Source organism: Pseudopipra pipra, chromosome 2 (genome assembly GCF_036250125.1).
Source record: "Pseudopipra pipra isolate bDixPip1 chromosome 2, bDixPip1.hap1, whole genome shotgun sequence".
NCBI lineage: Eukaryota > Metazoa > Chordata > Aves > Passeriformes > Pipridae > Pseudopipra > Pseudopipra pipra.
The window spans coordinates 9,861,336-9,933,424 of NC_087550.1; the positions used below are offsets into that span (position 1 = coordinate 9,861,336).

The 72,089-nt window shown below is 37.2% G+C and overlaps 1 long non-coding RNA gene across 1 annotated transcript; it reads right to left on the reverse strand.

Moving 5' to 3' along the window:
* Nucleotides 1–7,728: 7,728 nt before the first annotated feature.
* LOC135409004 (uncharacterized) lies at nt 7,729–31,657 on the reverse strand. The gene is made up of 3 exons (XR_010427971.1): nt 31,588–31,657; nt 9,557–9,682; nt 7,729–8,111 (listed from the first exon to the last, which is right to left on the reverse strand). It is a non-coding gene; the product is annotated as an uncharacterized LOC135409004 (long non-coding RNA).
* Between the last annotated feature and the right edge of the window lie 40,432 nt (nt 31,658–72,089).

Consider the following 72,089-nt stretch of genomic DNA (forward strand, 5'->3'; position numbering starts at 1 on the left):
AGAAAATGGAACTTGACAGTTGAGAGAGCTACATCCGAAACATTAATTGTACTTTTTATATTCTGTACCGACACCTTCTTGGACACCTCAGGCTTCATTACACTTGGGCTCTGGGGAAAAGAAGTTCCTGGGTATTCTAGAAAGCACTTAACGAAAAATACAGGTCTCTTCCAAGTGTAAAGGCAGGTTAAAAAAAAAAATTCAGTAGAGATCAGTTTTTCAGTAATTCGTATGTTTTGCCAGGGAATATGTATCTGAGGTCTTCTGGCTCCTTTTGAATAACTGTCATCTAAAATCCCTAATACTGCGGAAAAAAAGGAAATCTACAAATATATTGTAGGAAGAGTTTACAAACTTGTAGTTTCATATATTTCTAAATGAAACAATAGACGTCCTTGAGCCTTTCAGGCAACTTCATCTTTATGAATGTTAAAGACAGTTTTCTTCACTCAACTGGGGTTAGAGTTGTCCTTTTTAAAGGCAGACCCATATCCCATATTGTGCTGATTTTGGCTGGGGTAGAGTTGATTTTCTTCAGGGGAGCTGATGAGGAGCTGTATTTTGGATTTGTGCTGGAAACACTGTTGATAATTCAGGGATGTTTTCATTACTGTTGAGCACAATTGCACACTGCTACCACCTTTTCCCCTCCTCACCCCACCAGTGAGTGGGCTGGGGAGGCACGAGGAGCTGGGAGGGGACAGCTGACCCCAACTAACCCAAGGGATATCCCAGACCATGGGGCACCATGCTCAGCATACAGAGCTGGGGGAAGAAGAAGGAGTAGGGGGACATTTGTGGTTATGGCATTTCCAAAGTCCCTGCTAGGGGTGATGGGGCCCTGCTCTCCTGGGAATGGCTGAACACCTGCCTGCCCATGGGAAGCAGTGAATGAATTCCTTGTTTTGCTTTGCTTGTGTGCACAAATTTTGTTTTTCCTATTAAACTGTCTTCATCTCAACCCACAAGTTTTCTAGATTTTACCCCTCTGATTCTCTCCCCCATCCCACCGGTGTGGGAGTGAGCAAGAGGCTGTGTGGGGCTTGGCTCCTGACTGGGGATAAGCCATGACAGTCCTTTGGGGCACCCAATGCAGGACAAAGCATTCCAGATAATTGCAGATTTGATTGGAATGTGCTAGGTAGAATTTATACCTGTTATTGCTGTTCAGCTATTAATGTGTGGCTCCTGTGCTTGCCATGGGCCTCACCTGTCTGACTGTATGTTAGTCTCTAGTGCTTGTTAGCAGCTGATTTTTGCTCTCTCTGCTTGCTGTAGTGCTGTGCTGCTGATCACCTCCCTCTGTTGTGCCTGGGAACATTTTGATAACAGCAATGGGGATGGCAAACAGCCAGTGCTGCTGCACTGGATGGGCTGGAACTCCAGAGTGAACTCCAGATGTGTATCATTTAACAGGAACTGCAGGGATTACTGTGGAGCCAGGGAGCTACACAAAGTACAGGAGACACCAGCAGTGTCCACTGCAGATTGAATTCATCAGCTAATTGAGACAAGTCTGTGTTTGTACAAACAGGTTCTGATGATGCCTGACAACAGTGAACTGTTGGAGAGATTTAAAGATCTTTTATCTGTGGTGGTGGCCCTTTGAGACAAAGAGCAGACTGTAAGGGAGGAAAAGTATTTTCTCTCAATTTATGCTGAATTAGAATAAATTGAAATATGTGGCGAGTATGAAATAATCTCCTGTGTATTCTTCAGAGATCAATTAACTAGAAGTCTTGAAAACTTTCATGAGAAAAGGGTATAACAAAGATGTCCCGTCACACCACTGTTTGCTTTTCATGTGAATCCTCTGTACCAATGATTTAACATGTATCTCCATAATTCCTGCATGAATTTAATGATCTTTCTCATCATACAGAATGTCACTGCCTCGTACTTTGTTGTAACTAAGGTTATTGGCCTCCTGTATGCAGCTATACTTATATAGCTATACACATATACACGTGTCTATTCACATATATATGTATATATTCATGCATACACAAATTACCTCTTTCCCCAGTGTACCTGTGCACATTTCATAGCTGAATTTATGTGGAGGGAATAAGAGTCACCACTGATTTAAAAATGCCTTCATTTTGACCTGTAAGTCTCAGCTAGATCTACACAGAGGAAAAAAACCTCCCGTTTACCCGGAAATAATCTTATGATGAACCAAAAATATGCATTTAACCTTGACAGTGTTCTTGTAGAATGCATGAAAGTATTTGAAGGATATTATAGCTAATATATTTGGTAGCTTTGATATAGATTTGGTTGCTTCCATTTTGAGAGTAATCATTCAAACTATATCAAGGTTTTCCAGACAAATATTGCAAAATTAGAAGATGAGAGATTCATCAACACACTTGTACAGCAATTATTTTTGTGTTTCTTTTAAGCTGGCACCTTTTTAGTCCAATGTAATAAACATTCACAGTTAACAGCTCACTAAAATAATATTAACAATATACTGTTCCAGTTTACCAATTGTTCCATTTCTTTCTCTTTTATTGCATATTTTTATCGGAAATAAAGATTCAAAAGTGGAAAACATTTTGCAGATTGTTTCAGAAAGAAAAACGACAATAGCAATTTCTTCTTATCAAACTTTATTTCTGATTTTGATGTACAGCAGAGAAGTCAAGAGAAACCAATTGTTGACAAAGACAATGTCCAGGTAAATGGAGTTCAGTGCTGCAATACTTTGCCAAAGCCACTCCCTGTTCTGTTCTCAACAAAGAAATAATTTGCATCAGAAGTCAGCCAGGGAATAGATTGTTGAAATTGCTTGTTGCATTTTTAATTTGATGTATTTATTTATTTATAGCAACCTGTAAGACACACAGACACGCTATCATGGGATAAAGGGACCTCAGGAAATCTCTCATCCAACCTTGTCATCTCATCCTTGCCTCTCATCCATGGCATATCAGCTTTGTGGTCAGGTTTTGTTGCTCAGGGTTTGATCCAGTCAGACCATGAAAACCTCCAAAGAAGGTACCTACAGTGTCTCAGGGAAATGTGCTCCAGTGCTTTCATACCCTTAGTGGGAAAAAAAAAAGGTTCTTCCTTATATCCAGTTGGATACAAGTCTTCTAATATTTTATATGCTTTTCAGTGTTTCAGAACTAATTGCTATTTTTCACCCATTGATCACAAAAGCATTGAACAGGTGAACGCTTCTTTTGGATAGATAAATTTGTAATTGCTTGTTTGTCACTGTACCCAAGTATCCAGAATTCTGTACTTCTTGTCTTAATTTTGGAGAAAATACATCTAGAAATGGCTATATAAAGGCATTTTTGTTATTCCATAGCAATAGAAACTGAAGCAGAGAAGGAAGTTGATAACTTCTGAGAGCACCTTTCCTTGGAGTACAGCTCAAGACCACAAGTATCAAGAGTTCAAAGATATTACTATTTTTTTATGTATCCTGAGTATTGGAGCAATTAAAAGCTCCTCCAGTTGAAACTCCTGATTAAGGAAGGCAACCTGGGCAAGTTCAAGCAGTTTTTTCCTCAGGGCATGTGCTGCTAATAGGAGGGAAAACATTTAGAGTGTTTTTATTTTTGGCGTTGTCTGGTTTTGATGAATTTGAATTTTTCATGGATTTGGAGAATTTTTCAGGGAAGTCAGGCAGAGATGATTACTGATGAAATAGTAGTTAAGGACTACTGGGAATGTTAAAAGTTGTACTAGGTTCCACATAAGGATGGAACATATGAGCAATTTGGCATTAATTGGAAATATTACATGTGGAAACTGGAAAACTTGCAATCCATCTCAGGAAAGCAAAGCCAGGATTTACATTTGTTGTGGGAGGGGGAGGTTAACAGCAACTTGTTGGATTATTGCAGACAAACAGTTCATATGACTTTGTTCAAGACCAAATGCCCAGGGAAGACTGCAAGAACAAGACACCCCTGTAAACATTAAACCTAAGAACTTTTTCCCAGCCTCCAACAGTTTTTTGACTCTGGGACTTCCTCAGCCACAGTTCTTTTGTTTTAAATATCCTGGTTGGATTTTAGTTCTTTTCAGTTGCTCTAACACCCTTTGAAAGCTTGGAAGTCCTCAGCATTCCAAACATCACATGCCAAGGGACGTTTCTTCACATGAAAACCTGCCACCTAGTTTGACCTTTGCTGGTCCATGCAAGGATAACTGAATTGTTATACCATGGCTCCTCAAAGGCAACCTTTTGAATTGGGTCCTGGGTTTGAGAAAATCTTCCAAAAGCCAAATGGGATTGCTATGCTTGATGTAAACAACACTGCACTTTTTGTCACATTTTGATGCTGTGGTTTTTTTTTTTTATTTTTTGGGTGTAGAATATGCATTTATCTTGCTCAAAAGTGCCGTATAACTGATTACTATGTTGTCATGTTTTTGCCTTTAAAGATCAATTTGCGCTACCGTCATCTCAGCAAACGGCCAAAAGACTTTCAATAGGATTTGTGTGTGACTTATTTCTATCTGCATCTGATCTTAACAAATTGCAAATATAAATCCTCTACTTGGAATATATTGTTGTAAAGAGGAGCCGAGATTACACTGACATGTTTTCTGTTCAGAAGCGTAAATCAAATCAGCTGCTCAGCACCAGGAACTTCAGAGATCGACACAATGTCATCTCCAAGGAAATACATTTTATGGTGGGTTCTCTGACATGTGTAAACACTTTGGCTTAATGCCATTATAGAAATAAAGACATCTGCTACTGTATTAGATCCCCTATGATATCAGAAATCCACAGGAGGCTGATGAAAATCCACTTGGATCTGTGGAGACCCCTTAGGAGAGGAAGCCTGAGGCTAGAGAGTATACTGAGGAGCATCCAAAATATGCTAAGTCCTTGTCTTGAGGAAAGTAAGGATATTCATAAACTATTAGGAGATAACAATAAATCACATTTTTCAATAGCTGTCCTTTCAGCCATGACACTGGGACTTTCTGTCCTAGGAGACTGCGGAGGCACAGTATTGTCAAGTCCAAAAAACAAATAGAAAATTAAAAGATTACATGACCATAAATGGATGCAATAGGATATATGAATGAAAGTATCTTCCAACTTCCACACAAATTGGTCAGGCTCCCTAACACTCCCTCACACTCATTTCTTTTCTCATTTTTTGGGGAGTGTGTATGGGGTTAGGTGGTCTGACCAAGTAAGGAATCTCTTATGTTCTTATATTCTGAACTGATAGTTGTGAAGGAGAGGAAGAGAGAACTCCTTGAGTAACCAGAAGATTATTTCAACATTATTTTAACTTTAGAAACTTTGATTCACAAATTATTTTAATGAGATGTCCTCTACTTCCCCCCCCGCCCCCCATGCCAAAACTCTTTCATCTGTGGGCTCTCTGGGCTATTCTAGATAATCTTTCATTTCAAAATAGATTACCTGAGATTTTACACCAAAAAAAGGATTTCCTCCCGTTGCTAAAGCCTCTCCTTGTTCAGTTAGTTCACATATGATGTGGACAAATTATTGGCATTTGACTGAAAAATCTCTTTAATAAAACCATATTCATTCAGTGGTGTTCAGTGGCTAAGTTAGCCAAATGCTTCCAATTAATTTTCCCCTTAATTTGCAATGAAATTCTATAAAAAAGAGCTATGCTCTTAGACAGAAGAAATATTTCCCATTTTTACTCAATATGAAAAAGAAAAGCAATAAAAATATATGACCAAATTGATATTAACTTTAGCATGGCCACACAATTTGTGCTGGCCAAACCATGGCTTTAAAAAAAAAGGAATTGCTGAGAATCACTAGTCAGTGGCTTAATTGACTTTTGGTGGCTTCAAAAGACCATGAACACAGCTAATAGTTTTTGGCAGTTCCAAAGGCATTAATCATGATCCATGTGCAATATTAAATAAGTCTCCTTCAAAATGAATATAAATTAAGACTGTAATTCCATCTCAGCCTTCTGGTGACATCAGGAACACACTTGAGTTTCACTCTCATGGTTTATGATGTCCCCCGAAGCCTTTGATGGAATTATAGCCCTATTAAGTACAGTTGGGGTGCATTATTCCTTAAATTATTGCAACTACATCTCATTATTCCCTCTAGAAATTAGAACTTTCTGTACTTCCATCAACCATGTAATCTTGAAGTGAGTTGGGGGGAATTTCATCATGGGAGGATGTCTGCTTTTTAATTTCTGTCACTACATTCACAGTTTGGTAGAGCTCTAAGCACCTAATATTACCAGCCCTCAAACATCTTTGTTTTGTTTTAAGGAACACTATTCATGGCAATATAATTGAGTCATCACTGATGTTTATATAGATTTTATAGGAGATTTCAAATCAGTTTTTTAACCTTTTTTATATAAGATCATTCGAACACCAATGAAATGAAGTAGAATTCAAAAAGATGGGGAAGATGGGGTTATACAGATAGACTTTTAGGGAAGTATGATAAAAGTGTTAATAGCATTTTAGTAAAGACACATGCAATAATGACCTGAGCAAGAGAAAAGTGTAGTTTATAATACCAAAATAAATTTTGGGTTTTATATCAGTTGCAGGACTACTGTGTGTAGTGCAACTTAAATATTTCTATTATGGGCAGATCCAACTTGGCAGGAAATGGGCAGAAGTTCTGTGTAGCTAAAAGGAACGAAGCCATCTGGAAAAAAATGCACGGTGTTTATAAAGAAGACTTCTAAGATGGGATTTTTTCCTATTTAATGGTAGTTTAAATCATCACAGCCTTATCAGTTTAGTTAGCTTTGTGTGTTTTCTTCTTTCAACAGTTTTCACACTGCCTAGGCTTTTAAATAGTGGTAAATATTATTCAGTGCTGCATGCTGAAAAGAAAATATGTTAAAGAAAAGCCCTTAGTGAAGCACATATATCATTAAGGCTGTAAGATTTCAGGGCTGTTATTCCCTGTGTCTTTTTTTTTTTTTGTGTTGTTGTTCTTATATTATATACCAATTTGAGGACTATATCCAGTAGAAAGATTTCTACACCCTGTGGTCATAGAACTTTTCCTACTGTAAAAAATATCTAGCTATAACTAAAAAAAAAATAAAAATTGTCACTACATTGCATAATTTATATAAAATTTTGTGGGCTTCTGGCAAAGATGGAGTCTCCTTTTTGAGTGAGTCTTGGAGAAAGAAGAATCTTTGGTTACTCTGAGAAGTTACAAAACTCATTTATTTGCATCTCCAACAATAGATTGGAAAATGTGGCCTTGTACTAAAGAAACACGTTGAATGACATACTTGAATTCTAAGATGTTATATTATTAGGATTTTTAGAGTGGTTATATTTTCATGAGTATGTGAGTATAGCAATCCTGTTCCATCCTTGTGAATAATTCTGTCTTGAAAAGATATTTGCAAGATCTTTTAGTAGTCATTGTTACTATTTCCAATGATTTTTGTAATAGAGTTCACATCTAAAATTTTAAGACGTGGGTACAAGTCTCTGAAGGATTACAATGAAAGTGATAATATTTGTCAAAAATGAGATCTGAAAAATATAGCATGTTGGTTTAGCTTGGTTAGATTGATTATTATTCAAAATTCGAGCGCTTACAAATAATGCAAACTTAGTGCCAGTGTGGTTTCCCTGAGTTTGATTTTTTTTTTTAATTGAAATAAAATTCACTTCCTGCAATCAGAGGAAAATTCTAGACAAAATGGCATGGAAAAGAAAAGAAATATTTGAGGAATCAAAAAAGTCATGAGCTCTTCCTATACTAAAGCATAGTTTATTTTGTAAATATTTCAAAAAGTTTTCATTTCACAGAATCACAGGACAGGGCAGGTTGGAAGGGACCACAGTGGGTCATCTGGTCCAACCTCCCTGCTCCAGCAGGTTTGCATCCAGATGGGTCTTGAATATCTCCAGTCAGGGAGACTCCACACCCTCTCTGAGCAATCTGTTCCAGTGCAAGGTCACACACACAGTAGAGAAGTTCTTCCTTATTTTCAGATGGAACTTCCTGGGCATCAGTTTCTGCCTGTTGCTTCTTGCCCTGTTGCTTGGCACCACCGAGGAGAACCAGGTCCATCCAGCACTTGGGGTTGTGAATTTCTGAGAATCAATATTTTTTAAACTCACGTGGAGGGCTTCCTCTGAAATAAATGGTGGAGTGAAATGTTATAAATCAACACATACAAATGGCCTACTGTCTAAAGCCATGGATAATTTGCAGGTGTGTACATACTGGAGATGGTTGGCTCAGTAAAAATGATGTGTTCTGGCAGGTATTAGAATCATATTGAAAGACAGATAAGTACAACACACAAATTAACACATCACTATGGTGATGTAAGACTTGGTCTTCTTCTAATAAGACAAATGCGATGAAAAGGATTTTTCTAATATGTACAGCCTGAAAATATTTTACATCTGAACAATCAGAAAGTACTGGAGTAATGCCATAACCATAGCTAATGTGTAAAATCCTGGGAAAGTAATGATCCATATTAAATTCCATGTGCCAGTTATAAATATCAGCAACAACAGAGAAAGTAGACATGTTTTATCAGTTGCATTCTTTAAATCTAATTATGCACTGCTTAGTATTATGAATGCACATAAATTTGCCTTTCAAGACTTACACATTTTAGATCTAAAACCCACTACAAAAGCATGCTGAGAGTCACAGGGAAAGATGAGAGATAACAGGAAGTATTTCAAAGGAACTTTTCTATTTACAGTAGTCTTTTTATTTTTAAATGCAATTAATATGTTAAAGAATTAGACATATAAATACCACCAGATGTTCAAAATGTATCTTCAGCAAGAATACACAAATAAATTATAGTTGGCCAGACAGAAAATACCCTGAAAGTGATATTCACAGGACTGTTATGGTGATAGCTGCAATGGATAACATTTTTCAGGACAGATTGTTATGACTGTATTTTTTTCACAACTATATTTGTCAATTTAAGTTTAGTCCCCCTGAAATTCCACTAAAGTAACTAATAAGGTTGGGTGAAATATATTTGTGTCCTTAAAAAGAAATTTAATTGTGCTTTCACTTTTTGAAGCTAATTATGATAAGTCAGCCAAAGAGAGAGAGAGACTAAGGTCACCATGACACGAATATTACCAGAGATGTCAAAGACCTAAGTTCAGGACCTTTTTTTCCAAACTCAGCACAAAAAATGAAACTTGGTCTTCTGGTCTCAAATATGTGACAAAGTTATGGTGCTATTTTTTTTCAATGGTACTTTGAGAACATTTAATTAAAGGAATCTTCATTAATAAGTCTTCTGCATATGCCAGACTCTAAGGATGGAAGTTATTTGGTAAGACACAGCCTCAGAGAAGTATTTACTTTGATTTTTGCAGAGCTGTAGTAAGACATCAATTTACTGCTACTGTAGTCTGGAATTTATGAGAATTTATGAGATTATTGCTGAGTAACTTGCTCAGGGAGGGGATTTAAAAGCCGGATGGATTGGAGGATGGATGGATGGACGGGTTCCAGTAACAGCAATCCCCCAGGGCTGCCTTGTCAGCTTTCCCCGTTATCTGAATGCTCAGCTTTCACTGAAACCTAACTCACCTTGTAATTCTGAAAGACTGGTAACCTCTATCACACAGGAATCTGCTTCTTCCAGGCACTGACCTGAAAACACTGCTGCTGCATCCTCCCCATGCTCTTGCAGGCTCTTTAGTTCCTTTTGTGCCACTAACAACAAACAGATTTGTTAGTTTTTAATTACTGAGAACTGTGTATTTTGGCAATGAAGAGGAAGATGTTGCTTGGTTTTATGTTTCTGGAGTGTTATAGGGTTCCTAAAGAGCTGAAGCTTTCCAGGAGTACTTACTGTAGGATTCACAATTTTTGCAGGGAGAAATAATGGCTTTTCAATTTCCAAGTGCCCCTTCCATCATTAAAGTTTCATCATAACCCTATATTCTTCAACTGAACTCATTTTGTAAAGTAAACACACAGAAAAAAAAACCTTTGATCAAACACTGTGGTTTGCTTGCTTATGTGGGCAATGCATTGCAAAATTTATCCCATTGTTTCATGCTAAGCTATAAATTTGAAAATATGATTATTTAAAAGTTTCAGTTCTGATGTACAGGATATGGGTTTAACATCCTGCATATTAAAAAGTGAATTTGAGACATTTGGTGAATCTCAGTCATAGTGATACAATTACACATTTTATCTCCTTTTTAGTTTAACATATGGTTCCATAATGAACACTGTTAGTAGTTTTCTGGGGTTTTTTTCACCAAATTAAAATAAAATAAAAAAAAGTAGAAATTGTAAACTTAGAGTTGAAATTACTTCTCAACCAATGAAAAAACTATTTTTAACAATGTTGAGCTTCTCAGATAGTCTCCTATTTCTACACTGGCTGTGTGAGGGATCCCTAGCAGAAGAGAAGCTGTACAAAAACCAAACTCATGTCCACTGTGACCAGGAATGTGTGGCCAGACATTAGTCAACCTGTTTGAAACAAGTACTGAAACAGGCTGATTCCTCTGGAAATGTGATTCAAGTATTTTCAGACTGAGTACCTACTGATATTTTTTAAAATGTGTGCTAATGGTTAATTTATATTACTATATCATCAATATATAGCTGCAGTGGGCTCTAATGTGTGATTTTATCTATGTAATACACACATATATGAGCAAATACAGAAGAATCATTTCACTAGTCAGAATTTTGTCTTTAGTTGCCAGTTTTGAACCACCTCTCTAGCTCCAAAAAAGTATCTATTCAGCAGGTTGTGACAATGCCAAAGAAAACTGTAGCATAGAAATTAAAGGTTGTTGAAGAAAGCAACAATTTTTTACGGTTTAGGTATCTTCCAAGGTGATGAATTAATGTGAATATTGATATGATGTTAAAATTTTCATTTCATTATTTTATAAACTCAGTTCAGCATTTTTCTTTATGAGAGAAATCATTGGAATAAGGTGCCCAAAAATTACTCTCAACATTGATGCATCACCATCTACTTTAATATGGCCCCAGGCTATGCACCTTTAAGCAGCTCATAGAAACTTCTGGGTTTGTGAGTGTAATTATGGGCATGTAGTGAATACAGATTCATTTTATACAGGTGTTTTTGTTCTAGCTTGTGAATATCCATCTCTTCATCAACTTCACAGCGAACCTGAAGATAAACATCAGTCACAGAAGTTTAATAGTTTGAATGGAAGCAAGAAGAAATAGTTAAGCAGTGACCATCTACAAACTCCTGACAATTTTTATTTTTAAAATACCCCTCTTGTTCGTAAAAACTTGTGATTCTGAAAAGAAAGAACAAAAGGGCAAAGTCCAAGTTAGCAGGAAATATGTAAAAGATGTTATCGTTACCATATCTAAAGAAGTAAGAAAATCTGTGTAAAAATATCCATACTAATGAATTAATTTGAAGGATTGAATGGAAGAAATCTTTATCTGGTTGTACACCACAATAGATGTGATTCCTGCCAAATCTACAGATCTTGCAAAGTGTGCATGGAAGTGAAATTACTGTAGGTAGATGGATCCATCTCTTAATAATCCCTCCATAGTGTCTTTTCAGTTTAAAAATGTTGCAGGGACTGTTCTATATATGGCATCAGTTTGATAGCTGACATAATTAAATTAGGTTTGCAGAGAGGGGTTTTTGTTGTTGTTGTTGTTGGTCGTTTTCTTTTTGTGCAAGTTCTAATACTGACCTACTTCCCACAGGTGTTTAGAATCTGTCATCAAGTTTTCTGCTGAGTTGGCTTTGCTAATTTTAGTGAAAACGTAGCTTCTAAAAGATGTGTTCCAGAAAGCACATCTCTGCAGTACTTTGGAAGGGCATCCTGGGCCTCCTCCTGTTACTCATGGATAAGTAATACAAAGGTAAGACCTGGAAGTGTGATTGTTTTCCAAATGCCATGATAATACATGACCTTCTTTGTTTATTTATGTAAAATAGGGAGGGTAAAATAGATTTTTTAAAAAATCAAAATAATTGATAGTGGGTTAGAAGACTACACTTTCCAGTAGTCTGTTTATCCCCACAGTTGCAATTTTTGTGTGCTAAATTAATGCTGAGCTCTTTCTTCACTTATTAAGCTGAAATTCCTGCTTTACAAAGGCAAAAATATCAATCTAGGCATTCTACTCAGTATATTTTAGAAATGGTTTGAGATCTGGCGTGATTTTATGAGATTGAAATAGGAAAAAGAGTGAATTTTACATAATGTGAATCATTAAAATAGCTCCAGAAAGCATAGATATTGCCTGATATAACATTGTGTTGCACATCTCATGTTTTGAACATTTAAGTTCTAGTTTATGGATTCTGTCAGAAGGGAATCTAATGTTAAGCAATATGTTTTAATGGAGTTGCTGTTGTACTTCTCTAATGGGGAGATTATAAAATTATAATTAGTGTAATCCTGCCTCTATTACATCAAATGACAAAAATGCCATTTACTTCAGTGGAAACAATATTAATTATGCTGCTGTAATTAACCTTCTTCATCCCTCTTTCAAACTTTCTACTCTCAAATAACCATGGAGCACTTTACAGCTGGCAACAGAGACTAGGGACAGATAAAAGAAAACAAAAGAAGCAGATGTAGTTGGTATCAGTGAACAGAGCAACTCTACCACAGGATCCTCAGGAAGGGAGGTTAGAAAATAGGCTAAAATGAACAGGAAAGGGGAGCATCCTGCTTTTCACAGCCTTTGCAGCATCTCTCAGGAATTGTACTGATAAATTGTGCACAAAGTTTCTTTGTGTGTCTTGCTGGAGTCAGCAAAGCTTTTCTGTGAAAAATGTAATGGATGGGGAGTGGCACTGCTGAATAGTAAAAAAAAAGAATAAAAAGAAGCAAGACACCATTATTGATCAATATGGCAATGTTACTGACTGTGCTACTAAAGTTAATGTGCTGTTCAGAAACCTCTATTCTGAAGAGGGTAAAAGCAAAGTTGTAACTTGCTTTCTCTGTACACAGTTAGGGAAAAGTAGTTCAGAGACTTAACAATAAGTTAGGAATTTCACTTCAGATTTACTTCCGGTTGCTGATTCTGCAGATTAATTTTCTTGCAATTCACAAAATGATCTGCCTGCTGTGGAAAATAGGTTAAAGACAAGATGTACTTAGTGACTGTGTACATTCTGGTTTGGTCTTCGTCTCACTCACAGGAATACATTTTCTCTGCTGTGCTTTCTTTTTCTTTGTTTGGATCTCTCTTACAATTTGATCCATATCTTCAAATGCCCAAAGTACTGCAGGATCAATAGGGTATTGAAAATACAATACTCTTCCAGGATGGAATAGCTGAAGACATATTAAGGTAAAGGGTACATGTAAATCCATGTGCATTTTCTCTTTTCACAAAGCCCAATTTAAATGAGTAGTAAACTGAGGAGTGGCCAAAGCAGTGACCTCTCAAACCCAGTCAGTGGTGAAACCTAGGGGTCAAATCACGCTCTGACAAGAAAATCGAGCAGGGCTTTCACCTGAGGATGAGAATGCTCATCTGCAAGGGGAGAGAATCTCAACACCTATGAATATTTATGCATTTTGTACAATTATTGTTGAATACAGAACGCGAACATTCATTAGTGCAGGAACCGAAACCCCACTTTCCCTCATCCGAGGTAACTGTTCAAATCATTAGACTCCAAGGTCACATCCAACCCTCAGTGAAGGCAATGAATATTTCACTCTGCCACACCAAGTGTAACAACTCCTGTAACAGGGAAATAAGGAACCTGAGTTACTTTGAATCTAAAATCCTCTAAATTCAAGTATTTACTGGGGTTTTTTCAGTTGTTTTTTGTTGTGGTTTTTTTTCCCCCCAAAAAACCATTTGGCCATATATGTTTATGCTCCCAACTTGATGACTGTAAAATGTGTATGTTTAAATTACATATAGCTTTTATATTTTCTTTAGCTACCAGTGTCATTATTCAAATATGAAAATATATCAACCATATGTAACAACCACTTACATATAACGTTGGACTATAGATATATAGATATATGAACAGTATTTAGTCTTGGCAACATAATTAATTTATGACTCTGAATCCATAAAAAAATTAATTAGTTAGCCCAGAAGCTGCATTCTTTCTGAACAGACAGTGCAGGTCTAAATATATCTGATTATGTGACCAGGGTAGTTGCACACTCTTTCAATCAGCATTCTTCTTGCCTTTATTCAGAATCTTCACAAAAATTAGCCATGGCTTTCTGCAGATCACCACTATTTCATTAACCTTGGCTGAGGTTTTTTTTTGAAATATTTTATTTCTATATTTCAAGATGTGTCCTTCAAGTTACTCCATGTAACATATTCCAGATTTTGGGAGTCTCAAATTTGGGAGTCTCAAACTGGGAGAGACACAATTTCCAGATTGGCATTTCAGTTTTAGTATATTTATAGCAACTATGGTTTAGCCATGGGTTAAATCATGGAAAGGTAGACTAGATTTCTCTCATAACTTCGTGTCTTCCTTTTACAAACAATTTAGGAACCCCTACTTGTTATCACTTCTTTGGAGAATGAAATGTCCAAATATCTTTGAAACATTTTAATTATACTTATGAAAAATTACCACTAAAAGTACATTTAAGAAAATATACACATATGACTCTATTCATGCATGTTTGTATCAATGCTTATATTTAGAAATTAATTTAAAGTAGAATAAAATCAGTGAATAGTTTTCAGTTTCCCATCTGCATTCATTAAACTTCATATTAATGCTTCTTCTGAGTCACAGCTCGATAAAGGTTACATAGGGATGAAATATTTTTGATACAAGAATAATTTGAGAAATGTCTAACCAAGGTTCCTTTTCTAGTTCTAAAGTAATCTAGATAATTTAAAATGCAAAATGTACATGCACCTCCTCTTTTGCTTCTATCTGAAATATAGTGGAAAGGTTTTGTTTCATTATTTCTAACCTAGGAGTACTGGAAATTTTGGGATTGTATTTCATTAAATTAATCCTCCTTCTGTTTTATAACCCAAAGGTTTGCTTTTCAGATCAGGCACCTAATATCATTTATTCCAAAACTGATGAGTGTTGTCCAATTACCTATTCTTCCACTTGAATAGTAATTGAGTTCTGCTTAAGGACTCTTGTGCATTGTTTGAATAAGCCTGATGGAGCTCTAAAACATTTCTCAAGGCCAGTAACAAGGTGCTGTGCTCGTGAGACAGCCTCACAAGCAGAAAGAGAATTAGGAACCGCATTTTATCCAAGTGCCACGGACAGCTGGAGAGTAAGGATCTGATTCCTCTTAAACCTCTTTTATATCAGTGGAGTTGCTTGTCATGTAACTTATTGGAGATCTAAAGAGAATCAGGACCTTTGTGTTTGAGAGCAAACTCTTCTGAGATTTACAGGTGAAATCAAATCCCTCCACCCAAAATCCATAGGAAGGTGAGCTAAAGAAGAGCAGGGTATGGTAAATTATGATACCACATGTTGCTCATATTTATTCTTTTCTCTTCCAGAGTTGTCCTATGTAAACTACTGTGACAACTACAATTTTCTTCGATTGCTAAACTGGGAAAGCTGCAGGACTAAACCGTGTACCAGGAACCAACCCTGCCCATTTTCTCTGAAAGGGTTATTACCACAGTTAATTACAAGGGTTATTAAAGGTTATAAATAGGTAATGAACTGTTTCAGGTGCCATTTCTCATGAAAGTTGGACATGACTTTACTTTGCTCTTGGCTTTAAAATCATAAGTGCTAAAGCTGCCTGGTTTTCCACTGATCTTTTGACACCAGGCACGATGTCCAGCAGCAAATGTGCTGTCAGTCAGTCTTACACAGAAGTTGTCAGCTTTCTTCCACAGTGGGATCAGTGACCTTTCACTGCATGAAGGGAGCTGACAGGACAACACACCTTCTATAATTTCTCACAATATATACTTTTTTGCTGCTACAAACATATTGACCTAATCACACAGATATGAGACTGCTGGCAGTGCAATATGTTCACTACGTTTTTTTCCTGTTGTCCTTTATTAAAAAGTATTCCTTTTAAATTGCACATATGTATGTTTAATCATCCAGTTGTTTGATAGCTGACTGTACATTTATTTCTTAAAAAAATATGAGCAGGTTATGTATTAATATTAATGAATAATTATTAATAATATTAATATTTTTGATTACTAATATTATTTTAAATTATTCAGAGAATAGTCTTTGCTCATGTGTTGCATAATTCTTACTTGCCCTAGTTTACAACAGATTTCTTGGTGATAAGAAATGGCTTATGTTCAAATTCTGAAATTTAGATATACAGCTCCTGTTTAGATACACAAACCATCATGATTTGAAAAGTGTTAGGCTGTGTTATGTTACACTGGATTTTTTTAACTTGCAAAAAGTGGATGCCATGCATGTATGGATGTTTAGAGGCTCCCTGCAGCTTTGTTTCTTTGTGAAGTCTGTCCTCAGACTTCTCAGTGGCATAGGTTAAGCTGGCTTTCTTGCCCCAATGACCAAGAAGAAACATTTGGAGAAGGGTGGAGAAATCATTTTGCTGTGTAGACAAGATAACTTCCCCATGCACCATTTTTCAAGGTAATGTCCAAAAATGCCCGCTGTGCACCTGGTCCTCGTGTCCTTGCCCTGCTCTTTGCCAGGCTGACCTAGAGTCAGGTGCTGCTGAGCCCAACATTTCATTCCCTCTGTCATTTCCCTGGTGGAAAGGAGAGTGCTGGAGATCAATCCTGCAGCCACTGCCGAGCTGGGCACTTGGCACTGGACAGGAGGTCTTAAAATTGTGATTTTTGCCACCCTCCCAGACTAGGAGGGGTGTCAGCAGTTGCCCACATGGCTTATGCTGAAAACTGGTGCTGATGTTGATATTATCCCTTTTCAGGAGTGATTCTTCAGCTAAGCAAAAGGGCAGCCTCAAGGGCAAGGTGCAGGGAAGCAAGTGCAGTGCTCTTTGCACAAAGCTGTCTGCTGCAAATTTTTAATCTGTATCCCACAAGGTTTAACAGAGGAAAAATGTGGCCTCTGTAACATATAACGGGATGATTAAAAAGGAAAACTTCAGAAAGGCTCTCTTTCATTTTGAAATTGTACAGGTTTTCAGAGTTTCTATTTTGTTCCTTTTTGAAATCTTCAGACTCTTACCAGAAGAATCCTTTCTGAGAAAGGGAATGAGATAATTTGAGCCATTTGGCAAAGGCCTATTATTAAATTATTCTGCTGAAGCCATTTGCATTATGTCATCTAATGTTTGTTGATCACTTTTAACCTCATACCCAAAATTCGCCTAAGAATACCCTGAAAAATATGAATTAGTTTTGTTGGTGTGGTGGAAAAACTGACTAGTCACTGGTTCTGTTATGTATTTCTCTATTTTATGCTATATGATTATTAATCATAATCCATATGTGTGCCTTTTCTGTAGTCACCATGTATTTGTTATTCCTAGAAGAGTACTTTCAGATGGTCACTTCTCTAGTTGAATAACCAATTTAGGTATGCAGGTTTGTGCATTTGTGTTTCTGTTTCTTAGGCACAAGAGAGTGGCACAAATAAATTATTTTAAACAACAAATTTCTACAGTTCTGGACATAGCATTTAGATTCTCTTGACTGACCTATGTCATCTAAACACTGCCATTTGCCAAATGGTTCAGATTTTTTTTTTTGTCAAGATGTCATATGACACAACAGAGAATCTAAAGAAACTAAATCTGAAGCAACATTTCAATTTTCAGTTTACAGCTGTATTGGTTTGGGGCTGGGATAGAGCCAAGTTTCTTTGTAGTAGCTCATATAGGCCTGTGATTTGGATGAGTTTTGATAATTCAGGGAGAAGTTTTCCTTACTGCTGAGCAGGGCTTACACAGAGCAAAGACCTGTTCTGCTTCTCACACCACCCGACCAGCGAGTCACCAGGGGGGTACAGGGAGCTGGGAGAGGACCCAGCCAGGACAGATGACCCCACCTGAGCTGAGGGGTGTCCCAGACCATCATGCTCAGCATGTCAAGCTGTGGGAAGAAGGAGGAAGGGGGGGACTTTCAGAGTGATGGTGTTTGTTTTCCCAAGTCACTGTTACGTGTGTGGGAGCCCCACTCTCCTGGGGATGGCTGAGCACCTGCAGGGTGCAGGAGGCAGGGAGTGTATTCCTTGTTTTGCTTTGCTGGCACACCCAATATGCTTCAGATGTTAAACTCAACCCTCAAGTCTTCTCACTGTCCCCCTTCTGATTCTCCATCCCATGGGGAGAACAAGGGAGTGGCTGGGTTGGGCTGAGCTGCCGGTTCATGACAACCGTGAAGATGTCCCAGAACTTTAACCAGATAATCCCAGCACCTATTGTTCACCTGCCTGAGGAATTTATTTGTCATCTGCAGTCTTTGAAGCCGTTCATGCTCCTGCCAGGTTTTGCTAGAGCCAGCAAAGTTTCTGGGTGCTGTTGTTCCCAAAGGAGCTGGCACACTGAGTGGATAACCAGGAAATGCACATACGTGTGCTGGAGGATCTGTCACGCGTGAGGTATAAGCTGTGTTCTCTCTTCTGGTGTGTAAACATCCCTTGCTAAATATTACACTTTATCAGGATTTATTTTGTTTGCTTGGGTTTTAGGGGAAGTGGGAGAGGGAAACACCTTCTCTGCGTTTTCTCAGTCATCAGGTTTTCATAAAAAGCTTTATCCTCATTAGAACTAAAGTGTCTTTATTTCTCCACAGCTCTATAGAAGTTTCTTAACTTAAGAGACAGTCCCATTTTCAATATAATATTGCTCCTGTACTATCTGCTATTGATTTTTCTCTTATTTTAATTTTTTTTTTTTTTTTACAGGCAAAGTAATTTTTCAGCTTCAGAGGAGCAAAACATTTTGCAGGTGAATAACTCCAAGCATAGCATAAGGACTTTTTGCTGAGCTTGTACGTAACATATTTTTTAAATTCTCCTTTATTTCTTCCACAATTTTCTTACTCTGTTATTTTAGTACTTCTTTCGCTTCCTTTCACGAATACCTGTTTGGATAAGTATGTTTTCTGCCTATTCCTATTTATTATCCTTAGTGAGGCCCCGATTCAGTAGTTTTCATAAACGAATATCAAACTTAAACTAAACTGCACTGCTAGAATCTATGATTTCACAATACATTCACAATCACAAGATATTTATGAATCAAGTCTGCAATTTCATAATTTCTCATTTAGAAGCTGCCTTTGGTCATTTCATTTTTTACCATCTTCTATCCAGCTGCAACTTGTCTTATCAAATTTTGTTGCCTTTTCTTTCCTCTGTGCTTCCTTATACTCCCTTTTTTAAATTAAAAAAAAAACAACAACATTTCTTTGATGCATTTTAAAATGTTTTTGTATTATTTTGTTTGCACTGCACCTAGAATTATGAAGGTTCCAGGATCCAAGATGGAACAATGGTGAATGCTGGTGTTTGTCTTACTATATCCTTTTCCCCTCCCTCCTTGCTTTAAAGTATGGAGGCTTTGAGGTATATATGATCTATCCATTTCTGGTTTTCTTCAATAGCATAATTATAGACCTATGAATCATGTAATTCTGGCACGTTAATGGAGTGAACTACCACGCTTAAAAGAATAGATATTGTTGGGCTAAGTTCAGTGTAGGTATCCTCCTACTTGAAATAAGCTCTGTGAGTTTTGATTAGTAATTATGAGACGGTTGACTTCATAATTATGCAGATTTTTTTTTCAGCTGTAGAAAAAATATTGTATTGCTTCCAATAAATTTGCAGAATATTCATAAATAAAGATAGTATCTCATATAATCCGTAATATATACATGCACGTGTGTGTGTGTGCAACACCTGAAATAATTCAGCTAACACTGCTGGTAAGTTTTGAATTGCTTGGTTGTTTAGTTCCAACAGACTTCTTTATAAATTCAATACAAAATTTTCTAAATGCAAAAGTTAGCCTTAAAAAGACCCTCCAGTATAAAACACTCTATTATTTGGGGCAAAACTGGTGAAATGCTTTTTTGCAGCGCTGGGCTTTCAGTACTACTTTCATTATAGACTTCAGAGAGGCAATCCTACATAATTGTCCATGAACAGACTCAGTAGAAGCAATTAATTCCCTAATAATGTCAGTAGTCAGGGTCTTTTAAAATGGATCCCAAATCTCCAGAGGAATAAATGTCAATATCTAATACCCCTTCGTCTTCCACTAATAAATTTTCTGTAACAAAAAGTGGAGGACTATTGAATAAGTCTGTGGGTCAAAATCAGAGCAGAGAACTAATGCAAATCTCTCATTAAGCATGTGACTTATGCTTAATTATAATAATTTCATTAAAATAATTTCATAGGTTTGAATAACTTTTTTCAGTTACAAGTTTTTTGTCCTCCAATTCTATAAAAAAATTTTAAAAAGTATTTACTTTCTGCAGTTTAATGATTTTCTAGTTACAAGGGTATAAAAATCCAAAAGCCAAAAATATTTGTTTTTTTAAATTCTTCTTATAAGCTCCACAATGAAAGTGATGCTATTCACAAGTTTAAATTATTATCCAGTGACATTAAAAAACCAGGGCTATACTATGACCTGTATACAGCTTGAAAAGATTAAATCCTTTCAGGTAGAGTTGTGCTACAGTGTACAAATCTCTGTTACTACAAAAATTATATATACTGCTTGCACATAAGTTTACAAGAGAAATTAATTGCACAGATCAGAATTTATTCCAAAAGAAGAAGGAACAAAGAAATTTCTCTGATAGGATTTAAATGATGAGTTCCTTATTTTAATATCTTCAGAATCCTTCAGATTGGTTTAAGATTGTGGCAATTTATGGGCCAATAACCATTTCTAAATAAAGGAATTAAAAAAAAAAAAATCTTGTGAGATAAAGACCAAGGAGATAAATCAAACCATGGGGGTTTACTGGTAAATATTAGTATCTGAAGGAGAAAGAGAGAGCCAATGACTCTGCAAGTAAAGAAATTTTCAAAATGAGTGAAATCCTCCGGATGGGATGCTGAGGAACCATATGATGCATTATTTATTATCTAGGGAGGCAATTAACCACTATATCATCCATAAATGCACATAGAAGAGTTTGAGGCATAAAGGGTAAAAGGGCCTATTACCCTTCCTTTAGCTGTCATTATGGGCTGCCATTACATCCATTTACCCATGTTTCACTTTAATGAGTGATGAATAACACAAACAACTGAATGAGGCTACAGTCTCCCAGGTAAAGATAGCTGACATTTTTGTATTAAAGATACCCAAAGAAAGGATTTATGTTCTTACTTGCGGTGGACCAGATCTCATGTACTAACCACGGGTTGCAAAGTGCTACAGCCAAAATACCTAATCTTACCTGGTTAATAGCATTATTATTGTGGTCCTTCAAAATTGCCTCTTGTACATTCTTGCATCTTTCACTCTTTTCTGTTTGCCATATCTGGAGTACTACTGGATCCATTTCTTACTCCTCTGTCACAGCATCCTACTTTTTTCCTAAAATTCCTTATTGCTAATTTAGAGTTCATTTAAAATTTGATGTTCACACCAGGACTGGAAACATCTAGAACATTTAGTCTACCGCAATTGGCCAATATTTGTTTCTATTTCTCAATAAATATACAGTAGTGGCTCTGGTTTTGTTTTGTTTTTTTCCCTTTTTCAGCTCAATCATGATTTGCTCTGCAAAACAGGTGAAGAAACTCTACTTAACAGGTGGGAAAACTAGTTGACATTGATAAGTAAATGCCTAAGCCAGTGCTATATAATGTGAGCCATGCTGTAGCAAGAGACAACCTCAAAGGCAGAGGGTTGCTTTGTTGGGCTTAGATGCTGAAAGGAATTTAAAAGCTAGTGGGAAAAAGCAGCCTAGAAGCTTTTTGTGGCTCTTAGTGCTTCTTTTCCAGTTCATCTCTTTGAAGGGGTACCAGCAGCATGTCTTTGTTTCACCAGCACAATCAAAGAGGCATTTTCAGTGTTGCTTTCCAGCTCCCAGAGCTGAGTGGGAAGTAGCTGGGCAGACAGGGAAAAGGAGAAGCACATCTCCCACCACCAAGCTGGTGGCTTGCTTACAGGACTCTTAGGTGCATCTCTGGACCTGGACTACAGAAAGGTAAGAGTGACCTAGAGTTGCATGCTCCCTAGGTGAATAAATACTGGCCATGAACATTTGTAAAGACTCAACTTTATATTCTACCTGAAATTACTGTATTTTTACTGTGTGGTTTCACTGCTTCAGACCCAGAACAGATTTATCATCAGCGGTTAAAATAACTTTGCAGCAGATAGGATTTGCAATATGCCATTTGAACAGATTCCTTAGCCATTCACTATTGAGAGGCTGAAGCATTGATGCTGCTACTTGTTTCCTGGGCTATGAGCTGTTCTTTCTATCTGATGTCTCTTTGAGGCTTTGTAGCACCTCCTGCTGTGGTTTTGAACACAATAGCTTCAGCTGAAATGAAATTAAAAAGGAAGCACCAGATTTGAAGCAAAACAGGCCAGAAAAGTTTTATTCCACTGTAGGTTATATGTATTTAAACTCGTGTAGTGTACTTAAAGAAGGATTCACAGAGACTCATTACTTCCCTTGATACTGTAAAATACACATCTTGGACTCAGAAATACTCAGATACTGAACAATAAGAACCACCAACTACCTTGAATGAACTGCAAATAGCTATCTAAATGATTATTCAAATCCACCTGATATGAAAACATTCCCATTTGTTAGCAGGGGAAAACTGAGAGACTGGCTTATATAACATCTCCAAGTGTTTGAAAATTTAATTTTTATTTCTTGGTCTCTCAGGCTGCCAGTTAAAAACAACCCAGCAGACAAGAACATAGTAAAATAGGAGCATTCAGGCTGCATGGTGTAGAATAATGAAAGCAATTTAGATACATCTGGGATAATGCCACATTAACTGCATTAGTGAAGCATTTTCTCCCATAACATAATCTGTCAATGGCCTACTGTAACTGGCAGAATAAAATTTCTTGTCAATTTTATTTTTGCATATCCATATTTTCTCTAACAATGGCTTTTCCTTTGTGAATTTGTATATTACATCACAGCCTGCACTCTTACTGCTTCCTTATGAAAATTCAGACCTTTTCCATACATTTTATCTGTGCTCTTTCACTATGTATATTCAGAGAGCTCTTCTATACACACCTCTACAACCTGCTTTGAGACAAAGACAGAATTAATGTTCCTCTGGTAGGAGAAAGCCTGGGCTTTGCAGACATACATATAAAAGGTTCTCTGACTACTGGAAGGAGATAAAACAAGTACCAGGTTATAGGTTTGCCTTCCTTGTTCTCAGGTTGGCTGAAAAGCCAGGAACAACATATGTCATGTCACTTGTGTTAAACCTCTAGGTATACTCCCAAGCAATGGCTGGAAATGGTTAACATGGATCTGCTTGGAATCAGGGCATCATTTTCTCCATGCCATTCAGAAGCAAGGAACTGTCTTTGCAGCAGAAAAGGATTAAGAGAAGAGTCAATCTGTTAACAGGCTAGAGAAAGCCACCTCTTCACAAGCACTGAAGATCTGTCCTCAAGGTCTTCAAATACTTTGAATTCTTTGACAGGAATCACTCAAGACCAGTTCCTGACATTCCCCCATACACTTCACCTAGTGGCTTCGGAGAAAGCTGGTCAATTCTTAAAAGCTGAGGCTCTTCTGCCCCTATCAATGATACTTCACTGTAAAGACAGTACAGGCAATTCATCAGATAGGTATTACAGATAATTCCTGTCCTTCTGATACCCTGTCTTGACCTTTAGGACATGTATGCCTGTTGTTACAAATAACAAAAATGATGCAACTGGTGAAGATCAATAGAAAAATTAGCAAAAATTGGGATGTCATGCCAATTAGTTTTTCCAATAACACGTTTGCAACACAACTGGTGTGAGGCATGCCCTGAAAAAGAGCATAAGATGCTGAGCACCAAGAAAATGCCATTGGGAAAGATCTGCAGCTGTGAGCAGTAATTGGTAAAGTGCTATCATCAAACCCCACATGGTCACATATGCAGAGGGAGATTCATAGCATATCAAGTGTAAAATGAAAGCTGTGATATAGCAAACACGAAGCCAAAGGAATATTGGTCAATATGCTGAAGCTGCTGGCTGAAGCAGTCTCCCAAATGTTTTTGACTTTGAAAATAAAAGGAGAAAACTGGAAAAAAAATATTGTTGTAGTTAGGGGAAAAAGCTGATGTAGAGAAATATTCTGCAGAAATGAGGTGCAGATGCTGGAAAGCTGGATCATTATCAATGAGTAATACCACAGTGTCAGTGCTCTCACAAGCATGAAAATGATATACATCATCACTAATCCCTATGGATTTATCGTGTCACATGGTCAGTCTACATTCCTCCATCTCCATCAGGCAAAGGCTGCAGACACTAACCAATAAAACTGATGTCCTTCAGTCACAGTGAATGGGTGAACGAGGAACACAGTAACATCATGGACTATAACGGTGTATTAGTAGGCTAAGACACATGAAATATGTGCTAGTATAAAGTATTAAAATAATTATGAAGAGTGGTTCTGCACAGCCAACACCAGATGCTTTGATTCTGGCTCCTAATCTGTTTGAAACACAAGGCTATGTCACATAGAAGTGTGGCCCTGCACATTGGCAAGGTGCCCAGAGATTGTGAACCTGCAGTAGAATGCTGAGAGTGAGAATTTCTCTCTCTCTTTTCTTGCTTTAAATAGTCCCAGATATTTCCTTCCCTCTCAGTTAATTCTCCTATGTGTTGAACAAAATTAAGGCTGTGTCCCTAAAAGAAAAGAGTTACTCAGATTTTGGAAAGAAAGAAAAAGGTCATAGATATCAGCTGGTCCTCTGGTATTTCGAGCATCATTCTGTCTGCCAAGCAGAGAGTGGGTGGTGAGATTTGGAAGATGTATGGAGGTCCCCAAGTGGCTACAGGTAGGGTCCATTTTTCCTTTGTAGTTCCTTTGCTGAGTCAAGGAATGAAGAATAACTGAGTGTCTCAAATCTCTGCTTCAGTGATGCTGGGTGTAGTTTTCTATTCTCTTGGTCAGGGAATGAATACTTGGAAATTTTTGTATTTAAGCATAAATCCACACCCTGTGACTTTTGGAAACACCGTACTATACAGAGAGAACAAGAAAATGCAGTTACTTGAAACTGCAAATGCTTTTAATCATCATCTTACTACTTGATGATGTATCACACTGTATATAATAAGGGTTGCCTGGTCAAACTCGGTGCAATTTTCATGGTTTTGAAAGCAACTGGGTGAAACTGGGGAAGAGGAGAGGACTCTTCCTTGGAAGAGGAGAGGCTTTGTGAGAAGAGCAAGACATCTGTGTATATCTGATGTGGAAAGGGCAAGGCCACCTCAGTTGTATTTCTTCATTTCTCTTGTGTCTCACCTGCAAAAGTGTTTATAAATTGGAGGCAAAATTGTAGTCAATAAGGCCATAAACATAGAAAGTTTATAAACATAAAAACATATTAGGAATGCTGAAAAATCAGTTTCTAGCCACCTCTCAAACTTCACAAGCCAAATCAATTAATTTTTTTGACCTTAAACTCCCTGTGATTCAGTAACCCCTCTTTAAAATGTGTATAATACCAAATACATCCCCATCATTTTGGAGGGGTGAAAGGCTGGGAAAATAAAGTGGTATTTGGGAAATCATCACATAGTAGAAATGTGTGAATTAAGTTTCTGTTTTTGGAACAGTGTTTGAAGAGTGTGCCACTAATAATAGCTGGAACTACACATAGAAAATGAAGAGAAATAAAAGATTGAGAAGCTTTTGGTAAATGACTTCCATCCAAGCTGTGCATTGCATGAGGAGGTAGGGGATTCATTAGCTTTTAATGCTTGTGATTTTAAGTCTAAGGAGTATCATAAGCATGAGGACTAAATTCCAATTACACAAATGTAATTTTCAAATAATTAGCAATGTAAGCTGATAATGCTTTTAAACATCATTTCATGGTTATGTACATATGCATTCGTGTCTGTGCATGTGTGTTGACAGACACAGTTACAAATCATACTCAGCTATCAGTGAATACCTCTTTAGGGCTCTGAGGCATTGTTACATGGGGATATCTTGAGAATATCAAGCTTTAATTTTTCATGTATTTGCAGAAGATTTCTTTCTATTCATTTTTGGCTTTAGTCACATAGTTGGAAGTAGAGTTTCATCTGTAATGTAATTTACATCAATTGTGCAAAATTGTTGTCAAATGACCTTGTTAATATGGCAAATCACATATAAGAGAGGCTATTTAAATGAGATCTAAATGTTTAAATAGCTTAAAATCTTAGGATTAATAACATTCAAAATGTTGACTGTGCTACTTGAGACTTATAACCTTTCTCGAATGGATCCTTAGTTAATTATCTCTAAAACCAGCCTTTTAAAACATTATGCTGTGCCCAGAGATTGATATTTAACTTTTTTTCTATTAATCATATTTAGTTTTAAGATTTGGAAAGGTAGTCCTCTAAGGTTCAGCTGACATTTCGACAATTATGTTGAGACTTAGCATTGATAGATTTTGGTTGCTTAACCCTTCTTGTCAGCAGTTCTGTATTTTATGCAGACCTTGCTGGTGTGGCAATGGCATTTAAAGCAGAGTCCATTTATTTTAACAGAACAATTCTTGTCCTTACAGCTATAGCAGTTATGATCATTTTCCTAAAACAAAGCAGTATGAAGCTTTAATCAATCTCTAGGAAACAGTTTCACGTGCAGGCATATGCATATCCCTTGTGAAAACTGATGCTGATGAGTATTAAACCATAGGCTTTTTATTATGAAACCATTATATGTGCTTCCCTTTTTACAAAAAAAACAGGAACAAAATCCACCACCACCAAAAAAAACAAAAAAAACCACTAAAGTAAAAAACTTATTTTTCAGTGGCTAAGTTACTCCATGACTCTGTTGAAGGCTACAGGAAAAAATCTTCATGATATGGACTCAGGAAACTGGGGGTATCTAACCTATGGCAAGGCTTCTGTCATGCTTCTTTCAGGACAGAAGAGCTCTTATTCTAGCTCCCTCCTAACTCACTGTTTCTTAAAGGAATATTTTTTAGGGGTGTGGGGAAGATAATGTCAATTAAGATGACCAAAAATACAGCACCTGGATTTTTGTCTCTTTAAATGAGCTGGTATTTTTGTGCTGTCAGTGTGTCACCACCATCTAAACAGCAATGCAAGTCCTTTCTCTGTTTCTGTGCAGTAGGAGATGCTGTGTCATGAACCGAAACTAATCTAGCATAATATAAAGTAGAAATAGTAAAATGAAAGTTGTCAATAAATTGGTGACAGACAGAGGGAGAATGAACTGCTTATTTGGTGTAAATGCTGGTTTCAATTAATCAACCTCTGCTTTTTTCTTTTTTTTTTTTTTTTGAGAGATCAGAAATGGACTAAAAAGTGCTCATTTATATATAAAGCAATTCTAAGGTTAATTAACATGTTAATGTCTCTGAAGTTTTGAAAATAATATTCAGGAGATATTAGATAACATATAGAACATATTAATTATTTTTCTAAGATTACTCACTTTTCCAAATGTTGTCCTCTGAATTTTTTAATGATGGTGTCCAAAGGTCATTTGTGAACAATTCATGTTACAATTTAGAGCTAATAAAGAGCCTCATGTGGAATGAATTACCACCTGCTCCCTTTTTGCAAGAAAGCATCTTTCAATATCCACATCACAATAGTGTTTATCACATTTCAGACTGATGCAGTCAGACTTTATGCAGGAGAACCTAAACAGGGCATGAGAATTACTGTCTAGTTTGTGTTCTGCTCTCAGAAGCTTTTCCCTGAATGCTCCTCATGTCTAATCTGTGTCTCATAAACATTTCTCTAAGTACCAATACCAGGTTCTCCTGGGGAGGAGGGCAGAGCAATTTTTCCAGTAGGCCACATCTTTTTTCAGTGTCCTGTCTTTGGCTGGGATGGAATTAATTATCTTCCTGATAGCTGGTGCAGTGCTGAGTTTTGGATTTCTTTATTGAGAAATAAAGAAATGAGAAATTTCTTTATTGAGAATAAAGTTGGTAAGAGACCAATGTTTTGTTTGTTGCTGAGCAGTGCTTACTCTAAGTAAAAGACTTTTCAGTGTCTCATACTCTGCCAGTGTGGAGAAGCTGGGAGGTGGCATGGACAGGACAGTTGACCTGAACTGGCCACAGGGATATCCCAATACACAATCCTGGAGGGGAGTTGGCTGGAAGGGCTGACTGCTGCTCAGGGATGCACTGAACAAGTGCGGTGAACAATTGCATTGAGCATCACTTGTTTCTCTTGAATCTTATTTCTCTCTCTTTCCTTTTCGTTGCTATTACTAATTTTATATTTTATTTTGTTTCAATTATTTAACAAAGTTTTACTTTGTTTTGACTTCAGTTCTCCTCCCAGCTGGGGGGACGAGAGGGTTGTTTGAGCAAGTGGGTGTGTGGGGCTCAGCTGATGGCTGGGGTTAAACCATGACAGGTTGGAAGGACCAAGGGCAACCATGTCCTCCTTCTAGAGGACTCGACTTGTGTGAATGCATGGGTTGATATAATGCTCAGTAGGCCCAGATGGAAAACCTACAATGTGCCAAACAGAATGCAATATGTGTGTAAAAAGCACCTGGCTGCACAGGCACAGACAGGGTTTGCTGCTGCTGCCACCACTGCTGGTGCTCAGCTCAGTGGTAGCCTTTGTCCCCAGCCTCTCCTAATTCCTAGCAGCCTTTTCCAGTCCAAACAGAAGAGCACCCTTTATATTGCCATTCCTTTTCCCTCCCTGTGCCCAGCATAACAGCCAGACTGAATTGTGCCTGTCCCCTTCCTGGGGACTAAAGGGCTCCCCTGCATCAGGATGGAAAATGAAGGGAGAGAGTGGGTTGTTGTATGAAGGGAGGCTGCTCCACAGGTGGGAGCTGCTGCCCACATGGAGGGAACTTTTATGTGTGTGTGTGTGTGCAGGCTGCAGCCTCCCACAGGGACAGGAGGTGGGATGCTGCAATCTGTATTCAGTTCCTGAAGGCACCACTCCCAGGCTGCCTGTTTTAGGGGAAATATTTAGAATAACAAAAATAGTCCTGTCCCAAATTAAAGTCATAAAGGACTGATACTTCTGCGACTTAAAATCTGATGTTAGGTGGGATTCAGAGTTGTGAGAGAATGCTGGGTTGTATTCAGGGGCACCAGAGAAGAACCTGGCCTTTTATGCTGCTCATACAATTCAGCAGTTGGTATATCCTGTGCTATATATATACTGTTGATATATGCTTTTACAAATAGTAAATTCCTGGACCTATGCGACAGCAAGGCAAACAATAAAGGATGTAAGGAGCTAAAATATAGAATAGGTGCCAGGATTACTCATCCTTCTCCCACTCTCTGTTGGTTATACTTTCCTTTAAAGGTAGAAGCCAATGGTAAATTTTAATGGCTTTTTCCTTCCTATTTTTAGATTTATAGGTAGAACAGACTAGCAAATATTTCTAAGTTTTAGTGCTCACAGAAAGTTCCAAATGAACAGTCCTTGAGAATAAACCCTGTAGCTCAGGCAGGATGTGTATAAGCTTCAGGCCTCTGTGATGTGGTTCAGATCTTTCTACAGAGTACCAGTAAAAGTATCAATTAATGTTAACAGTTTTATGGTGTGGGCTGTTGCACCTTGGGAACTATGCTAAGACCATTTATTCACCTTATCTGATGTTCTGAATAGTTAAATGGACTGGTTTTTTTTTTTTTTTTTAGCGCTTACTAATCCCCGCAATCACTCAGTCCTTCAGCATCAAAAATGACCATTTTCCTGTAGACTGATACACTAGTGTATTTATTATTCACCACATTCAAGTAAAATGTACAGTCTTGATAGATGGTCATATTTATGAGATTCTACATTTCCAGGTTACCAAACCACACTATTTGTTTGATTCTCCCTTTCTGTATCACTCTAAAGTGCATGAGATGTGTACTTTGTTCGTGCATGATAAAATGAAAGGAGGGTTGGCTGCAGCTACTCAAACAATTCCATCTGAGTTTGTTTGCAGTCAGTGACTGCTATTTTGGGGAGGAAACCTATTTTCACCTGAACTGAGGGAACATTTTATGAGGGGAAAAAAAGTTTTCTATCAAACATTGACTGTTTAAAAAAAAAATAAAAATTACTCGGAATTCTTTATATGAGCTTTCATATGACCTTTACTGAGGATGGTTGCTTTTATTGTCATTTCCTTCATCCTGTTGTGCTATACAAAACAAATTTACAGGTGGTGACCCACCTGCCCAGTCAGCATTAGAAATTCCTGGTGGGAAATGCTGTACTATCATATGGGGAAAGCCCATTAATGATAACAAGGACTTGTATTCAAAGACAAAACGAGCCTACAAGTGTGTCAAACTGTGAGAGGGAAAGCATGGATAGCCATGGTGAAAACACAGTATTACAAGCTCAGTTTAATAGCTTTGAATCATTTAAATGTATAGAGTTTGTTCGTGTGTCTGACCTTGTTGTGATTAATGCTCAGGTCCAGAACTACAAATAATATTCCCCTTTGCTCCACAGGAGGCTTTTTCAGCTTCAGTTTTGGAGGGCATGTGCTTGCCAGTGCATAATTTCTAAGGGGGTGTTGCTTGATCTAGTGCCTTAGTCATACTTCAGGCATTGGGGTCCATCTGCTATTCCGAAAGCATAGGAAAAGAGGCAGGAAGCCAGGTGTCATGTATTAAAGACCTTGTCTCACTTTGGATGACACCTCTGGAATGCAGCGTTTGGCACACTTCTTGCATCAGTAAAAGGGAAATAGGAGAACAGTGTGATCTTCCCATAGCTCATATTGCATCCTGACTTTTGGGAGGACAAACAACTGCTGAGCAGGTGAAGGTGTTAACAGCCTTGCAATTTTTTTTTCCTGTCAAGTTGTTTATTTCGAAATAAGGGAAGCAGTGAAAGTTACCAATTATGCTTATTGTTTGACAAGTACCTGAATCAGTTCCTGAGTCCTTGGAGATGATGTATACCTTTATAAGTGCATAATTTGAATACAGATTTGAAGAATTGCTTCTAGATTTACCAGAAGTAAAACAAATTTGTTTGAGTTTATTCTTTCCTCTATAACTTAGGCTCTGGATGCCATATAATTTGTAATAATGAGTCCTTATAACTATGATGCATTGAGTAAGTAAGTAAGCACACATTCATAACTGAGTTTACCTCTTCCACAGTACCCCAGTTCTTTGCACAGTCTACACTAAATATGCTCAGATAAACATATGACAAAACCCACCACTCCCAAAGAAAAATAATCCTCCCTTATCCCCCGATCAACAGGTGTCTCTCTAGTGAAATTTTACTTACTGTTTGGCCATAGCCAGAAACAGTGGCCCTGCTTTGTTCAGGGCTGTGTTTCTCTGAAGGCAGTTTGAGTTATTCCATTAGAAAGTAAGGCAAAAATCCGTTTTCTACATCCTGGGAGCCAAATACATGCTGTACACCTTCTACACTTAATGGTCTATCAGGAAGAATTTCCCAAAGGCAATTCAAATGGTGGAAAAAATTAGAGAGGAGGATAGACAGCAGTTTCCTTACCTAAGTTACAGCCTGCTGGATGTTTCACAGCCAGAAGCTTGGCACTACTGCGATGTATTGCAAACAGCTGGATATTGCTTTCTTTGAAAACTGCCTCTGTAATTAATTTTCCTTCCTAAACACATTTTGTTTAATCATTAAGGGGTGAGTTCATTACTCATTTATCCAGATTGCTGAAGCAAAAAGATGGGGCAACTATGCAAAGCTTCAGGTAGCAATATAGTATTTTTTAAATACTGTAAATCTGAGGAGACACTATTTAGTCACGGTAGACAAAATTATTAAGGTCTAAAAGGCAACTCTCCCACTTCTATCTCAAATTATTTGAGCTGTTCCAAATACTCTCCAAAAGATATTTTAAGCTACGATGCCTCTATAAATAGTTAAAATGAAAAAAAAATCTAAATCCAAAAATCCAACAGTTCTGTGTGATTAATTTTATAGTGCTTTTTCAAATAATGTCTTCTAGCTATCCAAGCACTTTCGAGTAAGAGGTGATGCTTCATTACAAGAATGTACTTTATCTGACTTGCATTTTCATGCTTCAGCTTCTATAAAAGCTTACACATTTCTACAACTAAATTCTACGTAAATATTATAATGGCTTTCCATAAATATTTACTAGTTATTATATTCCAAGTACAGTATTTTTAATCAGTACTTTCATGTTGCTCTCTTCAGTTGTTTTTCTGATTCTTCTAAGTTCAGTCAGGTGGGGGTAGGTTCACATTGGCTGGCTGGCAGATGCCCATCCAGCTGCTTTCTCATTGCTCCTCCTCAACAGGACAAGGGGCAAAAATGGGATGGAAAAGCCTGTGGCTTGAGTAAAGGACTGGAAGATCACTTACCAAATACCATCATGGGCAAAACAGACTTGACTTAGGGATAGTAGATAGAACTTATTGTCAATTAATATAGATCTGAATGGTGAGAAATAAAGATCAAAAAAACCCATAAAACACTTTCAGCCCACGTATTTTTCTTTCCAGTTCCTTCAGAGAACCTTCAGCTACTCTGGTGTGGGGTCCTCCACAGGCTGCAGTGTGAATATATCAGCTCCAGCATCTGGAGCACCTCCTTCCTCTCCTTCTCTCACCTTGGGGCTGAAAGGGTTATTTTTTCCCCCCCCTCACTCCTCACACACCAGGCAGGGTTTTGCTCTTTCTTAAATACGTTTTGCCAGAGGTACAACCACCTTGGCTGATGTTCTCTGCCGTGTCTGGAGGTGAGCCTGTGGTGGAATGGGCTTTGTTCAGCACTGGGCACTCCCTGGCACCTCCTCACAGAGGCATTTCCTGCAGCCCTCCCAATAACTAACTTGAGACAGACACCCAATATACAAATAATTAATTCAAAGTAAAGATAGACAGTGGTGCTTTCTACAGACATGTCTCCCTTTCTGCCTGCAACTTTCCAATTTTCAAACTCTGAGAACTCTATGCCAAAGTCTGACTAACCGTGCCTGTCCTTTGGCAGCTGCCCATATATTGTTTGCCCCAACACAGACATAAAGTTATCTAAAAAAAACCTGACAGCCCTTCTCTGTTCTGTGAATACTTTCAGTCCAATAGTTATTCAATTTATTTCAGGAATGAGGGAAGGAGTAGAGAAGAGAGGTTCAAGCTGTTGCCACCCCTGTAGCCCTTCCCAGCCACTGCCACCTTTTGCTCCCACACTCTTGGGTCAAAAATGTCACTGGCAGTCCTTATCTCAGCTGGACATAGAGAAAGTGGAGTGAAATAAATTCAACAACCATTCTTTGCACCAGTGCAGAGGATGTGTTAGCTTGGCATGGGGTGGTAGCTCCTGTAGTGGGTAACATAATAATTAATAATTAACATATTTTTAATACTTTTTTTTTGGTCAAGTACTGCTGAAATGTACTCAGTTTTTCACTGTTGTCTGCAAGCATGGTTTTCCATCCCCCACACTCGCTTTCTTAAAATTGACAGCAGGTTGATAAGAGGCTCTGACTATTTTTACCTATTTAGAAACATCTTTTTGCAGTCTTTCCCCTTCTTTTACAATTGCAAATACTTTATTTGGATTCCATGCTTTTGGGAAAGTTTCAAATTAGAAATAAATGGCAAAAAATTTTCTCTGTATAATTACCCAGCCTTATTATAATTGCAAAATGCACAATAAGTGCAAGTTATTTAAAACCCTTGCTAGTTAGAGAATATAAAATGTGAAGTTGGAATCTGAAATTAAATTGAAAAATATGTAAGATCCAGTAAAATGCTGTTCTGTATATTTTATGTGATATGTATTTCTGTCAGGAAAAACAGACTGCCCTTTACTCCTCTTTTGCTTGTAGGACATATGATTCCACACTCTGGTGGTGTTATCTCTCAGTCTGCTTTGCTTGTTACTTCTCACAGTAATAATAACATATAGGATTGACATTAGAATAAAATTCCTTATTAAAAAAAAACAAAACACTGAAGCTCTATGAGCCTGAACTCTGTTGAAATCACTGGAAATACCAAGGGATAAAATTAGTTTGGGTGATATGTAGAAGAAACATTAATTATCAGGAAACCAATAGAAAATGTCTTTATCACTGAAGTTTTTTTCCAATATATTTTACAAGTGAACACAGAGTACCTTTCACAATCAGTATTGCAAAATACCAGATTTATATCTATTATGGATGAGTCAACAATGGAAATAATGGATTATGCTTCAATTCTGTTTTGCCATAATCTTTCGACCTTACTTAAAAAGATTTGGACTCAGAATGGCTGTTCTTCGTTTTTACATGATTTAATCAAACAAGTAAATTGTGAGGAAATGCTTAAGAGTGAGACAGTCATATTTGGGTGAGCACATACAACTCATTTGCATTTTGTAGTGACATGGTTATGCTACTTCAGTGCTAATCTTGGAATTTTTGTGTGTAATTATGGAAATAAAAAAGAAATCCATTCATTTATTCTTTGAACATTTTCATTACTACTAGCAGTAATTAATCATCCAATGTCCTTGGATGTCACTAAGAATATGTATTTGACAAGTTGTCAGTTTAACTAGAACCATGCAGTTCATGTACCACTTCAGCTACTGTTGACTTTCTAGTTAAGCCACTCAAAATAGTTCTTTTTGTGTCTGCTTCTCTAAAAATCTGCAGATCAACTTCTTGGTCAAAAAACAGGTTTAGCCTTCAAAACACACAAGTCTTCACTGCTTTATATAGTTTTTCTTGAATCCAACCTCTAATAAGGAACACTCACCTTGGGATAAAGAGAGGTGATCATATTTCTTAGTATCATACCAATGCGTTTCAAGTCATTTTGTACATTTAAATTTTCCCGAAAGATTTTTTTATGTAAAATGATGATTTGTTGAAAATAAAACATTTCTAGGAAATATATAAATCTTGGCAGGTTTTGTTTTCAGATACTATTTTGACATCGTTAAGGCAAAAGCATTCAATTTAACCATTTTCAAAATGAATTTCTTTTCTTGAAGAACAAATTGTTGGTAATTATTTTCGTTGAACAACAGTTTTAAAATGCTCTAGTAGACTTTGTGAAGTTGAATCCCAACGAATATTTAGTGTTTATTTGTTTTTTTGAGAAGCATAACATCAGAATTAAGCACTGTATTAATTTCATTCTTGTTTTTTAATAACCTGGTTTAAATTTTGTTTTTCTTCTGAGTGGAGAATAAACGTCCCAAAGTCCAATATTTATCAAACAGATAATTGGATTCCAAGGTGTAGTGTGTGCCTCTTGGTTAAATTTCACTTTTATGAAGACAACTGACTGACAACAACTCCTAATTGGAGGATTCTGCAAGGGTGTAGATGGTATCTGTGAAGGGCAAGAATTTTGACCTTTGTGGAAAGCACTTGTGCATGTCACTTCATGGTTCAACAGGACAAAGCAAAAGTGAGGGCCAATGGGAATAAGAGTGTACTGAAGACCAAGAAAAACACTGTCCAAAGCACACTGAGTAATTTTCTAACCAAAAGCTCCCCACACAGTCAGGGACGTCGCTTGTTTTATGTAGAGCTGAGCACTTGTTTGCTAAATGCCACTTGATTACTAAATGCTGAGGACAAATTAGTAGCATTCTTGAGAGAAGAAAATAATTAGGGTGCCTATTGCTGCGTTCAGAGAGGTCTTAAAGCGAAACATCCAAGTCCTGGTAGTCATAGCACAGCTTTTATGCACACGCACACCTCGACATCTCCTTGCGTCCCGATGGGCTACACAAGCATCTGCACCTTCAGTTCATCCTTTTGAAGGGTCCAGCTCCTCCTTTTACGTCTTTAATTCCAACATAAGAGAACTTTCCGTCTGTCAGGATTAAGATATGATAGGTTTGCAGTTTTTTATGCAGATGACAAAAGCTGATGTTTGGTGGGGAAATTCCGCGCGGTCCTTTCGCTGGGCGTGGGGATCGAGTCCCGTGGGATTCGTTTAATTCGGAGGTGAGATACTGACTAAGATGGATTAAATCTTCTGGAAGATTTTGGTTGCTAAGTTATTTTAAGCATAGGGGTTCCTTCTTTTCCAGTAGGAAAAGTGCATTGCAGCTAATTAGGCCCTTAGGGAGCAATTTTCAAAACAGTGTGCAGGAAGTGTGATCACAACCCTTATTTGTTAATGGGTTTTGTGAACATCCCTCCTGCGATTTTTTTCGAAAATTTAGAACAACAAAACAGCAACCTTATTGGAGAAGCACATTTAAATATATAGAATATGATATCTTTTTCTTCAGGGCATTAGATAGATGTCATACATTAAGACCACAGAGTTTTTCTGTGATTATTATGCTCTGCTTCCTCAAACCTGTAAATGTAATGAAATAATAAAATAATCTCTGTGGGCCTGCAGAAGAAATCAATCTCATGGTTCTTACCTATCTCCTCTTTACTTAAAGGAGGAAAAGCAACAAAACACTAATCCCTAATTTTTGTGATGATAAAATTTTTAAAAAATAAAATAAACATTATGAAATGTAAAGATTATGAAAGGTGTTTAGAATGAAATAACAGAAAGCATACAGAAAGATTCCATAGTAATATTGGATCAAATTCCCCATTTAAACTGTCTGGAAAAGGTTCCTTTTCATTGCATAGGAAAACACAGGAACTGCATGTTATTTTTTAATAATATTAAATAGGAGGGGGAAAATGTGATTCAAGAAATACGTGGATATTAAAATATGCTAATGGAAGTGATTATTATCATTTGTAGTAATACTGAAGGTCATGACTACAAGAAAGGATTTAGAGGTAGGTGGATGGACAGGTGACAAGGCAAAGCTGATTCAGGGGACATTCAGCTGTAAACTGAGTGCACGGTTTATTTTTTTTTTTGCACCTCTCTGCTCCAAGGGGTGCAGGTAACTCATTTCTGGCCTGGTCAGAATGTGGGCAGATGAGCTCAGGTTTGTTTGCACCTTGACATGTCAGTAAGCCTTAAAAGTTAGCTTGGGGATCTGAATGCAGGTGACTGGATACTGCTAACACATATTTACATTGAGGAGCAGACTTATCAAAGCCTGGCTGCAGAAAATGAAAGTTGAACATGCCGTGTATATCTTCATTAACTATGCACTACACATATATCAGTTCTGAAAAGTGGACAAATCAAGAAGGTAAAAAGAAGGGAAGTAAAAATTTACATTTAAAAGACTTAAGTTTTCATTGTGACCAAAAGAGAGTCCATGCACCAAAGTTCTTAAAATTTAAATAAGGAAGAGAAAGGGTGTGACATTCCATTTCTATTTTGCTCACAATAAAAGCAAACAACAAATGTAAATGGAGCTTGGGCTTCAGTAGGTCAATGAAGGTTTGACATTGATTTTAGTGGAATCAGGATTCTGCCTTAAATTACTTTCCCATGGATGCAAAAGAAAATTGTAACTTAGAAAATAAATGTAGGTCTGCTGAACACCAAGCTGGTGTCTTATCAGCATGAGTTCTTCAGTCAGTTTTAGGTAGTTTGTGCTGATTATAAAACAATCTAAAGGAATCAGCTCCTTCTGTGCTTTTCAAACTCCAAACATATAATTGTGAAATTCACAGATAATGAACAATCACACAATTCCAACCCACACTTGTTAATAAAAGCTTTTAGTTTCAAATACTTGAAGCTTCTATAAATGACAACAATTTTTGTCCTGAGCAGAAAAAGATCTGTTGTCTTAAATATTTCATTGTTGAAGTGGCATCCATTATCTAGAAAATATTAGATTTCTCAGGGAACAGAAAAGATATTTAAAAATACGTGAGCACAGATAATAATTATAAATTGGTGATTTTAATTCTTAATGTTACCGGACAGTAGCCTAATGTGGCAAGATTCATTACAGTAGATATTGTTTTGACCTAAGTGGGCAATTTTTTCCTTCAGTGCTCATTTAATGGAATAGCACAATAGTCTCAGGATATTTATATTGTGGTATATGATTGAAAAGTTCAGAATATGTATTTGTTGCAGTTACATTGTTTTATTAATGAATTTTTAAATTCTGGCTTTCAGAATGCCAGTTTTAAATGGTTTGTCATATATGTCTACATTTGATATAACAGGTTACTAAAGTGCTAACTCAAAGGATCATTAACACTAACTAAAAATTATATGATTAAATGCTTAATTTAAAATCTTGTGCTTTAAAAGACAAATTTGCATCTCACAAATCCCCTACATTTCCAACAAAGACTGTCTAGGATGTCAATTATCATATTGACACCATTAAATGATGATGTAAGTCTGCACTCCAGTTTAAGGGAGGTTCTAATATAAGGAATGATTACTGGAGCTCTAACATTGCCTTGTATCTGAATAAATGCATTTATATTTAGCTATATGTCTTTGTACTTTGATAGCTTTCATATATAATCTTATAATCAGTCTTTTGTTGTCTCTTTTCTGTTTTTACTCCTTGATTGCAAGGACTGAAAGACAATTCCCTCTCTTAGGTGCCGCATGCACAGCCTATAACTGTTGAACTATCTAGGAAAGATAGTCTACATGGAATAATTATTCAATAATATGTCTTCCATGTGGACATTCCTACTTCAGGAAAAAATATATATATCTACCTACCAATTTTGTAACAGTATTAAGTTAAGCTACTAGGAGCTTCTCTCCTTCAAAACTCCTTATAGGGTTGTTGTTGAAGCAATTTAATTTTTTTTCTTATCTTTGCTTAGAAGAGTTGCACCAAACACAAGCACTGAAAAAACACTGGCTTCTATTAGATAGGGGTGTACTGCAAAGTTTTTCTGGTCTTTTCACACAATTTCATAGCTTACAAATGCGTATTTCAATTTAATAGAAACAAAAAATATTTTGATCTTTGGAGCAATTTTCCAATAGATGATATGGGTTTAGTTTCCCCGTTTGCAAAATTGAGATGACTAATCTTCCCGTGTCTCACCCATTCTCTATGCATATTTTAAATTCTCTGTCCTACAAATGGTTTACAGTGCCCAACAGCACGACCCCTTCACATTCCTGAATACTAACAATAATCCTTTTCCATGGGCCATAGATTTTTGTTAAAATTTAATTTAACCAAGACTTAAATGGATAAACTTTCTCAACTTTTCTGTGCCTTTCTGACTTCTTCTTAAGTCACTTTCAGCATCCTATCATAGAGTCATGGAATCATTTAGGTTGGAAAAGACCTCTAGGATCATGCAGTCCCACGTTACCCCAGCACCACCATGTTCACCACTAAATTTTAATGTCCGTGAGTGCAACACCTGCTTGGATTTTTAGTATCTCCAGGGTTGCTGACACCTGACTTAGGGTGCACTCAAAATCTCCTTGTCCAGGTCGTTGATAAAGATATTAAACAGGACTGACTCCCAAACTGGGATGCCCCTGGGGAAACACCACTTGTGACCAGCAACCGGTTGGATGTAACTCTATTCATCACAACGTGGGCCTGGCCACCCAGCCAATGTTTTAGCCAGTGAGCAGTGCACCTGCCCAAGTCATGAGAAGCCAATTTCTCCAGAAGAATGCCGTGGGAAATGGTTTAAAAGGCTTTAGTAAAATCTGGGTAAACAACACCTGTAGCCTTTCCCTCACCCACTAAGCAGGCCACCTTGTTGGTTTTACCCTGCATGTAACATGCAGGGAGCCATCCTCTGTATTTTCCTGTCTCTGACCACCCTGCAGAAAATCTGTCCAGGATCATTATTATTTTCCCTCCTTTTACAAACATAATTCATCCCCTTCTCCCTTGAGTCAGTATTACTTTACTTCTAACCTTCTGAAAATTAGATGCCAAATCAAGTACCTTACTAACTCATTAAGACCACCTACCAACGAATTTTTTCCCCCTACTAGTGTTCCCTTGTGCACATACTAGTTCTTTAACACTTATCTCTGGTCCCTTTGTCTGCTTTCTGTCTTGCCTAAGGTATCCACATCACTTTTACTACCTTTTCTACTATTTTTTTAGGTTTTTCTATCTGGCTGTGTAGGCCAGAAGGGCAAAACTCCTTTCCTATCACCTTTGCCACTTGCCAGAGTTGAGCTGGGTTTTGTACTGTGCTTGTTAAGAACTACTTGATTAGTATTTAATGTAGCATAACCAGGCTTTTAAAGACTTTTTCCAGCCTTGAAGGATTTCTCACGTGGCCTGTATACTCTTAAGAGTTCATAATTTCCTAAAGTGACAATCAAGCTTCCTGTTCCTCTTTGAAGCACTCTTTACAATGATTCCTCAAGTTCCTACTTTGTCTTACAAACATAAGTGCATTAGGAAATGCTGATAAGTGCACTCAGGTACTTGTCTAAAGGTACCAACGTGTGAGTGCTGTGACCGTGTGCGACAGGAAGAGCTGCAGTGAGAAGCTCACCAGGCTGCCCTTACCACTGAAATCCCAGCATCTTTCAAAGGAATAAATATAATAAAAGGAGCACTAGGACATAACAAATACCGTTTGGGACCACAAGTTTTGAAAGAATGAACAGCTGAATATCAAGTTCAAATTTATCCTCCAAATAAGGTTGGTTTATCACAGGTACACTGTAAGTTGGGCCTAATGTCTATGCATTATGAAAGTCTGGGAAAAACAGGACCCAGAAGCATTAATTTGTAATGTATTGTAGTGAATGTAGCACCTTGGTGCTGACATGTATTGATTATTTTGCCCTCTGAGGAAAACATCTTTGATCAATTAATTACCTTGCTAGGGTACTCCAGAAATTACAATAATATTTGAATGAAACCTGGTAATTATCATAGGTGAAGACTGCCTTTTTTTTTTTTTTGTCTAGTGACCTCAGAGACCCAATTTCTTGAAACAATGCTAATGCGTTTCTCTCATTAGAGACTTCTGTGGTATATAAAACCAGCAACAAAATCAAGAAGATATGAACAAAAAAAGGTGAAAATTAGTTGAAAGATTTTACTATGTCAACTCCTCAGATTTATTGGATGACTGATTGTGGATCCTGAATCTCTATCTTCATTCTCCAATTTCATTTACCAGCAATAAAATTATTATCTAGTTGATAAACTGGAGATTCAGAAATAAAACCTAGGTTATATATCTTTTAAAGTAGAGGTAATCTGGGAACCTGAATGCCAAAGTTGCTGTATCTTTCAGGATTGTTTTAATTGTCCTTATGCAACTAGTGGATTTTTCTCTCTGCATGTCTGTTATAGAATGTACTTTTCAAAGATACAGATAAGCTATGCATCCAGTGAAGTACAGTGAAAGTTGTATTATTTTTGTTATATATTTGTCACAGAAATACTGTGTGATCTGGAAATATATTTCACTGTTAGAGAATGGTATATTCAAAGAAAAGGAAGAGTGAAGGAGAGATTACTATCTGATCTTTCAGGGAAATAAACTTCTAAAAATATCCCTCCCCTTTAATTGTCTTTTAAAGCAGCCTCAACAAAGAAAATGCACGTGTTACATTTGTCATACCACAATATGTCTACAGGTATAGTTTGCACCCAAGCTGTGTAAAATGTGAGGTGGATCATCTGAGTCACTGCTCTTATAAAGTTTACTCTGTCTCTGAAGAGATCATGAGGACATTTTAAATTACTAAATGTAATGCATGCACAACTTTGTTACCATTCATCTGTGTAAAATCCTGTGAATACATCATTATGCACGTGCTAAGGTAGATTTTGCTTGATGTTTTTAATGCAGTGGTTAAAAACTTACCATCCTGAAGAATTTTTTTGAATAAGTAACGAGCACAACTGAAATTTGGGGCATTAGGGTTTATTTTGGTATTGATTCCACTCTTTCATATGTCAGCTTCTATCAGCATATCCTAAGGCACAGAGCTCTGGTAGCATCAAAATCAGAGGAAAAGACTTGAAGAAAGTTGTCTTCACAAAAGATGCTGTCTCATTCTTCAGTTCTTTGATTTAGAGCTGGAAAGCTTATTCCTCAGACTCTTTTTGCCTCCTGGAGGCAGCCTTGAGGGAAAGACAGCTAAAGCACAGAGATGCTTTCCAGAGGAAGAAGTTCCATCTTCATTAGTGTAGCCTTTAAATAAAGGTGACAGTGATGTGGGGTTGTGTGACTTGGGCCAAACGCGCGTGGATCAAAACTTAGATCGTTCTGGTTCGTGTTTAAAGCAAGTTTTGGTATACAAGGATTAGTTCATTCTCCTAAAGTTCCTCTCCAACAGGGCAAATTGTTCCTGTAAAGCAGCTGCCATATTGGTTGCCAGAGGGGTGTGAGGTTTAATAGACATTTTAAATTTTAGATTGCTCTGGCTCCGTGGAGGAGTTTGAGCTGTAAAATAGTGAAATGACAAAAATGGCATGAAGTCCTGATGCCTTCACCTGGAAGGATGCAGATAATTGAGTTGGACTGGGTTGCTGGAAGCTTATCATCTAGGTGCACTTTAATGCAAAATTAATATGCAGCCAGAAATTCTTGCATCCTAACAAAACTGTGCGCTTTTATACTACCATGAATCTAAGCATTTCCAAGGAAGCTTTCAAGCGGGATATAACTTGCATGTAAGAAAGATGTTCTGAGGGGGCTAGCACATCATACAGCATTTTCCAGGCATAAACTTACATACATCTGTTTGAAACATATACACATCTATCTGAAGATAAAAAATGTGCAACTTAATATAAATTTTAAGCTTGTGTAAAGGATTTTAGGGAGTCTGTGTTTGAATAAAAGCATAGGAGCAAGGAGCAAGAATATGCCTGAAGTGTGCCTAAAGATGTTCTCATCCCAAGGGCATATCCCCAAACACCATGGCATTACAGGTTATTCATGATGTGGTCCACAACTGGCCACTGATCCCAAATGACAAGAGAGGGACACAGCATAAAGTTACAGAGCTCTAATCTTGCTTAACATGACATGAGTTTTATTTGCAAGAATTAATGTACAACGTAGGAAAGACAAAGTAATTAGCTGCTCTTGGGTTTAATTTTGGAAAAGTCATTTAAAACAAACATTTGGACTACTTCAGCATAAAATGAGTATGGGATCAGACTCAGATGTTGAAAGCAATTGTCTTTGTAGAAATTACTCCTTGGATTAATATGAGTAGCTGAAAAATTCTTTGCTTTGTTGTAGGAAAAAGTAAAGTACAATTATTAGAACGTTGTAGTTGTTGCTGTACTGGGGTGATTAATCTGTAGCTGAAGACTTGAAGAATACAGTTAGTTAAGGCTCTTTTCTCACATTTGCATCAGGCAGGCATTGTCAAACGCCTTCAGACTGCGTAGGGGATAAAAGGCAGTGATGGTTTGAAGCTATGTCATGCTAAGTAAACACCCACATGATGGTATGTATGAGAAATATCCTACACAGAGTTCTGGAAATCTTGAGAACATTTTAACAGCTCCTGCAGCTCTGTATATGACAAGATCAAAACCAGGGAACCTGTCACGAGTTGTACCCACACAGCAGTGACTGCACTGGAGTCAAGAGCTACCTGAGCTACCTTTAAACCGTGGGCACTGTTAGAGAAGCATGAAGTTTAAGATGAAGTACTTTACCATGATTTTTAAGGCAGAGAAGCATATAAACCCCATAAACAACAGCAGTGTTTTAAATAACTATCTTGAAGCTAGTTCAGATGTCTTTCATTACACCAGACATAATCAAGTGATGTATATTTAAACAAAATAAAACCCCACCAGAAACAGAGACATTCCCATCACCTCCTAAGGGAGGGGTTGAAAGAAACAGATTGAATTTCAGACATATGACGAAAAGCTCCATTGATTTTAGTGGGGCTGCTCTAGAAAATTCCAGCTTAAACCAGGTCGAAATTCAGCCCTTTTTTTCAGATGTTTGTTCAACAGAAAAACAGAGGAAAAAAAAATTCACAGACGTGGATGAAGGTGGGATGTTTGTTACTGAGGAAGAAGCACATCTGAGAAAGCTCCAAAAAAGGAAACTGTTTTTATAGTGTTTCTATCTGAAAACTCATTCCAAAAATTTTAATATCTTGCAATATTTTTACTAGAGTTTGCCATGTAGGAAAAATCCTCTTTGAGGAATTCCATATGACTTTGCCATCCACATCAGCCTATCATTTTCTTTTCAATCTGCTTAGTGATGCATTCATCAAAAATTTAGGTGCTGAGATTTTTGTGCAGTCTAGATAGCTGTGAAAAAACTGCTTTGAGATATTTACAGCATAGTGCTCTTAGAGGAAAATGTATGGGAAAAAGCATGAACCACCCTTTTTCAACAATAATAACGTTCCACTTTAGTTATTAAAATCTTGTGATTTTTAAAAAAAATATAGTGAAGAAAAAGCAATGTCAAATACTGGATTTGTATTTGATATGCAGTTTACAATGCCAGATCATCCTTTGGTTTTCCCACAAAAGAAAAATGTAGACACAATTAAGTATATACATGGTATCAGCATTAATTTAAGAGTAAATTAAGTGGTTCTGGATCAGGAAATTAGATTATAATGAACTCAGTCTGATTTCATTGAGGTAAAAGAAATTTAAACTTGATAACTATTCATAAGAATAATAGGTACTATGTTAGCATTCTGTTTCCCTCGAGGTAAAAGAGCCTTGACAGGACTGTTTCTCTAATTAAAAAGCTGACATGACTGTGTCCTGTAGGATTTTTTGGCTTCACTAGAAAATTTGCAGTCATCTGACACACATGTTCTTCTATTCCTAGTGGATGAAGAGGTCTAATTTAGTCTATACGTATACAATTCAATCTCTCCATGGCTCTGTTGGAGTGGAAGTTTGCTAAACTGTTTTTAAAACAGATTTAAATCAAAACTGTTGGGCACAGGATCTTATAATTCAAGCTACATATTCCTAAAGGAAAATGTCAAGATATTCCATCAGTTTGGAAAAGGGAGCAGCTGTGGGATAATCACACACATTGGGTCAGATCTGAACACTCCATAATTGTACCAAGTCCCTTTATTATTGAACAGATTCTAAATTATTTGATGAAGCTGTTGCAAATTGGGTTCTATCTAGACTTGACAGTTAAAAATATTTCTAACTATTTAATTCAATTTTACTCCTCTTTCCAATGAAATAAGACCTATATTGACCTTAAGAGCTGAGGCAGTAAAATATTGAGTGAATTAGCACATAGACCTGTGGACAGCTATTACAGTATCTACAATTAATTAATTTGGAGTGGAGATCGGTAAGATGTATGTTACAGTTTAAAAATAACTATCAGAACATTTGATTTTAATTCATACTGTGCACAAAACTCTTTCAACCTTAAAATATATGTTAAAAGTCAATATCAGTGTAAATAAAAAGTCCAGTAATTTTCTCACTAATTTATATTTCTGCGCTCCCATAGATGACCTTTCCATGACTCAAAGCATTTTCTTGGGAGGATGCTGTCTGAAATACAACACATGAAAAATGCTTTCTAGATGATCATCTCTGCTAAACTGATGAACAAACAAGCAAGGAAGAAAATTTCCAAGCATTTTGACAGAAAATTTGAGGCACGTTTGAAGACAAGATATAATTAGAAGGGTCTGACCTTCTGCAAATTGTGAATATTTTCCAAGTATGTAACTTTTATGAAGTCTTATACAGTCAGCTTTAGTTAGAATTTCCCAGTATTATTAATCATCTATCAAAAGCCCCAAGGGCATGACAGAGGAGTTAGTTTTAGCAGCTGAGTTATGGGCTTGCAGGCTTTTCCAGGGGCTGTTCTTTGCACTCTTTTCTCTGTGTCCCCACACTCTTTACCCTTGCTGCTTCTCCAGGATGAGATTCCCAAGGAAATGCACAAAGCTGGCAGCCGGGGCTACAGACCCTGGCATTTGTTAGGTGCTGCCAAATCTGGCTGTTTCCATGAGCTATCTTCAAATATAGATGGAGCACAGGGTGAATTTTATCTCTAGAGCCTTAGGCTGAAAGCCTGAGCTGAATACAGACTGAAATTTTAATTCCACAAGTACACAGTACAAGGAACACTGCACAGGAACACTGCACATTTGCAGTTCATATAATTATATAACCAAGTCTTTGAGAGAGAGCTATAATCTTCATTAACATTAATGCTCACAGCAGAGCTCTAAGGTACCATAGAATTTGGAGGAGGCAAACAATCCCAGAAGCTGTAGGGAAGAAAAGCACCCATATTCTAAAAGTTGTTTAAGGACTGTATTTATTTTTGGTTCTCCTCTCCATTTACCTGCCTCTACTCTTCTGTGTTTAGGTTATCTAGCACTTCTGTGGAAAACCGACTTCCAAGCACTAACTGCTGATCCTCTTGCACTTTCTTTTTCCTCATCTCTTCTCTTTTCGTTACTTTTCCCCAATTCTGCTTTAATTATAAAGACCTCTTACTATCTGGTTCTACTTGTACTAGCAATGCTTTTGACAATGTGTTCTTTTGAGCACCCTTAAGGAATAGCACAGGTGCTTTTTTCTAGCGATGGCTAAAAGTTCATTCCAGTTCATGCAAATAATTGGTTCTTTTTCTCATTAATACCAGTATTTACTGGGTGAAACTTCACTCCACTTAAGTCATCTGACTTCCAGCAGACGCCAAAATGATGTAGTACATCATTTCAGGGACAGAAGAGCACGGGAATTTTTTCTATATGTTTTTTTGCATCCCTTTCTGTGCTTCTCTAAATGTGGCAGAGAGCTGAAACAGATTTTGTGTTCCCTTCGACTGATTACACCACAAGATCACATTGCCTTTTATAATATGAAAATCCCCCTGCACTCCATCCTTTAGGGAAGGTAGAAGCAAATATATTACCCAGCAATGTACATTTCAGGTCACACTTAGACCATAACAGAACTAATAATTTTACATACTTAGAATTATTTGATTGTGTGGGTGTTGATTTTTGGTTTTGTTTATTTGTTTGGTTTTGTTTTTAGTCCAAGAGGACCTGGTATAGAAATTTTCTAGCAAAGTTTTTTCAGAAATTTCTAAATCATTTACTACCTAACAGCTAGATACTGTGTGAATATTCTTCTAAACTTATGTAATAATAATAATAACTTATGTAATAAAACCTGTTTTATTGTAGGTTGAAAAGAAAACAGCTTTCCCGTTTAAGATTAAATATTTTCAGAAATATGGTTCCTTCCAGGATGTTCCTTTTTCAGTGGTACAATTCCATTTTCTAGCATATGCATTTTCTCACTTTATACTAGTGTGGAGTCAGAGATTTTACAGCAGGTGTTGGAATGTCCATTTATTAGCACGGACTTTCATAATCAAAGGTGACCCTATTTTAAATCATCAGAACTCCTTCTGGGTAGAATTAACCAAACTTCTATTCCTTGGGAAGCACCAACGTCTTAAAAATGTTTGTTCTGGTCTATCATAGTAAAAGATAATTCATTATATCTCTGTCAGAATAAAATTCTTATGAGCCTAAGAAAATTTCAGTCTTTCTATCTTATGTGCTGACATGAAATAGGATACCCAAGTTCTCCAAATCACTCTGGAACACTCAGGATTTTTGGGGAGTTTCTTTTTGGAGGTGGGGGCTGGTGGTGTCAAAACCTGAAGAATCAGCCATTACTGCATAGGGAAAATAGATACATTGAAGCCTAATGATCCAGAAACAGTTTGTACTAATCTGTGTCACTATTTGGGGTATGTGTTCCAAACTGTCTTGCCAAAAGACCCAAAATATTCTAAAAAAAAACCAAGCTAAGCTTGTAATTAATACTGAGTACAATATTTGCAAGACCACTGTACTTTGAAAGATAAATTGTAATTCTTTGACATTGTTGAGCATGTTCCCTGCTAAGGGCAGCAAAAAAGCCAACTACATGGACCACAGTTATTGAGGCAAATCCTTCCTGTCAAGAGAAACGTTAGTCTATACACACTCATACACTTCAAATTATAATTTGAAAATTGTTCATTAATGAGTTCAGTATTTTCATGGCACCAACTACATTTTTTTCCCCTTTAAAATCAGAATATTAGGCCCTATATATATACTTCAAGATAAGTGAAGATTTTGTGCAGTAGCACATAGGTACTTAAATCCATGACTATGTTTCCACTGGGGCTCTGATGTCGAACTTCAAACAAGTCTGAACAAGAGAATCAATTAAAGCAAGCTAGAACACAACAATTTGGAAGCTAATCTCACAGTTTTTATATTTATTTTTTTAATAAAACTTACCCTTTTGATGTCTTTCCAAACTAGACCTCGGAGGCCTCTAATAGAAGAATCAAGTTCTTCTTATTCCCATTCATTATGCATCAGTTATTTAAAAAAATCAGCTTGCTAATAATACCTGGCAATTGGCTGTACTGGTATAAAATCTTGTATTGATGAAGTTTCAGTGTAGCAGACTCAGATTCCATGGTCAACATATTCCCTCAGTGTCCTTACAGAGATTTCTAGAGTAATAGTATAAATTATTTTCTTACAGTTTCCTTATGTCTCATTTTCCTCAGTATGAGATGACAGAGCTGGATCCTGAAAGATGCTTAAATCCCTACTGATTTCATTAGATACTGAGAGAGCTCCACTGCTCATAGGATGGAATATCCTACCCTATCTTCAAACTGTGGGGTCCATATCTTCCAGGATTCTGAATATAATCCCTGAAGTAAAAAAAACAACCAACCAACCAAAGAAAACAAACCTGTATCACAAAGTGAATTTGAAGGAGATTCCTAGGCAGCAACATGGAACAAAATGAATTATCAATGAGTTTCTCCTAAATATGTGGTCTCTTAGATGGACAAGTAACATGATGAACAGTAGCAGCATCTCCTGCCACCAACTGGTGCTGTTGCAACGTCACTCTACATTGGCACAGTACAAGGGCTAGAGAATTCCTGTCTTTTTTTTCTTGTAGCACATCTGTCATGGAGAGAACAGTCAATCCAGCTTCACACTGTGTCTGACAGCCTTGATGCTGCTGCATTTTTTGTGCGCCTGCTCTGATCTCCGAGCTTCTGCCTTGTAATGTCTCACAATAGGCCTGAGCCCTTGCATAAGGAAAGGGATTTTCTGGAGAGCTGCCCCTGTTTAAAGCTGTCCCTCCTTATAAAACTGTTCATGTCTTTACTGCCTGAAGGGCACTGTAGCCCTGATTCAGCTCCCAAAGCCAGGAAAGTCCTTGTTGTGACTTTTAACAGGAGTTGAGAAAGTATCTACAGATACTTTCAATGTCAGCTAATCTAAAAGTTGTCTTCCTGTGTATACAAACTGGCAGTGCCTCTGTGTCCTTTGCAGCAGGGAAATGGACAATAGATGCACCCAGGAGCTTGGCTTTGGGAGCACAGCAACAAAGATATTGGGAAAAACTTGTTAGAGTACTTGCCACTGATAGGGCTCTTTGGCTGTGAAGTGGCAATTTCAATAATTTTGAAATTTACCCATAAATATCCTTGTCTGTTGGATGTAACATTTTCACTGTGGAAAAGAGACATCATTTCTAAAAATGCAGAAATGTAGTAGGGAAAAAAAAAAAATCTATTTCCAGAAATGTTTTCAGCATAATCAGTCTATCAGAGTCTTTCAGCCATAGCAGGTTATCTATTTAATAATCATATCTGGTTATACCCACTTCCTGAATAATAGCGACTGTGATTTTCAAACTATTAAAATGATGCATTTTATAGGTTTTTACCTCACTGACTTTAAATGAATTATAACCATATTGAGGAGTTTTTGAATATCTGTCACTAAGGAAGTCTTCAAAATAGATTGTCAGGTAAATTAAAGCGGTAGTAAAGCATCACACCAAGAAGATATTTCTCTTTTATGAGTGACCACTTTTCAAGTATGTTGAGAGTGCCTTGTATTTGAATTAGATTTTATATGGAGTCAGCTGTCCAAGTGTTCTGCTAATGCAGAGATGATGGCCACGTACAAAGACTCCTGGGCAGTCTGTGGCTGAGGCAGACGAGGAACTTCATCTCATTCACTTTGCTCAGCCAACAACAAACACTGTGTTTCTACACATCTTATACATGTTGTTTGTTCTCATACACAAGGAGGGATGTCTATTTGTAATATATATATATATATACACATATGTGCATTCATGTACAAACAATTTATGTGGGTACATATAGAAAAAAAGGCCCTGTATGTGTACATATGTTCTATGTACATTTTGAGTACTATTAGTTTAAAGTGCAGACTATGTATTGTTAAATATATATAGGACAGGCCTGAACATAACAAACTCCCTTCATGTATTGTTCATGAGTTGTAACACGAAAAATATTGTCTTTCTGTATTGCTAAGAGATAAATATTTTTGACATTAAAAGCTAGAAACCAGAAATAAAAAAAAAAATAATTCTAAGTTTAAATTCTGAATATATATAAGATTTTTTTTTGGTGATCAGAGAATAGGGTATACAGAAATATTTTCTATAGAAGTTGGGGTTAATTTTATAAGGAATGGAAATTTGTAAAATTAGAAACAGTCTTTCAGTAATGATGAGTTGTTTGATTGTTATGCTGTGCTTCTTAATGCAGAACTTTTCTGCAGTAAAAGGTTAATTAGTTGGGAAATGAAATACAGAAAGCTATCGTGAATGAAATGGTATTAAGTCTTCCTTTTTCTGCCTGTCTCCCTGTCTTTTTCTAGAATATAAACTCAGAAAGGGTAAAGGTGCCTGTGTAATTGGACATTCCTTTGTGAACTGCACTGCCTCGATTCATACACACAGGGGGAAGTAAACGAATTTTAGTTCCCTGTAGAATATTACAAGCTTCAGTGGGTCTTTAGTTTTGGTTGCGGGTTTTTTTTTGGTGTGGTTTGTTTATTTGGTTGGGGCTTGGGGTTTTTTTGTTGTTGCTGGGTTTTTTTGGTGTGTTGATGGGACTTGTTTTGTTCGTTTTTTTCGAGTTTTTTTATGAGAACAGTGCAATTGCTCTCCGGCTAAACTTCCCTTAAGTTGTTTGGTAGGAGCGTGTGGGTACAAATCACAGGCTTTTCTGACTGATCCTCAATAGGTATCACTGAGAAGGTATTTTCTCACTCCACAAACTCCACCACAGGAACTGACCCGAGGAAAGCAGGTAGTCTATGTGAGCACATCAGGCTTGACACTGTGTCAATGCCGTTGCAGTCTTGGAAAATACAGTATCTAGCCCTTTTATTTCTGAGTTCTGCCTAAAGTTTCATAGAATAATAGAATGGTTTGAGTTGGAATGGACCTTTAAAACCATCTACTTCCAACCCCCTGCCATGGGCAGAGATGCCAGGCACTAAAACAGGTTGCTCAAAGTCCCATCCAGCTTTCAAAGCCGTTACCCCTCGTCCTGTCACTACATGCCCTTGTGAAGAGTCCCTCTCCAGCTCTCTTGTAGGTCCCTTCAGGTACTGGAAAGCTGCTATAAGGTCTCCCTGGAGTCTTCTCTCCTCCAGGCTGAACAACCCCAACTTTCTCAGCCTGTTTTCATAAAAAGGTGTTCCAGCCCCTTGATCACCTTTCTGTCCCTCCTCTGGACTCACTCCAGCAGGTCCATGTCCTTCTTGTGTCATGGTGGGTTTCATGAGAGCAGAGAAGAGGGGCAGAATCACCTCCCTTGACCCGCTGGTCACTCAGCCCATTGCCATTTGCCACCAACCTGGGACAAATCTGTATTAAGTGTACTGAAAATGGTGAAAATATGAAAGCACTTAAAGCCTCAAAGCACTTGTGTGAGAGCAACAAAAGCTAGGTTAAAGTTGACAGAGCCATTACCTGATCAGGTTTGTGTCAGCAGCTATGTCTTTGTACATACAGATGTGTAGAAACACAAATATATAAACCAGGCAAACTTGCACACACACACACACATACCCAGTATTTGATTTTCATTCTTAAAATCTCTTGCCTTCACCTTCACTTCCTATGCAACTCTTTTCAGTTCTTTTCAAATTTCTAAAGTTTTTGCCCTCTGCCAAGGGTTTAAGAGGGTGTTAAACAAGAAGAAACTGAATTTTAGGTAAATATTAGCTAATTTGACATTTTTAACTGCTATATATGTGTATTTTTAATCATTCATTCCAAGTATTATTTTCATCCAGCAGAGAAGCAGAAATAGGACTACATTTAATCACAATTCAGCTTGAATTTTGAATATTAAATGTTCATAATTAAAGCTTCTAAACAATTTACAGAGCTAGTAATAATTACAGGAATTAATTTGTGAATTTCTTTAATTAAAACTAATTTTGGCAAATTATAACTTGCTCCTGAGGAGTTTAAGAATAGAATTTGAAGCAAGGTTTTGTACAACTTTGTTCAGTGTCTCAAACCCTCTAGTTTCTTCAGACTACACATGACAGCTAAATTTTGATTGTAGTAGGTTAATTTTTAGTTTAACACATGTCTATTCTGCACTTTCATATATATTTAAATTTAGGGGAGATGGGCAGGAGTACTAAGAGATGTCTATTATCACCTCTTTCTGATGTATTTGAAGCAAAGCAGTCGAAGCAGCTTTGGAAAAGGGGATTTTTACTTTGCATGCTTGTTTTTCCTATAACTAAGCAGAAATGCATACTGCAGTGAAAAGTTCAAACCAATGGTGAGCATATGGTACATCTTGGACTAGTCAAGGCATATGACATTCCCGTTAGGAAGGAAATATAACCCCTAATTTGACATTATTTCTTCTTATTTTGCAAGAAAAGACCTTTAAATCTGGAACATAATGAACTTGCAAAATTAGCCCAAACTCATTCAAACTCTCTACTGTGTAATTCTGATGTGTATGTGTACGGGAAAGCAGGAAATGTTCTTGAGCTTGTTATCAAGTGAGACAAGGTTAATTAGCGACTAGAATAGCTTTAACATTTATTTCACTCCATTATATTTTACCACCTGTCCTTTTTACTTCTAATAAAAGATTTCCTGGTTTTAAGATGAGAAAGGAGAAACTGTTGCTTTTCACATTTTAAGTCGCTAATGAAAGTATATTTAATGTGCAGGTTGGTTGTTTTCCTGGTTTTGTTTTGGGGATTTTTTTGGTTTGGTTCTTTTCTTTTTTTTTTTTTTTTTTTAAGTTTATGGCCTATCTAGACCTGTATTTTCAGACTGGAACAGTGATTGATTTTTCAAAGGTTTAGTACCCAAAATTACAGCTCGGTTTTCAAGAGCTCTGTGCTGAGCTGCCTTCAGTAGAGCAAGGATTTTCAAAAGTCTCAAAATGTAGGGTCTCAGTACTTTGAAAATAAAACAATTCATTTGATATTTAAATAAGAAATGTACAGTACTGCTTGAACAAGTGCTTACTTGAAGATGGAGTGTATGGAAACACCGTTTTCCATACAAAGGAAAAAAGCAGAACTGCTAATTAAGATCCAGCTGAGAGTTAAATTTGAACATATTTACAGCTCTTCAGGTATACACCAGACTACCTGTGTTTCATGCTCTTCATAGTGCTTTGTAGTCCAGAATAATGTAATGTCATTTAATTATGAGGGCTTTTTTTATCTGACTGTATATGTAGGGAACTGAGTTCCACTTGCCACAGGGATTCCCACACAGATTTGAATTCTGTCTTGGGCTTCTGTCCCAATTATGTATTCAGGAAATACTCTATTTGTAGATCATAAAGCATTATTTATCATCCAATCTTATAAACTAAACTACAGTAAGCTAAATTCCAGATTTCAGTTAAAAAAAGGAATGCAAAACACTAATTGAGTTAATATTTCAATATTCCTTTCTATGTTTTCTGCTTGATATTTATATATAATACTCTGTTACTTCATGTTCTTCATAAATATAAATGAACTTTTTTTTTTCAAAATTAAAATATAGTACAGCTCAGATTCCTTGATGATGAACAATATCTGAAAACATTAGGAAAAACAGATGCAGACCAAAAAGCTACCTCACCACTAAGAAATCTTGTAAGAGAGAGAGACGAGCTTGGGAAAAATAGTGTGTGTGCGTTCTCGTTTTGCTTTTCTTCCCTCTCCCTCTGTTCTGAAGAACAGGGATTTCACAATGCCTTTGTGAAAAAGTTGATTTCTTTTGGTGCAGATGCTGAGCCCTGTGGATTGGTCTGCACTGCAGATTGTTGGACTGCACAGCAGACTCTCCTCCCGCCTGAACTGAACAGAGGGCCACGGTTAGACAGGGTAGGTGAGCTCAGTAGCCAAACAGACAAGAAATTTGGTGGACAAAGATCAGATTCTGCCTAAAATATGTCTGCTGTCACCCCTATGCCATCTAGCTGCTGCTGCCAGGGTTCTGCAGCGTTGACACCGAGCAGGCACCTGGAGACCGGTGGCCGAGCCCTGTGGTTGTGATCGGGGGGGATCTCAGCAGCAGGATCTCGGGGGGGGGGGTGCACACAGCTGGGAATCCAGCTTTCCTTTACACATTACAGTGGTGCTCTGTGGAGTGACAGGTTCCCTGTAGCCCTTGAGACGTGCACCAGACCAGCCAAGTCCAAGTCGGCTGCAAAGAGCAGCTTTAGCCCTTGTGGGCATCTGCTCTGCCTGGCACTGAAAATACACGTGGGTAGGAAAAAACACAGCCAGCCAGGGCCTTGGGGTCTAATGGGGATGGTGGTGCTGTAGGTGCCCACAGCTGCCTGTGGCCTCTGCTGCTTCCTGGCAGCCCAGTTACCACTGTTGTACTTGCAATTATTATGTCAATATAAAGAAACGACCTTTGCTGTCTGATGAACTGCACTGTATCTTTATTCGTGTTTTGTTGTCTTAAGGAAGATCTGCTCACCCAAACTCTCGCAGTCACCTGCTGTTAATTAATAAAATCCAGCTTTTAAAGGGGAGTTAAGAGTGTTTCATTTTTTGGTGACTCGTGGGATTGGGTAAGCGCTGACATCCTTCCTAATGGAGCGGGGCCAGGCTGCTGTTCCCAGCAGGGCTGTTACACACACACTTTGTTCCTTCAAGGCTCTTGGCTAATGAACACATTTAAACAAGGGAACACTATTGTTCAGTTGTTCGATTAACTGACTTGTAACAATTAAGAGGTGGCTCCCAACCATCTTCTTTAATACGGTCTTAAAAATCAATGAGATTTTGAGACTTCGACTCTCATTCTACTTTGAATTGGCTTCAGGGAAGAAATAAGACCCTGAATCTCATATGAGAAATGTATGGGCAGAGTGAGTGTAAACACCATCACTGTTCCCTTTAAGGTCTTTTTCTTTGTCATAGTGGTGTGATATGACCTTACAGAGCTTTCTGTGTTTATTTTTATTGCAGGAAAAGAAAACTCACATATAATATTTGAGTACATCGAGTTTTCTCTACGTGCAAATTTAGGATGCCAAATGCAGAATTTATTTTCAAATAAAAATCACCCTCTGTGTTGTAATGTGATTTATCAGTATTTCAAGACATATAGCAAGTAACTGTATAATATTCAGTGTCTACACCTATGAGTACACTTTCCTAGACCAGCTAGTGTTAAATGTTGCAGTATGTATTTTATTTTTTTTAAAGAATCGTACAATAATTTGGGTTGGAAGGGATCTCAGGGTCATGTAGTCCAACATTCTGCATTATATAAATCCAGCTCCTCAGTTTTACTCAGAAGAACTCTCAGATTAAGGCTTGACTTGTTGTTAATTGCAGCAGTTCAACAGTTGTCTTCCATCCACGGTGGAACAGACTTTCTATCCAAAATCCAAAACCAAAATGCTTTATCTCAATTTGGAACCTGTCCTATTCTACAATCTGTTAAAAAATAAAATTAAATCTAAACCAAGATGCATATATGTGAAAAACTCATTTAGATATTTTCAAATAAAAGGGATTTACTTGAGACTGCTAAGCTCGTTAGCATACCTACATTGGGTTTTGCAGCTAAGCTTTGCTGGTTTTTTCCACTCTAATTTCCTTCTTCTGGTACACTCTTAATAAATATTACATGTACTATTCAAGAATTCAGGTAAGTGGTTCTCCTTGTAAAGAAAATAAATAAATAAAAATTAAACTGCAGTTTTCAATCTTTCATAGGAAGTCCTTTGCTAGCTGAACAATGGTTCTATCTACACTTTCCTCACAGCCTTATCCACTAAGAACCTTTAACAGAACATACCTCAAAATTTAATCCAAGGCAGAAAATTACACTCAGGCTTCATTATAAAAATCCCCACACATTAAATTACTACAGAAAAGTCCTAGCATGCAACAGATATTTCACTCTTTTCCTCTCTGTGCCTAATCATGAAATGCAACTGGTATAGAGATGCCTACCTGGGACTCAAAGATGAGGCAGTAGGTACTAAGGTGGTGTTAATGCATTGTTCAGAGATCATTATTCCTGACATTTAAAGCAGTGCTGTTACTCCTCATCAATGAAAGGAGAGATCAGTTGCAGCCCTGACAGTGTCAGCTCATCTCGTTGCTATGGATGACAACTGCAAATTACTAATACTTCTTCTCCATTTTATCTCCTACACAATTCTGCCTTCCAACTAGTTCGTTATTCTTCAATCAAAAGATAAACCCAAAGACCTCTTTGCAGCCTGGGGTCCCACATGAGGGCTCACATGAGTTCTCACAAGGAGGAGACAGCAAGCAGCAGCTCTCTGAAGCAGTTCATACAGTCAAAGCTTCATGTCATAGCATCAGCTATTCCAAAAATTGTTTTAAACAACCATCCCAGACTCCAGTACCTGCCCAGGAATATATGTGACAAATGATTAATTAATTGAATTATGAACACCGTCGGTAATAGAAAAGTGCTCAAAAGAACTACAGGTAAGTTTTGGAAAATTTACTTCACACCGAAAGCCTTCAGTAGTTTCTGCTTAGTGCAGAGAAGGTTAAGGGAGGATCTGATAATGGATTATAGATATCTGTTATGAAATTAGATATTGACCACTGGAGGCTACATAAGCTGTCAGTAAAAACACAGACCCACAGTTGAAAACTGAAGTCTCAAAACAGTCAAATTGGGGACAATATTCAGCTTCACAAAATGAAGGTTATATTCCACTGAAGCAGACTACCAAGGGAAGAGCTAATCTGTTATTATACAATTAAAATTGCATATGTGTTGAAAAGACATACCTGCAAGTTCACCTGCAAGTTACTGAACTTTGTATCTCTGTCACATGGAGAGAAGAACAATTTTTTCCCTGAAAGAACTATTGGAAAAAAACTGTGGCCTGCTTTATAGAGAATGTTCACTCCTGGTTCTAAAATCTTTGTGGTGCCAAACACCCAAGAACAACAGAATAAATATGAAAAGATTTTAGAAAATGCATAGATCCCATTCCTTTTGCCTGGACAATGCTTTCATTTGTCATAGAATTATAGAAGGGTTTGGGGCAGATGAGTCCTTAAAGATCATCTACTTCAAATCACCCTTCCATGGGCAGAGACACCTTCCACTAGATCAGATTTCTCAGAGTCCCATCCAACCTGGCCATATGTCATGTGGCAATGTCAGAATCATGTTTGTTCAAAAGAATTATGATCCAGAGGCTTAGAATGGGAGAACAGATGAACACCACCATGAGAATAAAATCCATCCACCAGCTCGTTACTTTTGTTATTTGGTAATTTCTTTATACATGGCATTTTTAAATTTTCTTTCTTAAACAAATGTATATATACTTTAATGAAATATTTGCATGCTACCCACAACTTTAAAATGAAGTTCCAATTCTTACATTTTGTATTTATTCTGTATTTCACTATTATAGGGTACTCATTTCATTATATTGAATTATCTCTATGCTGTAATGAAAACCATTAATTTTTTAAAATCAGCATAAGTATAAACAAAAAGGAAAGAAAAAACCATGTCATGCCACTCAAACTTGATTGCTTTTTTGATAGACTTACAAAATTAGTGGATGAAGGATATGCAGTAGATATATTTGCATTTTAGAAAAGTATGCTCATGCCTTTGGAAAACTTACAAAAAGGATCCACGTTCTCTTGAATATGATTGCTATTACATGGAGGAAAAACATAGATGAAAGACAATGAACAAAATGAACTTTAATGTGGGATGAAGTGTAGATGGATACTCAAAATATATGCATTAAAATTCATTTTATTCGATGCATTCTGACCTGATCTGGAAGATGGGTAAATAGCACAGATGAATTTGCAAATCATAGTCTGATGGAGAATAATTTGGGCTGGATCAATGGGCATGTCTGACTTTTTCCCCAGTTTTATGAATAGGTGGGTCTTCACGTTACTGCGACATCCAAACCAAAGTGGAGCAAATGTACTTTGGCTGAACTGGGATCTCCAAACAAAAAAGAGAGAAACTAAACTGAACACATATCAGAAAATTTGCTTATTCAATGATTCTCTGTTGAAAGCCTAAACGATTTAGTATTTTTTTGGCCTGAAATAAGTCTAATATGTATTTTGCGTCCCTTTTTATGAGTCCTTAATGATTTATTAACAGAAGTAACCCTGTACACCGTTTAAAAAAAAAGTGTGTGAGTGTGCTAAGTTTTGTCTGAGCTGGGCTAGAACACAAGTGTGCTGAGTCTTTCGTTAGGGTAATTAAAATGACTCTCCAGCTTTTATAGGAGGGTCAGTTTGCACCCTGTGAGTTCCTTAAGGGGAGAAGATTGTCTCTGGTTCTATTTTCTCACTTTGAGTAAAAAAAAGTAGAAGATGCAGCTCTAGTGCTCAGAGAGGGGGAAAGGGAGAGATTTCTTCACCTCTTTCTCTCCTTAAAAGCAGTCTGTATTAATTATTTGGACAATTAGACTGTTGAAATATTAACTGGAATAAAAGTAATATTATTATTGCCATGTATATGGTCTCTTTCTTTTGTCCAAAAAAAAAGATTTTGAGTGAAACTCCTTTTGCAGTGTTTGGCAGTCATGAAAGGGAGTTCATCCATGCATTAAAAACAAATAAATAAAAAGAAAAACCACTTTACTTAACATTAGATGTATGATGTCACTGATGAAAGAATGTTTAAGGCATTTTATAACTATTAGTTGGGTATATTTATACATTTAGAAGCCCAATAACTAAACAGAGATAGAATCTTCTATTCTATTTCTAAATCCTTTCAGAAAGACTTTTCTTTTTCAGATTTAGCCTGGGTGTTACCACTATTTTGAAAGCATTACCTCCATTCCTTGGAAAGCTCTTATCACAAAAAAAACCCCCAAAATCAAATAATCTAACAATAAGAAATTGGTTTTTTCATGTGTTTTTTTTTTTTTTTTCAGTATTGGGGGGTTTATGATTTGAATCCTTTGAACTGTGAAGTATTACATGTGATAATCTCTTAAGAAATACAAAGATACTGAAAATAGATAATACAGATATAGCCTTGCAGTTTGACAGTGGGAATTTACCCCATCTCTTCAATACATCAGTAAAAAAATAATCCAAATAAACCATATTTATTAATATCATTTATCATCATCATAATGATTAACCCATCAAAGATTATAGAACTTCATTCAAAGTAAGATACTTCTCTGATAAAAAATGATTGAGGAACATATCTGATACTATGATTTTCCTTTTGATAGGTTTAAGAGATATATTCAGTTTCAAGATTATCTTAAGGTCAGGTTCCCTGTTCTGATTCCCACTGAGAGTCCCATTCCCCAGGTTATTCACTGAGTACAGTATTTCTCAGTATGATTACAGGATACATGATCTTGCCTTCTTTACTCTTTCTTTATATAGAATTTCCTAAGGAAAGGCTGTGCTGGTGTTTCTACAAGGCTGAAACATATATAGAAATGAGTCACTCAGTCTGAATAACTTGGTTTGAAATACCACCTATTTCCCCAACTGCGCTTTTGCCTCTTACTTGCTGTTGCCTCTGTGTTCCAAGTGTTTCAAGGCATTCAGTTTTGGTTGTGTGGTCCTTACCACATGGTTTTCCCAACCCAAGAACTCTCAGCCTAGGCTCACTCATGGCTATCAGGCAGCAGGCTCACCCAGCTATCTCAAGTTAAGTGGAACCTGCTCAGTTTTGCCATCTTGCAGTGACTTGCATTTTCATCCAAAGATACTAAAAAATTTACTTCCTACCTTTTTTTTTTCCTGCTACCCCCTAGTGTATATTACTGTTTATATTGAAACATGCAGTTGTTTTATAAACAGGCATTTCCGAAGTGATTTGCACTGTCACAGGAAAAGTCACAAGATGCTGAACTTTACAGAAAAATAAAAATATCACCTACCAATGTGCACTCCTTCCATTTCCACCCTATTTTTAAAAAGGAACAAAATTTCTCCTATTTTTCTGCCTTCAAGTTTTGTCTAAATAGGAAAAGAGAAATACATGCAAACTTTCTGTCCTGCAACATGTCTTTATGTGAGCTATAGAATCCATCTGACTGCAGTGTCCTGGTGGGGCAGCACCTACTAGTGCTCTGCTAATGAGACCTGCTGATTCTGGGCATCTCAAAGTCAGCACATATATAATGCTCAGTGAAGGCAAACATATTTCTGTCTGTGAAATATAAGGCAGAAGTGCCCTGGCCATATGAGGTGTAACCTGGACACAGCTCTCACTCAGTTAATACTACGGCAAAATTAAAAAGCTGTTGGGGTTTTGGGGAGGGGGGGAAAGACTGGCCATACAGAGAGAGAAAATAATTGCAGCACTGTTCACTAAGGGATAATAGATCATCTTTTCACACCACTAATTTGCCTTGCTGCCTCTGCTAACAGCCTCTGAATCCCACCTAATTGTACCCCTTTGTTCCTTTGCCAGAGCACATTGTCATGTCTGCTTCTGTGGCTGTCTTTTGCTTTCTTCTCATTGTATTCACTGACAAGTGACGAGATGCTGAAGTATGAAGAAATGCAAACTGCATTACATGAAGTCTTCAGATCACTCCAATTAGCCAGTTGGCTGTGGAAACCTTTCCTTCTACGTGTTGCTCCACTGCTGAGGAGTAAAAGGGTTTGTACAGAACAGGTCAAACCTCATATCTATGGCTAAGATGTTTGTCTCCATCAGCTTTTTACAAAAGGGAATACTGACTTTTCATCTCGTCTCATTCTGTTATTTCCAAAACTCTTTCTAAGGTAAGAAAAATGAATATAGGTATCAAACTTTTTCAGGGTCTTTTCAGATTTAAATTCACCAACCACTCAGTACTTTCATTGCTCAGCCCCTCGGATAGGAAGTTTGGGGAGCTACAATTCTGTCTTTAGATAAAGTACTCAGCTCTCAAGGTCCAGCCAGTTATATTCGTTTGTACATTAACTTGTCATCTGCATCTTGAGTATCTGGGAATGAGCAAAACCTGAGGGTACCATTTACTCTGATATTTTCAGCAGATCAATAATGGAAATATCTCCCATTGTCTTTCTAATGCTATGAAAAAAATTCAAATACCAAAACAGAGCATTTTAGTGTAGACACAACAGGAAAACTATTTTCCTTCTATCTGTCCCTTTTGGGAACTTTGTGCATATCCTGTGTATAATGCCTTTTATTATTAATAACTGATCTGTTCATCATGCTATCATCATGTTCAATAATCAATTCTTTTGTTTTCTTATCATCTTCCAATACAGTCTGAAGGTTTGTATTTCTACCCATTAGCAGATCCAAACTATAGGAGACAGCAAATATTCACAGAGGATTTCCTCAGGTCTATATTTTGTGCTATCTATTTACTATAGAAAAGGACCAGTATCTGAATCAAAGTTATCACACATATTCATCCAATTTGGTCCACGTAGCAAGAATAGCACAAATATTATCTCTAGAAATTATTCTGGTCTCTGAAATAAGCCTATGCATATGATTCAGGAAGCCTAGAATGTAGCTTATTTTTCACCGGTATGTACACAAACCTTATGTTGATTTTCTGTCCAAAAGCTTTTCAGGTTGTTTGTTGTGACTTGTCTATCATTTATTTGTCATCAATACAGTGTTTTAGGAATTGATTTCCAATTTCTTAGCTGAGGCTGCATGGTAATTCAGAGTTAGACTGCAGCACAAAAAAGTGCTTTTATACCAAAATGAACATGGACAAGAACCAAAGTGATAAAAATACAGTTGCAAAATTACTTTACAATTTTTCATACTACCAGAAAAGGAGCAACAGTGTCCAAGTGTTATGAAGTGGCAACAAACCCTCTGCCACATCCCCCTCCACCACTCAAGGAGAGAAGGAGGAGACAGAGGATTCAACAAAGGGATCAAACTGAGCCAGGGAAGAAGGACGAGGTAAGGGTAAGGTGATGTGGCTTTTTGTTTGTTCCTCACAATCCCACTGCACCTTTAATAAGCCACAAATTAAATTGATTTCCCCCAAATTAAGTCTGTTTTGCCCATGGTAAGCAATCTCCCTGCTTTCATGAGCTTTTCCGTATTTTCTCCTTCTGTCCTGTTGAGGAATGTGAGTTAGAGAGTGGCTGGGTGAGTATCTGCCAGCCAGACAAGGTCAACCCACCACACTTTCAAAGACAGTTAAAATTTACTGTCACTCAGAATCTGCTCTCTCCTTCTGAGGCCATAAACTCAATATTATTGTCATGAAATGACTATATAGTACAATTTCACTATCCAAAAATGTGGCAATATTATTTAATATTATAATTTTTATGTATAAGATTTTTTTCAAGTGTAAGATTAAATATTTCTAACACAGCCAGAAGAGTAATTGAAATTACATTGCTAATAAGTTGGGGTTTAATGTGTTTCTCCCTTAAGGGAAGTTGTTCAAGAATTTTACTTCAGTGGTCTCTCAGTATATTTTTTGTGGCTAGGAACACACTTTCTAATATACAAGTTCTGAATTTTTCAAATATATTATTAAGTTGGGGAGGTAGAAATAATTTACAAAGAAGTTACAGTTTTTATAAAAGACATTAGTTAAAAAATGTAAAAGTAACTGTAGGTTATGCTCAAAGTAATAGTTCTATAAATTTCAAGGGTTTTCACATTATTATTAAAAGAACTGTCAACAATGACTCAGTATTTTTGTATTTCATTTATTATACATTACAACACTTCGTGATTAAACTTGAAGAAAATTATTTTTGATGGATTTACAGTAAATTTAATCTTTGATTAACATTTCAGAAGGAAGAAAAACAAATGATCATGCTATAAAACATGCTAATGATGATCATGATAATTGAGAATGTTCTTAGAATAGATAATGCCTTAATGAAGACATCAAGACTTTATGTAGATATTCCCCCCTGTAGGTTTTATAACAGGAAGAAGAATCTTTATTTTTGAAAAATTGTATTGGTTTTTAAAACCTTTCTGCCATAAAAGAAAAGAAAAATAGGAGAGTATTCCCTTGCCAAGTTTTAATTTACATTAATTATGATGTTGCTTTGTTTCTTGCCTCTTTCTATATCTGTTCTTTCATTTACCTGGCCACTAGGTTTTGCATTTACTAATATTAAATCTCCCCCACTGACAGAAAATTTCACCAAACATGTCTTTTTAATTTCACTTTAGTCTCTGTTGTTTACTTTGCTTCTGTTTGTAAATTGTGGTCAAAGCTGAATAATCACTCTAAAGTTACCAGCAACAGATGTGGAGTTGCTATTCCAAGCACAGGAAAAGAGAAACTGTATGGGGATTTCAGATTAATTGGTCATGAAATCACCTAAAAACTTCTTAAAGTCATTACTGAGGTATGACTCCTAAAAAAACCTCACTATGTACAGACCAATGATCTCCTTAAAAAAACAAAGAACTGCTTTCTGTGCCTCCAGTGATCTGCAAACGAAAGCTTGAGAACTACATCCTAAATGAAATGGGCAGGATGTAGATAAACCTTTCTTTTCTAGATCATTGATAGGAATATGAGAATATAAAATGGTGAGTAATGGTTCATTATGAGATGAATATCATACATAATAAAGTAATTTCAATTCAGATTGTGCATCTGGGCCCAATCACAATTTGGCCAGAAGATCTGTTCTGAAGTAGGAAAGAAAAAAAAAGGACATAAGGGAGTTGGGCACTTAACAGCAGAATTTTAAGAGTACTTTGCTTCTGCCTGTCATGACAGTTAGTATGAGTGAGCCATCTAGCAGCCCACGAAAAAAACTCATCACCCAACCACCACTGTATTTCGGAGAGCCACCACTCCTGCCTCCACAAGCTGAAACCTAGCCTCAATTTTTCTCTTGGATCACCTTCCGCACACCAAAGTCTCCTAGCTATCAGCTGTTCTTTATCAGCACCCACCCTTCCTGCTCTGAAAGTGCAAACACAACACAAAGACCTTAACTTCATTCCTAGGCACCTACTATTTTTGTTAAATACTCAGGTCTGTGCATCCTAGAGACTCTACTACATTTTCACATACAAAGAGTTTTTTTTTAACTTGGTATGTCTTCTCATAACATCCCTTCCAGCTTGCAGCTGGAGCTTCTTCTGCTCAATTAACTTTAACTCATTTAACCTGTAAAGGGCAGATGCTCCCCACTAGGCCATGCAGTCTTAATAGAGAAACTAGTCCTGAGCTTCTGATACAGCTGTATTAATCAGAGAGTGGGAACTACAAATTGGGGGAAGGGTGGAGCACTTTCCCAGGCAGCCTTTCTCCAGGAAAGTCTCTGGCTTTGTCTCTCTGGGATTGGTTGATGTGGAAGTGCTGCAGAGCAAAGTCTGTAGGTTGTGTTTCATCTCTGCTCAATGTTCTTGCTGGGATTAAAGCAAATGGAGTTCTGCTACCAGAGGAGTGCAGCACCTCTTCTGCTTCCTGTAAGTGTTTATATGCTTTCTGTTATAAGTAAACTGAGACTTAGGTTAAAATATAGCAGCAAAAATTTATTAAAGATTTATATAAATTGCAAATAAGTAAAACAGTGCACTGGGCTGCCGGGGAGACTCTTGCTCCACACACGGCCAGCAAAGCAGTGGGCAAAACCAGTATTTTTTTATACTGTTGTCAATTCCCTTCCCGTAGTCACTTGTTATCCTTCTGCAGCTGCAGGACTATCAGCTTATAGTACTGACAGATTAATTGCCCATTCTGTAACTTACAGTCCACCGGCCTTAACAGAACCTTGATTACAAAAATATATATGGATATAACATGCAATACTATTAAAAGAGTAAATTACTACAACTATTACTACTATTAATTTGATGAGTAAATTACTTTACTACTACTAATCTATTACACTTTCTAACACAGTAGTATCTCTTGTTTTCAAAGCAGTTTTGAGAAGGATGCTGCTGTGGGTTCTTTTTATCTGCAGGGTTTTTATTTGAAACACTTCATCCAGGAGGTGGGATAACAGGTCTAAAGCTTGGAGTGTGAATTTGGGCTTATGGCTCTCATCATGTAGGTGCCTTTGTTAAGCATGAGACCATAAGTTCACTTGAGAAAAAAGAGGATGATTACTCCTTTAATGTGTTTTCTTTCTCTTATCATCTTCCAATGCCTCAAGAAGATCTATAAGGTCTGTATCTGTAGATAGCTGAGCGTGGCATGTATGTCCTTTGGAGAGAGGAAAGTATTGAATTATAACCTTTCATTTTGGGAGTATTTGTGCTTTTGGCTGCTGAGCAAGAACTGGCTTTTAGGATGATTCACAAATGTTTTTAAGGTGTGGCAGTGACTTCAGTCCTAGGGTTTAATACTTAGCAACTCCCTCTCCTAGGTGAACAGCACGTTCTGTCCTTGTGTTTTGTGTCCATCTCTGTGTACCTTTTACACATGATGCAAAGTGACAACTGATACCAAATGATATTGGCAGGGATTTATTGAACTTAATTACTCTTCAGAGACTGGCATGAATCAATCCTCATAAAACTCACCTATCACTTTGTTCTGTGCTAGCTTTAGTATGGAGAAGATGAGGGGAAAAGTCTTTGAGAGAGGAGGAATTCCTCCATTTTACCAGCAACACTTTATTACTTCTTAAATTATTGATGGGCTCTGTTCAAGTGAAAATTGCCATAAACATTTATCAGTGAAAATAAAGATAAGAACTCGGTGGTGACATTCAGTTTGGCTGTATTCTACAGTGTAGTGAGCAGCCTAAACTCCCATTAAAATTAGTGAATTCCCTGAAAATGCATTCTCTGATATGGCAGATGAAGTTCTTTGCCAGCATAAAGTTCAAAGTGTAGTTATGTATTAAATATCTTACACTGTTTTGGGTGGCTTTTCTTGTTGCTTTGTGTGTTTTATGTCTTTTTTTTTTTTTTTTGTCTTTTGGATGGGGTTATTTTGTTGGTTTGGTTTTTTTTGGTTGTTTGGAGGTTTTTTTGTACTGGTTACATGAAGCTATGAAATTATGCTTTTTTTTTTATGGTAACTGTAAGTATCATGCAAATCTGGAAAGTGGCATGTTATGAACTTTACAGAAAAAAAGGTATAGCTTAATATATGCTATGCTAAGGACAAAGAAAGTATTTTTAAGAAGGTGTCTAGTTTGCAGTATTTCTCATGAACTCAGCCAAAAGTTGAATAGATATCAGCCATTGGTAACATCATGTCTCTTAGGTAGAATCCTTTCACATTCCTTGGTGTTTTGCAACATGAGGATGTTGACTGAAGGCAGATTCTTATTTTTCTTCATAGTTTTAATGTAGTATGTGTTTTCTCCATGTGGGATGGTGATATTTGTCAGAGAGTTCTTTCCTCACCTTTATCGTCTGAGCCCCTTTCTGTGGTGAAGGAGTTAAACCACTGGTTCTCAAAAGTGATGGAAGGTAGGAGTAAGACTGAAATTAAAGGTAATTGGCTTAAGTCAGTGTCTTTATTCTTCTGACACTGAAATAGTGGAAAATTTACACGGGCTGATTATTTATGGAGTGATCATTCCAATTTCAGTTGCCTTGCAGGGCTTTCAATCTATGTTGCATATCAAGTAGGTGGAGGTGGCTCAAAACTGCGTCTAAGACTTCAGAGTGGTCAGGGAAGATAAGCAGTTTAAATGGTCTGTAAGTGAAGACTCAGCTATGAGTATAGGCCTAGCAATTTCCTTCTTAACAGCTAAATAAACAGTCTGAAGTATCATATCTGACTATTCCATGTTACTGTCTAGTCATCCTAACAAGAGAAGTGCTTCCTGATGTTTAGCCTGCGTGTCATGCCTTTCAGTTTGTGCCCTTTGCCGTTTTCCCTGTCACTGGGCACTGCTGGAAAGAGCCTGACTGCACTGTCTTTGCGTCCTTCCTTCGGGTATTTATATACATTTCTAAGACTTTGCTACAAGACAGACAGAGAAGCCTCAGGGAAGAAAGAGCCCAGAAATGGGCTGAGTATCAGGAAAGAATCACCTTCCTCTCCCTGCTGGCCACACTCCTCCTAATGCAGCCCAGGACACCACTGGCTGCCTCTGTGGCAACGGTGCATTGTTGGCATCGTTCATCAGGACCCCCAGGTCCTTTTCTGCCAACCTGCTTTCCAGCTCTGTGTGTGTGAGGAGAAGGACACCATTTCTCTTCAAAACATATAGACCTCCTCTCACATTAGTTGCAAAATTTACTCAGTGAAGTGTGTTTTCAGGTCATTTTAGAAGCAATTTGTTGGTAATGGGTTTCAGTTCCTTCCTGTCTCGATATTTGTGTCCCTTCCTGTCTTCATATTTTATCTCATTCAATAGTAGCTGCTTTTGAATTTATACTTTATCTATTCTTATCACTTGACCAACCCATCACTGCTTTGCCTATACAAGTAAAGGCAATCAGCTGATGTGCAGTCACTGTGCTAAAACTTGCATTTAAGACTGTTAAAGCAATTTATTTGGAGTAGTCTTCTAAAATGGCTAGTGTTTTTGCCTGCTGCCCTCCACTCTTACTGAAAGGCTGTTCCAATTCTGATTCTGGTCTTCAAAGTGCCAGTTAAACTTGTGTGACTCTTTCACAAGTAATATACTCTCAGTTCTTTTCTTTCGTCTGTCCTCTTCTTTTGTCTTCTGTGGGTTGGTTGTGTTGGGTGTTGTTTTGTTTTGTTTTTTTAATTAATCCTCCTACAACTCCTTCTTTGAAGAGAAGGATCCTCTCTTGTGTTTCCTGTTGCTAGGCTACCTGACTCGTGCTCATTTAAGGCAAATATATATGGCATGAAATAGTACCACACAGAAACGTCCAAGCTTGGTTGCTGTGAGGTAGGTTGGGGTATTGGAATCACTGTTTTCCAAAACAGTGTAATGTTCTATCCAAGCTGAATTACCCTACAGAGACATTTCTTCTAGCTAATGTAACTACCTTTGTAAGTCATCACAGTTCAAGTACGATTTTAGGATATCTTTGATAGTCTGTTTCTTTTGATACTCTGCACATCTTTTGGGTAGACCTTCTTGCAGCTTGTTCTAGTTTCATAACTTTTGTCTTGAAATCTTACCCTATTATTAACAACTTGAAATACACTGGAAGCTGCTTCTTACCCCATTTTGCGGCTAGAGATTAAAACTCCAGATAGATATTCTTTAAACTAAAGGTTAAAGAACCCAAGCTTTTCATGTGCTCAGCTTCTTTGATACCTGTGAACACCTTGTAGTGAGCTTCCTTTTTGGAGTTAGCCCTTTCCACAAAAATACTGGTAAAGTCTCCTAAAACTATTTTTAGAAGTTTGGAGTATACATGGACTGATTAATCCCTTCTGAGTGTTTTCAAGAATGCACAAAACAGAATTCAAGATTATGGTCAGGATTTAAAAAAAAAAACTGTTTACATTCTCCAACCTCATTAGCTGCTATATAAGCTTTTTCAAGCAATGCATTAAGCAGCACAAGTAAGCATTTGTAATTGTGTAATTTGGCCATTCTCTTCACAGCTAGAAAATATGCAAAGTGTTTCTTCAGAAATACATTTGGTTATTTCTTTTTTAAATGTATTTATCCCTATTTATGTACTCAATTACCAAGTGAGGAGATGAAGTTTGCACTTGAAGAACAGTGGGATTTGTGATGTTCTGTTTTCTCAAGGAAGTTTTATCTTGCTGTTTCATATTTGCTCCTGAGAAAATTGCCTACTAGTTCAAGCAATGTAGGACTGTGAAAATAAAAGCAAGTTTTAAAACAATTATATATTTTCTGTATAGAATACCTGTGAGAAGATGATAAAAGGAGTAAGAAATGTTATGCAAGTCCTAATTGAGTCCTGTTTGTGATCCAGTGTGGCACAATGTTATCTTTGTATACATGTGATTACTTCTGTCTATATGGCTATAAACAAACTCAATACTAACACAGTCCCATCCAGTTGAGCACATGGAACATATATTACTAATACAAAGATTATTTTAATTAAATTGTCTTATAATTGAGGATTAGTGGTCTGAAATGGGCCTTATGTGGTTTGATGAAAAACACTTTGAAGGGCTGTAAACACAGCAAGTCCAAATGCGCAATTGGACAACTCTGTCCATAAATTCAAGCTTCAAAATCTTGTACCACTGCAGAAGTCTCGAAGGATTTTCCACTAATAGTGCTGACTTGCCAGCAAACTTCTGGCATCTCAGCCTGGCATGACCTGAGTCAATTGCTGGTTTCTCATCTGGATAACAGTGAAAACCTGTCATGCATTCAAGCAGAGAGCTTGCTGGGGTCTGAGAAGGCCAGATAGCAAAGAATCCTAACAGAAATCCTGTGAAACAAACTTGGAAAGTGGTCACTTTTTGCTTTCAGCCCCAAGGTAGAATTGGGTTACTCTTACTCCTGGTGCATATTTATCTTGCTTTTTCTAAATATAATAATGGAAATTTGTCTGCCTCCCCAGGGAATCTCTTCTAGTGCTTTAGCCATCTGCAGTGCTGTGTACTTCACCTGAAAGTCCCTTGTTCCTATTAAACACACTACTGCTTCCCTTACCTTCACTAGATGTGAAGAAATGTTTATTTTCTACTACTTAATAATTTACCCTGTAAAAGATAGAAAAGCTGTTATCACATCTTCCTTCCACCTTTGTTAGACCCAGAACTACAATTTCCTTCCAACCCTGATCCTTCTTGTTGCTCCTTAAAATTCTTTCCCCCTCCAATCCCAACTGGTATATATTTTTCTTGAATTACATTGCCCAAAAAATGTAACAGTTCTTGCTTTGGAGCTTTACCAGAACCTAATGACAGCACAGTAACTGAAAAGAGGAGAGATATTTGATCACCTGGGATGTACAAGTAGTAAACTTTGCTGTTTATTTTCTGTGACATCATTCAGACAATATTAACGGGAAGACTTTACTTCAAATTAACTTGCCAGAACACTTTCTGAAAAATAGATTATTTCAGATTGTTAAGTTTTTACATAAACCAAGTAATTTTTGGAAAATTGTGATCAGTAGAAACTACTTGTGTAATTCATGATGCTGCTGGTGTATTGCTTGATTCATCCTCTGCAAAAAAATACAACATCTTAAGAGATCCCACAGCACAGTCCTAGAAATATTTCTATTTAAGGGGTTCTCAAGTTAGACTAAATTGCTATATCCCTGAAAGATAATGATGACTTTGGGAAAATGAGTTCCCATATAACAACATAAGCAGCCTGGATGTCCTATTAAAATTCACAAAGCAATGTAGTGTGACATAGTTAGCTTTATTACATGACAAGTTATACCATGCATTATCACCACCAAGTAGCTAATTACATTTTGTTGAGCCTGCAGCATCCCAGGTTCAAAAACTGGGGCACTTCACAAATTGACATCTTGACTGTGCCCCTCGTGTGCCCTCTTCTTGCATGTTGCATTAGTCTTTTGAGTTGGTCACTAACGAGATGAAGGGGGATTGCCCAAGATGCAAAATGCTTTGTGTTGGGAACAGATACTCTGCTTCTGTAAACAGCATCTCAAAACAAAAAGCTCACATTGCTCTCCTCTTCCATTTCCCCCCCGTTTCCCCTGTTCACCCTTTCTAGTGGAATGACAGAAATAATGACTTGATGTTTGGCTTTGGTGAATCGTGGCCTTGGTAGCAGAAGTGCTATAATTATCTCATTGCTATTATCACAGCATTGTAAATATTAAATGCAAAAAACAATGTTTCAATAGCGTTGAGGTTTTGACACTTACTGAGGAAAGCCAGGGAGTTCACAGTTAATGTTTCCCCTCTTTGAGTTAATTTCTTCAGTATTTTTAGTACACTTCTGGCTTTATAAAGCCACAGTTTCTCATTATTACTAGAATAAGCTGCTGAAAGTCCAACTCTGTGCTGCTGATTTCAGTCTATTGTCAGCCATACTACAGGATTCACCCAGCGGAAAGGATCCTCTGATTAGCTTTCACTGCATGCCACCTATGTAATCAGGCTCCTAAGAACTGGAATAAGGCCTCACATCTGCTCATGTAATAAGATAAGGTGCGTACACATCCCGGCTCCAGCAGCAATGGAAGGAAAGGTGACATTATTGTTGAGCCTCTATTGTTTACTTCTCGGGAAGGTGGCTCTCCAGAGCTGTATTAAATACGAGGGCATTAGAAAAGAAAATGAGAAGTGGAGGAAAGAGAAATTTGCAGGTTTGTCTGAATTTATTCTGTTGATGTTTGGAAAGAAAGGTGATTGCCATAATCGCCTTAGAAGAGCTTTGTAGTGCCACTCTTTGGGGTTTGGCTGTTGTTCTGTGTTTACTTAAGGAACCTTTTTTCTGGCCTGCCCTGAAAAAAAACCACTTAATCTGTGCCACTTAATCACTTTTTTTTTTTTTAACCCCAATTTCAGTGGCTTCTGTGTGATTGTTACACAGGAACTGGTTCCTTTAAATGTGATGAATTCTATTGAGAAATATTCATTGTGATGCCTAAAGCCAGAGTGGAGGCATCTGTAGTAGCTTAAGGAAGGGTATATTAGGAACAACTTCTGACACTTATGGTTTTCAGGGCACAATGTGCTCTTCTGTTTTTATGCTGAAGAACACAGGCTGCTCCTTGGTATGGTCTTGGAGAGAAGAGCTTGTAATTGGATGCATCTTTGAGTCAAAACAACTAAATTAAATGAAAAAGTGCTAAGTAATATCCTCAGGCAAGGAAAATGAGCTGAGAAAGAGCTACTCTTTTTTTACTGAGTACTTGTATTTGATCAAAGGTTAATTTTGAAGGATTATGTTGTCTTTGTGTGTTTACTTCGAGTAAGATTAGGACAAGTGTTTAGTTTATTTTTAAAACGTTCTACACAGAATTTTCCAAAGGACACTTCATACTTGACCTACTAAATATTTGTAAACCAAATGCTGCTTCTGACTGAGGCA